General features: G+C 43.9%; 1 protein-coding gene across 3 annotated transcripts; it reads right to left on the bottom strand.

Moving 5' to 3' along the window:
• Positions 1–39,758: 39,758 nt before the first annotated feature.
• LOC139544199 (noelin-like) lies at positions 39,759–69,312 on the bottom strand. Of its 3 annotated transcripts, none has more exons than XM_071351061.1 (6): positions 68,845–69,312; positions 54,859–55,008; positions 54,366–54,521; positions 51,246–51,465; positions 46,983–47,089; positions 39,759–42,151 (listed from the first exon to the last, which is right to left on the bottom strand). In XM_071351061.1, exons 1-6 carry the CDS (start codon positions 68,908–68,910, stop codon positions 41,477–41,479), a joined length of 1,374 nt encoding a protein of 457 aa, XP_071207162.1. In that variant the 5' UTR covers positions 68,911–69,312; the 3' UTR covers positions 39,759–41,476. The 3 variants fall into 3 exon arrangements, with proteins under 3 accessions (XP_071207162.1, XP_071207161.1, XP_071207160.1); XM_071351060.1 differs by lacking the exon at positions 68,845–69,312 and adding an exon at positions 60,643–61,286; XM_071351059.1 differs by lacking the exon at positions 68,845–69,312 and adding an exon at positions 60,151–60,375.
• Positions 69,313–72,089: the final 2,777 nt, after the last annotated feature.

Below are 72,089 nucleotides of genomic sequence, written 5' to 3'. Positions count from 1 at the left end.
TCAACAGTTAAATGAAATTTGTTTTTTTTGTCCTTATCTTCTTCATTGTAATGACATGCTTAAATAATATACACTCTTAGAAAAAAGGGTTATTCGGCTGTACCCACAGGATAACCCTTTGAAGAACTCTTTTTGGTTCCAGGTAAAACCCTTTTGGGTTCCATGTCAAACCCTCTGTGGAATTGGTTCCTCATGGAACCCAAACGGGTTTTATCTGGAACCAAAAGGGTCTAAGCCATAGAAAGTTGTGCCTGTTGGGCAAACAACCTTTGGTTTCTTAGCTTACCTCCTTGCCTCACAGCAAACACTTGTTTTGTTTTCTGCTTGTTTTAGTTAAATACAAAACATTTTTAAAAAGTACAACATGTCTAAAGATTACTTTTCAACATTGCTTACTCCCGAGCGTTCTCACAACTTAGAAAAATGTAATATTGTATGGCTTACCCCATGCCTGTTTCCATGATGGTGCTAGCAGTCAATGAGTGAGTGATTGGTAGCTAGCCAAGACCAACAACACAAACAAACAGACTATTTAAGCAATAAGGCGCGAGGGGGTGTAGTATATGCCCAATTTACCAAGGCTAAGGGTTGTTACAACACGAAGTGCCTGGATACAGCCCTTAGCCGTGGTATATAAGCCATATACCACTAACCCCTGAGGTGCCTTTTTTTTATAAACCGGTTACCAACACAGTAAGGCAAGGAACTACACATCTAAATTGAAAATGTTGCTTTAATAAATCAATTCATAATGAATACATTCCACCAGAAAAAGTAGGCCGGACAAAAGTCTTGTTTCTAGACTGGTTGCTATGCAACAACCACAGGCTAGCTAGCAAGCTTAAGGTAAATGTATGCAAAAACCGAGCATTAGCGCCACTTCTAGAGTGACTAACACATGCCAATTATTTATTAATGTTAATCTGAATGTTGCCATTTATTGTGCACAAATGAAAAAATTGTCCCATATTATTGTTTCTTGTTGGCTTGCTCATGTTATCATTTGTTGTTGTCTTGCCCATGTTATCGTTTGTTGTTTTCTTGCCCATGTTATCGTTTGTTGTTGGCTTGCCCATGTTATCGTTTGTTGGCGCCACGCTGCTGAAAATGGATGCTGTTCTTTTAACTGTTGGAGCTGCTGCTGTGTTGTCAGAGAGAATAGTGCTCCACCACATTCTCACTTCCAGATTTGGCCTTCAGTAACTTTGAAGAGAGGTTTTGAATCGGTGTCCTCTGACAGACATACTTTCTCGTACCTCTAGTCAAGCATCAGACAGTTTCTGGATCATGGTGTTTCGGAGGCAGTGGTATGTGTAAATCTGCGACGGGCCAGCTATTTTGCAGATCTTTGGAAGCATTGTTGCAAGGGTGTTCACTCCAATAGGCTCTTTTGTTTACATTAATCATAAGACAAAATAATGTTAGCTAATAGTTAGGCCTATATAGCTACCGTGTAACGGTAGTCGTCATATTCCTCCTCCTCGGATGAGGAGAGGCGAGAAGGATCGGACCAATACGCGGAGTGGTTAGTGTTCATGATGAATGATTTATTATAACGGAAAAACTGATCACTGAAAATACAAAACAAATAAACTAAGTGCAGAAAACAGATACAGTACTGTGTGGTGAAAAACACAAACACGGAAACAAACACCCACAAAACACACGTGAAACCCAGGCTGCCTAAGTATGATTCTCAATCAGGGACAACGATTGACAGCTGCCTCTGATTGAGAATCATACCAGGCCGAACACAAAAATCCCAACATAGAAAATCAACCATAGACAAACCCACCCAACTCACGCCCTGACCAACTAAAATAAATACAAGACAAAGGAAAACAGGTCAGGAACGTGACATGCCGGTTATATTGTCAGGGTACATTAGAATGATTGCGCTAGCTAACTGTCACGCCCTGACCTTAGAGAGCCGTTTTATTTCTCTATTTGGTTAGGTCAGGGTGTGATTTGGGGGGGGCATTCTATGTTGTCTATTTCTTTGTTTTTGGCCGAGTATGGTTCCCAATCAGAGGCAGCTGTCTATCGTTGTCTCTGATTGGGAATCATACTTAGGCAGCCCTTTTTCCCACCTTCAGTTGTGGGATCTTGTCTTTTTGTGTTGCAGGTGTTGCACTCCTAGCTTTACGTTCGTTGAGTTGTTTATTTTTTTTTGGTGGAACATTAATATTTAAGAAACGGTACGCCTACCACGCTGCACCTTGGTCTTCATTTAACGACGGACGTAACACTAACAGTCACATGCCATATGTAGCCGTTCACTGGTGGGCAGCTTTGTCATGCCCCTCTTTCCTCAACTTTTTAATTACGCTGACAGACACATTGTTGCTCGTTGTAAATTCGTTGTCCTTCTGTATACTCCATGCCAAACTAAGGGGATCGTTGATATGTCGGTTTAAACCAGCTCTGAGTCCAGCATAGCAATCATGTTTCCCACTGAACGATACAAGTCCCGTAGAATGACGTACAGTTTGTTTTTGTTGTATTCCCAAACTCATACTGTATCCCTTTTCTGCACACCAGTCAGTGAAGCAGGCAAGTACCCACTTTGTTTGTTTCACAATGTTCTTTTCATTTTGGTTTCTCTCAACTTAATTTAAACGCTTATTTTCTACATCATGTCAAACTATTGTTGATGTAGCCTTTTTATCGAGGAGAAAAGGCACAATGATATAAAGGTGAAAAGGCTAAACGTCATAGTCATGGTATACGCTCTCACAGACACAGCTAAATGCTGTTTTAGCCAATCAGGATCCAATATCCAAACTACCCAGTTTATAAACAGCTATAAGTAATGAGTGGAATTACAAACAGTCTATACTTTACCTGTGTTAAATGTTTTCCACAAACATAGCTACAGTACGTGTAGCTTACTTGGACACCATGTCCATGCGTATTGGTCAGGGAGAAATCCAAACGAGTCGAATTGGAATGAATGGCATTAAAGGCATAATAATACTGACTTTATTTATGCAGGAAAATAAAACAAAGGCATGTGATATATCAGAAATTGTGTTATAAAATGATTGCCAAGATAAAGTATTGTCATATAATCATAAATACAGTGATATACGGGTTTTATACAAATGTTCTTTATAAATTGGCACTAAAATATATGTAAACAGACCATGAATGTCTAAATTGTTGTTTTCATGGAACGCTCAGAGTGCTATTATATGATACAATATCAGCACTTGTAATATGTACAACTTGTCTAAGTCTTATCATCTACTGATTTCAGCCAGTGTATGACTGTGGATTGACTGACTGCATTGTTTGAATGGAATGTTAACTGGCAATTTGTAAAAACATGTATGGAATCACTCATCTAAAACTGTCTGGCTAGTTAGCTAACAAACATACAGTGCAGATAAATTCTTTAAAATCTTACACTCAAACTCTCCTTCCAGACTCACATTAAGCATCTCCAATCCAAAATTAAATCTAGAATCGGCTTCCTATTTCGCAACAAAGCATCCTTCACTCATGCTGCCAAACATACCCTCTTAAAACTGACCATCCTACCGATCCTCGACTTCGGCGATGTCAGCTACAAAATAGCCTCCAACACTCTACTCAACAAATTGGATGCAGTATATCACAGTGCCATCCATTTTGTCACCAAAGCCCCATATACTACCCACCATTGCGACCTGTATGCTCTCGTTGGCTGGCCCTCGCTTCATACTCGTCGCCAAACCCACTGGCTCCAGGTCATCTACAAGTCTCTGCTAGGTAAAGCCCCGCCTTATCTCAGCTCACTGGTCACCATAGCAGCACCCACCCGTAGCACGCGCTCCAGCAGGTATATCTCACTAGTCGCCCCCAAAGCCAATTCCTGTAATGTAGTCTGTGTGTAGCTGGTGTAGAGGAGTCAGGCGCAGAACAGCAGATATGAGTAAATAAACGTATTTTACTCAAAATAGACAAATACAATACAAAACAAGTGAGCCCACATAAGCAGACCATATTACATAAAAACAATCACTCACAAACAAACATGGGGGAACAGAGGGTTAAATAATGAACAAGTAATTGGGGAATTGAAACCAGGTGTGTAAGACAAAGACAAAACAAATGGAAAATGAAAAGTGGATCGGCGATGGCTAGAAGGCCGGTGACGTCGACCGCCGAACACCGGCCGAACAAGGAGAGGGACCGACCTCGGCGGAAGTCGTGACAATTCCTCGTTTGGCCGCCTTTCCTTCCAGTTCTCTGCTGCCAATGACTGTAACGAACTGCAAAAACCACAGTACCTGGAGACTCATACCTCCCTCACTAGCTTTAAGCACCAGCTGTCAGAGCAGCTCACATATCACTGCACCTGTACATAGCCCATCTGTAATATAGCCCATCCAACTACCTCATCCCCATACTGTATGTATTTATTTCTCTTGCTCCTTTGCACCCCAGTATCTGTACTTGCACATTCATCTTCTGCACTTCAATCACTACAGTGTTTAATTGGTATATTGTAATTACTTCGCCACCATGGCCTATTTATTGCATTACCTCCCTTATCTTACCTCATTTGCACACACTGTATATAGATTTTTTCAACTGTATTATTGACTGTATGTTTGTTTATTCCACGTGTAACTCTGTGTTGTTGTATGTGTCGAACTGCTTTGCTTTATTCTTGGCCAGGTCGCAGTTGTAAACGAGAACTTGTTCTCAACTAGCCTATCTGGTTAAATAAAGGTGGAATAAATTAAAATTAAAATAAAACACAATATCTTATCATAGCACTGGCAAACCATGGTTGACCAACTCCCTGACCAAAATGGCTGAGCCTTATCCCATCATAAGAAGGTTCATGTAAGGCTAATACTACATTGAATATATTACCTGAAAGAGGTAGGCTAGGACATCTACAGCTGAAGTCGGAAGATTACATTCACCTTAGCCAAATACATTTCAGCTCAGTTTTTCACAATTGCTGACATTTAATCCCAGTAAAAAATCCCTGTCTTAGGTCAGTTAGGATCACCACTTTATTTTAAGAATGTGAAATGTCAGAATAATAGTAAAGAGAATTATTTATTTCAGCTTTTATTTCTTTCATCACATTCCCAGTGGGTCAGAAGTTTACATACACTCAATTAGTATTTGGTAGCATTGCCTTTAAATTGTTTAACTTGAGTCAAACATTTCGGGTAGCCTTCCACAAGCGTCCCACAATAAGTTGGGTGAATTTTGGCCAATTCCTCCTGACAGAGGTGGTGTAACTGAGTCAGGTTTGTAGTCCTCCTTGATCGCACATGCTTTTTCAGTTCTGCCCACAATTGTCTATAGGACTGAGGTCAGGGCTTTGTGATGATCACTCCAATACCTTGACTTTGTTGTCCTTAAGCCATTTTGCCACAACTTTGGAAGTATGCTTGGGATCATTGTCCATTTGGAAGACCCATTTGCGACCAAGCTTTAACATCCTGACTGATGTCTTGAGATGTTGCTTCAATATATCCACATAATTTCTCTTCCTCATGATGCCATCTATTTTGTGAAGTGCACCAGTCCCTCCTGCAGCAAAGCATCCCCACAACATGATGCTGCCACCACCGTGCTTCATGGTTGGGATGGTATTCTTTGGCTTGCAAGCCTCCCCCTTACTCCTCCAAACATAATGATGGTCATTATGGCCAAACAGTTCTATTTTTGTTTCATCAGACCAGAGGACATTTCTCCAAAAATTACAATCTTTGTCCCCATGTGCTGTTGCAAACTGTGGTCTGACTTTTTTATGGGGGTTTTGGAGCAGTGGCTTCTTCCTTGCTGAGCAGCCTTTCAGGTTATGTCGATATAGGACTCATTTAACTGTGGATATAGATACTTTTGTACCTGTTTCCTCCAGCATCTTCACGAGGTCTCTAGGAGACAGAACGCGTCTCCTTCCTGAGCAGTATGACGGCTGTGTGGTCCCATGGTGTTTATACTTGGGTACTATTGTTTGTACAGATGAACGTGGTACCTTCAGGCATTTGGAAATTGCTCCAAAGGATGAACCAGACTTGTTGAGGTCTACAATAATTTTTTCTGAAGTCTTGGCTGATTTCTTTTGATTTTCCCATGATGTCAAGCAAAGAGACACTGAGTTTGAAGGTAGGCCTTGAAATACATCTACAGGTACACCTCCAATTGACTCAAATGATGTCAATTAGCCTATGAGAAGCTTCTAATGTCATGACATAATTTTCTGGAATTTTCCAAGCGGTTTAAAGGCACAGTCAACTTAGTGTAAACTTCTGACCCACTGGAATTGTGATACAGTGAATTATAAGTGAAATAATTTGTCTGTAAACATTTGTTGGAAAAATGAGTTGTATCATGCACAAAGTAGATGTCCTAACCGACTTGCCAAAACTATAGTTTGTTAACAAGAAATGTGTGGAGTGGTTGAAAACGAGTTTTAATGACTCCAACCTAAGTGTGTGTAAACTTCTGACTTCAACTGTATACAGTGCATTCAGAAAGTATACAGACCCATTGACTTTTTCCACATTTCGTGAGATTACCGTTTTATTCAAAAATGTATTAAATACATGTTTTTCCTTATCAATCCACACACAATACCCCATAATTACCAAGTTTAAAAATAGTTTTTTATTGTTTGCAAAAGTATTACAAATTAAAACAGAAATACCTTATTTACATAAGTATTCAGACCCTTTGCTATGAGACTCAACATTTAGCTCAGGTGCATCCTGTTTCCATAGATAAGCCTTGAGATGTGTATACAACTTGATTGGAGTCCACCTGTGGTAAATTCAATTGATTGGACATTGGGAAAGGCAGACACCTATCTATATAAGGTCCCGCAGTTGACAGTGCATGTCAGAGCAAAAACCAAGCCATGGGGCTGAAGGAATTGTCCGTAGAGCTCCGAGACAGGATTGTGTCGAGGCACAGATCTGGGGAAGGGTACCAAAACATTTCTGCAGCATTGAAGGTCTCCAACAAGACAGTAGCCTCCATCATTCTTTAATGGAAGCAGCATTCTTAAATGGAAGACTCTTCATAGAGCTGGCCGCCAGGCCAAACTGAGCAATCGGGAGAGAAGGGCCTTGGTCAGGGAGGTGACCAAGAACCCTATGGTCATTCTGACAGTGCTCCTCTGAGTTCCTCTGTGGAGATGGGAGAACCTTCCAGAAGGATAACCATCTCTGCAGCACTCCACCAATCAGGCCTTTATAGTAGAGTGGCCAGACGGAAGCCACTTCTCAGTAAAAGCCACATGACAGCCCGCTTGGAGCTTGCCAGAAGGCACATAAAGGACTCTCAGACCATGAGAAACAAGATTATCTGGTCTGATGAAACCAAGATTGAAATCTTTGGCCTGAATGCCAAGCGTCACGTCTGGAGGAAACCTGGCACTATCCCTACGGTAAAGCATGGTGGTGGTAGCATCATGCTGTGGGGATGTTTTTCTTTTCAGTGGCAGTGATTGGGGGACTAGTCAGGATCGAGGGAAAGATGAACAGAGCAAAGTCCAGAGAGATCCTTGATGAAAACCTGCTCCAGAGCACTCAGGACCTCAGACTGGGATGAAGGTTCACCTTCCAACTGGAGAATGAATCTAAGCACACAGCCAAGGCAACGCAGGAGTGGCTTCGGGACAAGTCTCTGAATGTCCTTGAGTGGCCCAGCCAGAGCCTGGATTTGAACCCAATCGAACATCTCTGGAGAGACCTGAAAATAGCTGTGCAGCGACACTCCCCATCCAACCTGACAGAGCTTGGGAAGATCTGCAAAGAAGAATGGGAGAAACTCCACAAATACAGTTGAGCCAAGCTTGTAGCGTCATCCCCAAGAAGACATGAGACTGTAATCGCTAGCTCTTAAATGTAATGGCAAATGTAGATTTCCGCCTAATAGACATCCCCAAAAGTAACTGCTATTCATGTGTAATTAAATGATTCTGACATGCAAACATTTGGTATATTTGGAAAGAGGACATCTGAGAGATTATGAGGAAATGATCAGAAGATAGATAGTAGTTACATAGTTCACAATACACAAGATCAAGCACACACAAAATAACCATATATATAATTATTTTTTTCATATAATTATATTTTATTTTTTTACTTTCATTAACAAATTATACATGAATTAGTGATGACTAGAGCTGGAAACACATCAGATGGATTCCACAACAAGTGAACAATATCAGAAAAAAATTGGGATTGATAGACCTAACAACTAGAAAAGGGCAGATGTTTTAGTAAGTGGTGTCAGGTGTGATCACTGAACATTTCAGGTAGCAATAGTTTGCATTACACATAAAAGGTTCTAGGCCCAGGTCAACTCCATATCCCTTATCTTATTAGCTACAAGACTGTCAAGGTGCCATAGTAGCCCATCCCCTTTGTAATGGATGCCTACAGCGCATAAGCAGGCAACATCACATTTTTGATGTGCAAAGATATAGTCACTCAGTGGACATTCGATGTTGCCATTATTAAGTCATACATCATCAGATAACGTTGGCAATAGGCTAGATTTGTTCCTACCAACCTAAGGATTAATTTTCTGTTTGGTGAAAACGTGTAAAATAAACATTTTGACTCTTGAGGATGGTGATCAATAAAGGTAGGTCACAGGCAGACAAATAAGATATCATATCCTCATGATCTGTGGAGTCCTGGCTTTCGGTGTGTATCAACGTAATCCGTGTTTATTTTGTTAATGCTTCACAGCACTAACCGAAATGTAGGTAGCAGCCATCTTGAAATTAGGTCATCGGCTCAGCCTGCCCTTATAAATTCTTATGCCTATATATGGTAGTAAGTCACACCATAGATTTGAAGGCAACGATCAATAGCCAAGATACTCAGCTTTCCGCAGACACCCTGCTTTTGCAGATAGAGGCTACTGTTCTCATAACAGACAGCGTTGAATAACAAAAATCAAATAGGGTCCCCAAATATGGGGACTTAACATTTAAGAGGTTTTAAGAAAGTACTGAGTAAATGGTCTGAATACTTATTTAAATGTGATATTTCAGTTTTTTAGTTTTTATACATTTGAAAATGTTTCTAAAAACCAGTTTTTGCTTTGTCGTTATGGGGTATTGTGTGTAGATTGATAAGAGGAAAAAACGATTTAATCCATTTTAGAAGGAAGCGTAACAATATTCGAGTGATAGGCTGTTTTCATCTTTAAAATAAAACAATAAGGTGACCCCGGAAAGCCAGATGGAGATGTGATCGGCTATGAAAAGCCAACTGAAAATTATTCATGATTATTATTTGACCATGCTTGTCACTTATGAACATTTTGAACATCTTGGCATAGTTCTGTTATAATCTCCACCCAGCACAGCCAGAAGAGGACTGGCCACCCCTCATAGCCTGGTTCCTCTCTAGGTTTCTTCCTAGGTTTTGGCCTTTCTAGGGAGTTTTTCCTAGCCACCGTGCTTCTACACCTGCATTGCTTGCTGTTTGGGGTTTTAGGCTGGTTATCTGTACAGCACTTCGAGATATTAGCTGATGTACGAAGGGCTATATAAAATAAACTTGATTTGATTTGATTTGATTTGTAAATTAGAAGCACCTTCAGTCCTTATATAACTGTAGCATAGGCTATGCTGCAGAAAATGTAAGCCTACCTGTCACAAGTAAAAAAAGATGCGCTGTCTGTTCCTACCCTGACCATTGATGACTGGTCATGCAGATCTCAGAGAGAAGGCCGTAGAGAAGCCAGATTTAAACATCACATATCATTTAACAGTTCAAGTTCACGTCATGCTGTTCATAGAAATCATTTATTATAATTTAGCGGTTTCCCGCAGTTAGGTAATGCAAAAAATGGAGTGGTTTTGGGCGGTAAATGTCAGTAATTCTTGGTAACTGCTATTCAACCCTAGCGTAACTCATAATAACCAACATGGTGATGGGTCATAACTCATTCATAGCTCATGTGTCCATAACTTCATTAAAGGCCAAATGTTCAGTTCAGAGTGTTAAATAGTCTCCATCGTTGATCCTGTATCATTAAATGATCCCAAGGACTTGATTTTATTTCTTCAAGTTAGCAGCACCTGAGATACTAAAAAGAGGGTCAATGGAGCTAACCTGATCTAAAGGGTCAATGGAGCTAACCTTGTCTAAAGGGTCAATGGAGCTAACCTTGTCTAAAGTCTCAATGGTACTAACCTTGTCTAAAGGGTCAATGGCGCTAACCTTGTCTAAAGGGTTAATAGTGCTAACCTTATCTAAAGGGTCAATGGTGCTAACCTTGTCTAAAGGGTCAATGGTGCTAACCTTGTCTAATGGGTTAATGGCGCTAACCTTGTCTAAAGTCTCAATGGTACTAACCTTGTCTAAAGGGTTAATGGTGCTAACCTTGTCTAAAGGGTTAATAGTGCTAACCTTATCTAAAGGGTCAATGGTGCTAACCTTGTCTAAAGGGTTAATAGTGCTAACCTTATCTAAAGGGTCAATGGAGCTAACCTTGTCTAAAGGTTCAATGGAGCTCACCTTGTCTAAAGCCTCAATGGAGCTCACCTTGTCTAAAGCCTCAATGGAGCTAACCTTGTCTAAAGCCTCAATGGTGCTAACCTTGTCTAAAGCCTCAATGGTGCAAACCTTGTCTAAAGGGTCAATGGTGCTAACCTTGTCTAAAGGGTCAATGGCGCTAACCTTGTCTAAAGCCTCAATGGAGCTAACCTTGTCTAAAGCCTCAATGGTGCTAACCTTGTCTAAAGGGTCAATGGCGCTAACCTTGTCTAAAGGTTCAATGGAGCTCACCTTGTCTAAAGCCTCAATGGAGCTAACCTTGTCTAAAGGGTTAATGGCGCTAACATTGTCTAAAGTCTCAATGGTACTAACCTTGTCTAAAGGTTCAATGGAGCTCACCTTGTCTAAAGGTTCAATGGAGCTCACCTTGTCTAAAGCCTCAATGGTGCTAACCTTGTCTAAAGTCTCAATGGAGCTAACATTGTCTGAAGACTCAATGGTACTAACCTTGTCTAAAGTCTCAATGATACTAACCTTGTCTAAAGGGTTAATGGTGCTAACCTTGTCTAAAGGGTTAATGGAGCTAACCTTGTCTAAAGGGTCAATGGCGCTAACCTTGTCAAAAAGGTAAATGGCGCTAACCTTGTCTAAAGTCTCAATGGAGCTAACCTTGTCTGAAGCCTCAATGGTGCTAACCTTGTCTAAAATCTCAATGGTACTAACCTTGTCTAAAGTCTCAATGGAGCTCACCTTGTCTAAAGGTTCAATGGAGCTCACCTTGTCTAAAGCCTCAATGGTGCTAACCTTGTCTAAAGTCTCAATGGAGCTAACATTGTCTGAAGACTCAATGGTACTAACCTTGTCTAAAGTCTCAATGATACTAACCTTGTCTAAAGGGTTAATGGTGCTAACCTTGTCTAAAGGTTTAATGGTGCTAACCTTATCTAAAAGGTTAATGGAGCTAACCTTCTCTAAAGGGTCAATGGCGCTAACCTTGTCTAAAGGGTCAATGGAGCTAACCTTGTCTAAAGGGTTAATAGTGCTAACCTTGTCTAAAGTCTCAAAGGTGCTAACCTTGTCTAAAGGGTTAATAGTGCTAACCTTGTCTAAAGTCTCAATGGTGCTAACATTGTCTAAATGGTTAATAGTGCTAACCTTGTCTAAAGTCTCAATGGAGCTAACCTTGTCTAAAGGGTTAATAGTGCTAACCTTGTCTAAAGTCTCAATGGTGCTAACCTTGTCTAAAGTCTCAATGATACTAACCTTGTCTAAAGGGTTAATGGTGCTAACCTTGTCTAAAATCTCAATGGTACTAACCTTGTCTAAAGTCTCAATGATACTAACCTTGTCTAAAGGGTTAATGGTGCTAACCTTGTCTAAAATCTCAATGGTACTAACCTTGTCTAAAGGGTTAATGGTGCTAACCTTGTCTAAAATCTCAATGGTACTAACCTTGTCTAAAGTCTCAATGATACTAACCTTGTCTAAAGGGTTAATGGTGCTAACCTTGTCTAAAGGGTTAATGGAGCTAACCTTGTCTAAAGGTTCAATGGCGCTAACCTTGTCAAAAAGGTAAATGGCGCTAACCTTGTCTAAAGTCTCAATGGAGCTAACCTTGTCTGAAGCCTCAATGGTGCTAACCTTGTCTAAAATCTCGATGGTACTAACCTTGTCTAAAGTCTCAATGGGACTAACCTTGTATAAAGGTTTAATGGTGCTAACCTTATCTAAAAGGTTAATGGAGCTAACCTTCTCTAAAGGGTCAATGGCGCTAACCTTGTCTAAAGGGTCAATGGAGCTAACCTTGTCTAAAGGGTTAATAGTGCTAACCTTGTCTAAAGTCTCAATGGTGATAACCTTGTCTAAAGGGTTAATAGTGCTAACCTTGTCTAAAGTCTCAATGGAGCTAACCTTGTCTAAAGGGTTAATAGTGCTAACCTTGTCTAAAGTCTCAATGGTGCTAACCTTGTCTAAAGTCTCAATGATACTAACCTTGTCTAAAGGGTTAATGGTGCTAACCTTGTCTAAAATCTCAATGGTACTAACCTTGTCTAAAGTCTCAATGATACCGTGCTTCTACACCGTGCTTCTACACCTGCATTACTAGCTGTTTGGGGTTTTAGGCTGGGTGTCTGTACAGCACTTCGAGATATTAGCTGATGTACGAAGGGCTATATAAAATAAAATTGATTGATTGATTGATTGATTGATTGATACTAACCTTGTCTAAAGGGTTAATGGTGCTAACCTTGTCTAAAATCTCAATGGTACTAACCTTGTCTAAAGGGTTAATGGTGCTAACCTTGTCTAAAATCTCAATGGTACTAACCTTGTCTAAAGTCTCAATGATACTAACCGTGTCTAAAGGGTTAATGGTGCTAACCTTGTCTAAAGGGTTAATGGAGCTAACCTTGTCTAAAGGGTCAATGGCACTAACCTTGTCAAAAAGGTAAATGGCGCTAACCTTGTCTAAAGTCTCAATGGAGCTAACCTTGTCTGAAGCCTCAATGGTGCTAACCTTGTCTAAAATCTCGATGGTACTAACCTTGTCTAAAGTCTCAATGGGACTAACCTTGTCTAAAGGGTTAATGGTGCTAACCTTATCTAAAATGTTAATGGAGCTAACCTTGTCTAAAGGGTTAATAGTGCTAACCTTGTCTAAAGTCTCAATGGTGCTAACCTTGTCTAAAGGGTTAATGGAGCTAACCTTGTCTAAAGTCTCAATGGTACTGACCTTGTCTAAAGGGTTAATGGTCCTAACCTTGTTTAAAGGGTTAATGGCGCTAACCTTGTCTAAAGTCTCAATGGCGCTAACCTTGTCTGAAGCCTCAATGGTGCTAACCTTGTCTAAAATCTCAATGGGACTAACCTTGTCTAAAGTCTCAATGGTACTAACCTTGTCTAAAGGGTCAATGGCGCTAACCTTGTTTAAAGGGTCAATGGCGCTAACCTTGTCTAAAGTCTCAATGGAGCTAACCTTGTCTAAAGCCTCAATGGAGCTAACCTTGTCTAAATGGTTAATGGCGCTAACCTTGTCTAAAGTCTCAATGGAGCTAACCTTGTCTAAAGCCTCAATGGTGCTAACCTTGTCTAAAGGGTCAATGGCGCTAACCTTGTCTAAAGGTTCAATGGAGCTCACCTTGTCTAAAGCCTCAATGGAGCTAACCTTGTCTAAAGGGTTAATGGCGCTAACATTGTCTAAAGTCTCAATGGTACTAACCTTGTCTAAAGGTTCAATGGAGCTCACCTTGTCTAAAGCCTCAATAGTGCTAACCTTGTCTGAAGCCTCAATGGTGCTAACCTTGTCTAAAATCTCAATGGTACTAACCTTGCCTAAAGTCTCAATGGTACTAACCTTGTCTAAAGTCTCAATGATACTAACCTTGTCTAAAGGGTTAATGGTGCTAACCTTATCTAAAGGGTTAATGGAGCTAACCTTGTCTAAAGGGTCAATGGCGCTAACCTTGTCAAAAAGGTAAATGGCGCTAACCTTGTCTAAAGTCTCAATGGAGCTAACCTTGTCTGAAGCCTCAATGGTGCTAACCTTGTCTAAAATCTCAATGGTACTAACCTTGTCTAAAGTCTCAATGGTACTAACCTTGTCTAAAGGGTTAATGGTGCTAACCTTGTCTAAAAGGTTAATGGAGCTAACCTTGTCTAAAGAGTCAATGGCGCTAACCTTGTCTAAAGGGTCAATGGAGCTAACCTTGTCTAAAGGTTCAATGGTACTGACCTTGTCTAAAGGGTCAATGGTACTGACCTTGTCTAAAGGGTCAATGGCGCAAAACTTGTCTAATGGGTTAATGGCGCTAACCTTGTCTAAAGGGTCAATGGAGCTAACCTTGTCTAATGGGTTAATGGCGCTAACCTTGTCTAAAGGGTCAATGGTGCTAACCTTGTCTAAAGCGTTAATGGTGCTAACCTTGTCTAAAGGGTCAATGGTACTAACCTTGTCTAAAGGGTCAATGGCGCAAACCTTGTCTAAAGGGTCAATGACGCAAAACTTGTCTAATGGGTTAATGGCGCTAACCTTGTCTAAAGGGTCAATGGAGCTAACCTTGTCTAATGGGTTAATGGCGCTAACCTTGTCTAAAGGGTCAATGGTGCTAACCTTGTCTAAAGCGTTAATGGTGCTAACCTTGTCTAAAGGGTCAATGGTACTAACCTTGTCTAAAGGGTCAATGGCGCAAACCTTGTCTAAAGGGTCAATGGAGCTAACCTTGTCTAATGGGTTAATGGCGCTAACCTTGTCTAAAGGGTCAATGGTGCTAACCTTGTCTAAAGCGTTAATGGTGCTAACCTTGTCTAAAAGGTTAATGGAGCTAACCTTGTCTAAAGGGTCAATGGCGCTAACCTTGTCTAAAGGGTCAATGGAGCTAACCTTGTCTAAAGGTTCAATGGTACTGACCTTGTCTAAAGGGTCAATGGTACTGACCTTGTCTAAAGGGTCAATGGCGCAAAACTTGTCTAATGGGTTAATGGCGCTAACCTTGTCTAAAGGGTCAATGGAGCTAACCTTGTCTAATGGGTCAATGGTGCTAACCTTGTCTAAAGCGTTAATGGTGCTAACCTTGTCTAAAGGGTCAATGGTACTAACCTTGTCTAAAGGGTCAATGGCGCAAACCTTGTCTAAAGGGTCAATGGAGCTAACCTTGTCTAATGGGTTAATGGCGCTAACCTTGTCTAAAGGGTCAATGGTGCTAACCTTGTCTAAAGCGTTAATGGTGCTAACCTTGTCTAAAAGGTTAATGGAGCTAACCTTGTCTAAAGGGTCAATGGCGCTAACCTTGTCTAAAGGGTCAATGGAGCTAACCTTGTCTAAAGGTTCAATGGTACTGACCTTGTCTAAAGGGTCAATGGTACTGACCTTGTCTAAAGGGTCAATGGCGCAAAACTTGTCTAATGGGTTAATGGCGCTAACCTTGTCTAAAGGGTCAATGGAGCTAACCTTGTCTAATGGGTTAATGGCGCTAACCTTGTCTAAAGGGTCAATGGTGCTAACCTTGTCTAAAGCGTTAATGGTGCTAACCTTGTCTAAAGGGTCAATGGTACTAACCTTGTCTAAAGGGTTAATGGCGCTAACCTTGTCTAAAGGGTCAATGGAGCTAACCTTGTCTAATGGGTTAATGGCGCTAACCTTGTCTAAAGGGTCAATGGTGCTAACCTTGTCTAAAGCGTTAATGGTGCTAACCTTGTCTAAAGGGTCAATGGTACTAACCTTGTCTAAAGGGTCAATGGCGCAAACCTTGTCTAAAGGGTCAATGACGCTAACCTTGTCTAAATTGTCGCTAGAGCTAACCTTGTCTAAAGGGTTAATGCCAAATGCCAAATGTCCTTGCATTTAGCTGGAATTGCCAGATATCCAGCATAAACTGTAAACTTTATGTAACTCAAACACAAAACATTACTGCTTCCACCAATCTGTTCACTGCAGGTTTCATCATGGTGTGTCATCCACAACAGGCTTTAGTGGTTCCTCTGTGGCACTATGTGTTAATTGGTCAAAGTCCACTGGGAATACTGGCACAGTTTAGATGTGGGCAAGGGTGTGAAATCTCCTGTGTGCACAGATGGCATGCATTTTGTCACCACAGCTTGTGTTGTGAGCATGGATGGGTGTACACGCATGCTCACACACACATACACACACACACACACACACCCACACCTTGACCCTTGGTAGAGTGCCACGGAAATTGTCACAGCGGACCGTTGGTTTAGTACAAGCCTGTCGTCTCCACATGTGAGTATTTGAGTGTGAAAGTATGTGTACTGTATGCATGATAAAGCACAGTCATGGTCAATCATATGTACACAACACACACAAGCACCCACGCAGGGGCACACACACGCACACGCACACACACACCAAACACACACAATCAAGTACACACATATAAATTGTCTGCAGGCACACACAATCTATGATGCAAAATAGAATATGCAAGAATGGGTAAGACACAAATACACACACACTCCCATGACCGCGGAAGTAGGGGTGATGTGGGTCCTACAGCAAATTAGGCTTTAAAAAATAATCCCCAAAATGATATTACTCCTGTCTGAACAGACATAAATAAAATCATTCAATATACTACACCAGAGAGCATAATTTAGCCACAGAGGATCAATAGCTAAACAAATTGCTGTGGATTAAGTTTAATCAGAAGCATTTACAGTTGGAAAGTCCACAATGTGGGCAGTATGTGCGCCAAAAATAGAACAGCTTGTTGCGTTGTGGCCATAGATGTAAACCATAGAAGGACTTTGGAACCTCTAACCCTGGCACTTTGACTGTTAAACTCATGGGTACACTAGCAATGGCTGCCAGACCTGACTTGAATGGGAACTACCGTCTATGGATTATATTTCTATGGTTGGTTGCGGCTGTCAGTTTGCCTTTGACAAATTTCTCAATACAATTGCAAGAAAAACGTAGGCCTACCGTTTGGAAAGCAAATGCCTACTGCTAAAAAAAGAAGACTTATCTGTCTGTAGAAAAAAAATAACACAACTTTTGTAAGATTCTGAGCGAACAGCACGGATTTTCAAAGTTTAGATATTGGCACAAGCACATCAGCCTTCACCGGTGAGTAGGCTATGCTGCATCTTCATCATTGGGTGAGTCAGTGTCACTGGAAAGTTTATTTTGTAGCGAACAATAGCCTATACTATATATATAGGCCAACTATATACCAGGGTTTCCGTTAGGAGAATTAGGCGCCGGACAAGTGACTGAGAAGATTTTAATTTATCGGACATTTGATAAATGTAATGGTCAAGTATACATTGGGTGCATAACCCATTAGAGTGTTCACCCACACAGCCAGCACCATCAATAAACAAGGGATATTCCTTGTGTTTTGATGTGTAGCATATGCAAAACTTTATATTCTATTGTTTTATTGGTTTTTACTTTCCTAAAACAATAATTTTTCTCTTCCCTGTTTAGTTGATTTGAGCAGAGGTGGGACCAAGTCACTATTATTTGAGTCACAAGCAAGTCTCAAGTCACAAGGTCCAAGTCTCCAGTCGAGTCTCAAAAAAATCCATACAGGCAATGAGTTGTTCAATTACAGATCTTCGTCTATGTATTGAGGCTACCAGACAGCCCTTTTCATTATTTTATCTACAACACATTTTTCATTATGTAATAATACATTTTTACAGAAAGTTCCAAATGCAAACTAAACCAAAATAACAGTAGGCCTATGCTAGTAATTGTTGCTTTATGCCCTGTTGCTGGTGAGCTCGCAAAATAAACGGTTCATATTCTTGATCAACAAAACATTTTGGTAGCTGCATATTCATTTATGGCAATCCTCTCTCGCTACAATTTGACGTTTGTGCAGCACCCGATCCTATATCTGTACAGCAAATCAGCAATCTATCCGCTAGCTCAGTGGTTTTCAAACTTTTTGACCTGCGACCTGAGCATGCACATGCACGGGTGCATGGGTGCGCACAATCGTTTCGCAAACGTAGCCTGTCATTACAGCCATAAACGGTGATGCATTTTCCAAACACAAGATACAGAAATAAACTGTGTTTACACCTGCATTTTGAGCTGAAAGTCATTCATGTTGGCAGTAAATATCAATTAGGGTTCACAGGAGGCTGCTGAAGGGAGAACAGCTCATAATAATGGCCGGAAAGGGGCGAATGGAATGGCAGTAAAACACATGGAAACCATATGTTTGATGTATTTGATAACATTCCACTTATTTCGCTCCAGCCTTTACCACGAGCAGGTCCTCCCCCTACCAGCTCTTTCTTGAGGTTAGGCAATAACTCCGAATGGTTAAGGTTTGGAATAGGCTTAAAACAAACATATTAAAAAACGACTTTCTATTACTGGATTCGAATGTACAACCTTTGGACTCAGAGGCAGATGCTTTCAGAGGCAGATGCTTTCAGAGGCAGATGCTTTCAGAGGCAGATGCTTTCAGAGGCAGATGCTTTCAGAGGCAGATGCTTTCAGAGGCAGATGCTTTCAGAGGCAGATGCTTTCAGAGGCAGATGCTTTCAGGGGCAGATGCTTTCAGAGGCAGATGCTTTCAGAGGCAGATGCTTTCAGAGGCAGATGCTTTCAGAGGCAGATGCTTTCAGAGGCAGATGCTTTCAGGGGCAGATGCTTTCAGAGGCAGATGCTTTCAGAGGCAGATGCTTTCAGAGACAGATGCTTTCAGAGGCAGATGCTTTCAGAGGCAGATGCTTTCAGGGGCAGATGCTTTCAGAGGCAGATGCTTTCAGAGGCAGATGCTTTCAGGGTCAGATGCTTTCAGAGGCAGATGCTTTCAGAGGCAGATGCTTTCAGAGGCAGATGCTTTCAGAGGCAGATGCTTACGTCTATCCGCCATCCCCATCCATAACGCCCTTGCAAAACTAAAACCAACTTGAAGGTAACAGCATTTACTGTTGCCCCTAGTGGCTAGTTTCCACGTAATCTCCCGATGTCCTCAGACGTGGATGGATGTCAAATACTGACTTGTATCATAGGTGACTTGACTGCCTTCCCAATTAAGGTGCAGCTTACCTCCTGTGCTAGGGATATCATGTCATACCATCACTTCTCTGGTGTCCAAAGCCAGCAGGATCATATTGCCTACCTGTAGGCAGTGGAGGTTTCAGGATCAGATGGAAAGTATGATCTGTCTGTAGCCTTTTTCTTCCTCACAAATATATTCATCCCATTAGTATCGAAGGTAGTGCATTGAAGGTAGTGCAATGTAACAGTTATCTTTAGACATATAGGCAATACCACCACTGAGGTATGTAATTAAAAACCACCCAAACTAGGCCTATCTGAAATATGAAAATGATCAATGAAATCACCAGGTAGCCTATTGTTGTGGAAAAGGTGCGTCTGTAGTAGATTGCTAAATTGTACTTTATATGGACAACATTAACTTTGGTAAAACTACTCTGTTTTGCCAGGCAAAACTGGAGAAAATTAAACAAGAGGTTTCTGATCGCTAATCTGGATATGTGCTGATGACTGGTCATTGGTCAACAGTTAAGACATGCAACTTTTTGGTTATGAAGCACAGATTAGATGTTTTTTAAACAAGAATTTAATGCAATGCGGTAGGCCTATGTTAGTAACCAGATCAAATAAGCAAAGGTATACATATAAAATACAAATGGTAGGCTATATTTAGCCTATTCAAATATATATGAAAATATTTTTCCCAGTCAGTTTCACAGACACAACCCCCCAAAACCTTTTCACGGCACTAGCTCACTAGACCTGTGTTGATTGACAGTTTGCTGGTCCAATCCGAGGGCCAAGTGTGCGTTTCACGAACAGATCAGTTTTTTTGACTCTCTGCCACAAAAGGAGTGACAAAATGTTACAAAACCTGGCCAGATGATTTAGTCTCAAAACAAAGTCGAGTCCCGAGTCTTGAGGTTCCAGGTCCAAATCAAGTCTCAAGTTATTATATTATATTTCAATTCGAGTCTCAAGTCATCAATATTGTGACTGGAGTCAGACTCGAGTCCAAGTCATGTGACTCGAGTACACACCTCTGGATTTGAGCACTAAATGCATCAGGGCATTGCATGCATAGGCTTATAGGCTTAGGCGTCCACAGTACAATATTAATATTTAAAATCTAAATCTAAAGGAAGAGAAGCTTAGGCCTCGCCCCAGAGAGAGAGAGATATGCCGGCAGCATGCTACGACACCAACATACACTTCTTTATCTTTGTCAGATAGGCTACTGCTTCTGTAACAGTGCATTCGTAAAGTTTTCAGACCCCTTCCCTTTTTCCACATTTAGTTACGTTACAGCCTTATTCTAAAATTGATTAAATAAATGTTTTTCCTACCCCATAATGACAAAGCCAAAACATATATTTTTTACAAAAAAAAAATATATATATACAGTATATATATTTTAAATAAATATTCAGGCCCTTTGCTATTAGACTCAAAATTGAACTCAGGTGCATCCTGTTTCCATTGATCATCTTGAGATGTTTCTGGAACTTGATTGGAGTCCACCTGTGGTAAATTCAATTGATTGGACATGATTTGGAAAGGCACACACCTGTCTATATAAGGTCCCACGGTTGACAGTGCATGTCAGAGCAAAAACCAAGCCATGAGGTGGAAGGAATTGTCCGTAGAGCTCAGAGACAGGATTGTGTTGAAGCACAGATATGGGGAAGGTTACCAAATAGTTTCTGCAGCTTTAAAGGTCCCCAAGAACACAGTGGCCTCCATCATTCTTAAATGGAAGAGGTTTGGAAGCACAAAGACTCTTCATAGAGCTGGATGCCAAACTGAGCAATCGGAGGAGAAGGACCTTGGTCAGGGAGGTGACCAAGAACCTGAGGGTAATTCTGACAGAGCTCCAGAGTTTCTCTGTGGAGATGGGAGAACCTTCCAGAAGGACAACCATCTTTACAGCACTCCACCAATCAGGCCTTTATGGTAGAAGGCATATGACAGCCCTCTTGGAGTTTGCAAAAAGGCATCTAAAGTACTCTCAGACCATGAGAAACAAGATTGTTCTCTTTGGCCTGAATGCCAAGCGTCACGTCTGGAGGACACCTGGCACCATCCCTACGGTGAAGCATGGTGGTGGCAGTATCATGCAGTGGGGATGTTTTTCAGTGGCAGGGACTGGGAGACTAGTCAGGATTGAGGGAAAGATGAACAGAGCAAAGTACAGAGAGATCCTTGATGAAACCCTGTTCCAGAGCGCACAGGACCTCAGACTGGGCGAAGGTTCACCTTCCAACAGTACAACAACCCTAAGCACACAGCCAATACAACACAAGAGTGGTCACAGGACAAGTCTCTGAATGTCATTGAGTGGCCCAGCCAGAGCCTGGACTTGAACCCAATCGAACATCTCTGGAGAGACCTAAAAATAGCTGTGAAGGGACGCTCCCCATCCAACCTGACAGAGCTTGAGAAGATCTGAAGAGTGTAATGGGAGAAACTCCCCAAATACAGGTGTGCCAAGCTTGTAGCGTCATACCCAAGAAGACTTGAGGCTGTAATCGCTGCCAAAGATGCTTCAACAAAGTACTGAGTAAAGGGTCTGAATACTTATGTAAATGTGATATTTGTTTATTTTATGCTGAATAAGTTTGCATACATTTCTAAAAATCTGTTTTTGCTTAGTCATTATGGGGTATTTTGTGTAGATGGATGTGAAATGTGAAAAATGTCAAAGGGTCTGAATACTTTCTGAAGGCATTGTATACAGTCATTGGGTTTAAACTATACTTATTTATATAAGTAACAGGAAATGGAATATAACCTAAAACGTTTTACTTTAGTGTGGGTGTGTCCTATTAGTGACAATCAAGCTGTTATTTAGTCTGAAACTATTCTCTCTGTGGATGTGTCTGAGAAAATGTTAATTGGGAGGCAGACATTTTGTTTGGTTTGGGTAGCAGATGTTTGAAGTGCTGACAAGGACACATTCTTGATGAAATCAGTGCAGAGAGAATACCAACAGGGACGCTTGAGTTCTCCTTACTTCCCCTTTTTATGGCACCGTAATTAAAATGAATTGATTTTTATGGGTGTTTTTCTCCCAGTACTCTAGTGTTACGGCTCTATTAATTTATCATAGACTGTTATTCCAATCCATGCTGTGGTTGTAATAGTTTAGCTCTCGAAGATCCCCACCGAGTACAAATGGAGACATAGAGCTGAAGCCTTTATTATTTCTGCTTTCGTTCTGCTGCTCTAAAATTGATGAAATTCAATAGGAAAGGAAAGTAGCCTTGACAACGGAACTAAACAGTGAAATTGGTTCTCAGCCTGTGTGTGTCATCCTTTATTAACAGTGAAAGGAGTCGTAGTAATTGGTAGAGAGCTGCTGATGGAGCAGCTTTAAGACTGTAGGAATCAAATGACTGTTTTGGTTCTCTTTACGGCATTAGGATCATTAACCTTTTATAGAACTTAAAGAAATGACTGAGTAAATTTGAAGACTACAAAGCAGGGGAGAGTATGCTGTCAACTCGGCCTGTCAGATTGAAATGAAAATAAAAGGAGAGGAAATAAAAGGAGAGGAGACCCGGGACCCGGGACCCGGGCCTGAACCGGGAGTTGTCTTTCTAGCAGCAGACCTCCCTAAACAGTAACCCCTGAGAAGGCTCCAATACCCTTCTTATTTTTAGGACTGTGTAGACAACAGCCCCTGACAAGCCCCTGCAGCCGTATGTCCCTCAGTATGTTCAGCACCATGGACAACAGCCCCTGGAGCTGTATGTCCCTCAGTATGTTCAGCACCATGGACAACAGCCCCTGGAGCTGTATGTCCCTCAGTATGTTCAGCACCATGGACAACAGCCCCTGACAAGCCACCGGAGCCGTATGTCCCTCAGTATGTTCAGCACCATGGCCAACAGCCCCTGACAAGCCACTGGAGCTGTATGTCCCTCAGTATGTGCAGCACCATGGACAACAGCCCCTGACAAGCCACTGGAGCTGTATGTCCCTTAGTATGTTCAGCACCATGCCCAACAGCCCCTGACAACCCACTATAGTTGTATGTCCCTTAGAACTAGAAGCTACAGTAGGTACTAGCTAGTGTGTACTAGTTTATATGTACTAGCTAGCTGCACAAGCAACAGTAGTTAACATAATGTGCGTAGCACACTGACACACTGGAACAAAGCTATTGACTCATGCGATACACGAGACCCACAAACGTCTACAGGTTGCGCGCATATACCATTTGAGAAGCAGAAATAACATCTGAGACTCACGCCCATGCGCTTCGAGGTTCGCAGAAGACCCGGTGTCAGCGCGCATAATCTTCAGTTGGATGCGTCTCTCCGTATGGCCCTCAGTATGTTCAGCACCATGGACAGCTCTCCAAAATAAATCCTAAAAGCTGCTTCTCACTCTAATGTATAATTTATAGCTGCAGAATGATATATTTGTCCCTGCATGCACACACACACATGCACATGCACGCACGCACACACACACGCACACCACTTCTTTATAGATTGCAGTAAATGTCACCACTAAGTGTCTTAGCACTCAGGGGATTATGAAACTTGCTAAACATGGGCATACAGGCCAGGGTCCTTCTCTCTCCACTACTTCCTATCAACTCTACTTACATTTACATTTACATTTAAGTCATTTAGCAGACGCTCTTATCCAGAGCGACTTACAAATTGGTGCATTCACCTTATGATATCCAGTGGAACAACCACTTTACAATAGTGCATCTAACTCTTTTAAGGGGGAGGGGGGGGTTAGGAGGATTCTTCCTCTCTCCTCTCCTCTCTTTCCTTTCCTCTCCTCTCCTTCCCCTCTCCTCTCCCCTCTTTCTCCTCTCCTCTCTTTCTCCTCTCTTTCTCCTCTCCTCTCCTTCCTCTCTCCTCTACTCTCCTCTCATCTCTCCTCTACTTTCCTTCTCCTCTCCTCTCCTCACCTCTCTCCTTTACTTCTCCCCTCCTTCCTCTCTCCTCTCTCCTTTACTACTCCTCTCTCCTCTCTTTCCTCTCTCCTTTACTTCTCCTCTCCTTCCTCTCTCCTTTACTTCTCCTCTCCTTCCTCTCGCCACTCCTCTCTCCTTTACTTCTTCTCTCCTTCCTCTCTACTCTCCTCTTTACGTCTCATCTCTCCTCTCCGCTCCTTCCTCTCTCCTCTCCTTCCTCTCCTCTACTTCTCTTCTCCTCTACCTCCCCTCTCCGCTTCTTCTCTCCGTCCCCTCTCCTCCTCTCCTCTCCTGCTTCTCTCCTCCTTCTCTTCTCTTCTCTTCTCTTCTCTTCTCTTCTCTTCTTTCGCTCTCCTCTCTTTCCTCTCTCCTCTGCTTTGTATGATTGCGCTCCTGGTAAAGTCACAACAAATATCTGATGCGTCTCATTTGCGGTAGGCTTTAAACTGTTGAAAAATAACTAGCAAGCGGCATAGCTAGAGGAATCTGGCATACCCAGACAATATGATACAGGAATAGATACAGAACACAAACATAACATATAATTATAAAATGAAATGCAACTGTCAGAGTGCTAGGGGGTATGTTGTGTGTGAGAGAGATGGGGGTAGAGAATGTTGGGGGGTAGATGGAGGGGTGTGGTGCGTCTCAGTGTGTCTGCCAATCACATTCTAAAACATGGTAATGCATTCCATTCTTGATTGACAGCACATTGTAACACATACTCAGAGGCCTCGTTCAGAACATGTACTATATATATCTTTCTCCCTCTCGCCATTTTTCCCCATCTCTATATGTGTCCTTGTGGAGATCAAGGCTGCATGTATCGGCCATACACTCTCACTGAAAATAGAAGCAAATATTTATTTATTAATTGATTGAAACATCAGAGGACCAAGAGAGAGAGAAAGAGAGATAGAGAGTGAGAGAGAGAGAGGAAGAATTGCCTGAAGGATGGGGAGGGAGAAAGAGGGGACAGGAAGAGGGAGGGGAGTGACAGTGCAAGGGTTAAACAGGGAGAGAAGAGAGAGGTTTGGAGGCATAAGACAAAAGGAGAGGGGGATAGAGGAGAGAAATGGAACAAGATTGGGAGAGTGAGAAGAGTTTGATACAATCAGAGAGGGAAAGATAGAGGTAGATCTTTTTTTATTTTTTTTATTTCACCTTTATTTAACCAGGTAGGCTAGTTGAGAACAAGTTCTCATTTGCAACTGTGACCTGGCCAAGATAAAGCATAGCAATTCGACACATAAAACAACACAGAGTTACACATGGAATAAACAAAACATACAGTCAATAATACAGAATAAAAATAAGTCTATATACAATGTGAGCAAATGAGGTGAGATAAGGGAGGTAAAGGCAAAAAAACTACATGGTGGCGAAGTAAATACAATATAGCAAGTAAAACACTGGAATGGTAGATTTGCAGTGGAAGAATGTGCAAAGTAGAAATATAAATAATGGGGTGCAAAGGAGCAAAATAAATAAATAAATAAATACAGTAGGGGAAGAGGTAGACGTTTGGGCTAAATTATAGATAGTCTATGTACAGGTACAGTAATCTGTGAGCTGCTCTGACAGCTGGTGCTTAAAGCTAGTGAGGGAGATAAGTGTTTCCAGCTTCAGAGATTTTTGCAGTTCGTTCCAGTCATTGGCAGCAGAGAACTGGAAGGAAAGACGACCAAAGGAGGAATTGGCTTTGGGGGTGACCAGAGAGATATACCTGCTGGAGCTCGTGCTACAAGTGGGTGCTGCTATGGTGACCAGTGAGCTGAGATAAGGCGGGGCTTTACCTAGCAGAGACTTGTAGATAACCTGTAGCCAGTGGGTTTGGCGACGAGTATGAAGCGAGGGCCAACCAACGAGAGCGTACAGGTCGCAATGGTGGGTAGTGTATGGGGCTTTGGTGACAAAACGGATGGCACTGTGATAGACTGCATCCAATTTATTGAGTAGGGTATTGGAGGCTATTTTGTAAATGACATCGCCGAAGTGGAGGATCGGTAGGATGGTCAGTGTTACGAGGGTATGTTTGGCAGCATGAGTGAAGGAGGCTTTGTTGCGAAATAGAAGGCCATATAGGAATCCAATTTAATTTTGGATTGGAGATGCTTAATGTGAGATGGGAGAGTTTGGTAGAGTTTACAGTCTAACCAGACACCAATTTGTAGTTGTCCACGTATGCTAAGTCAAAGCCGTCCAGAGTAGTGATGCTGGACAGGCGAGCAGGTGCGGGCAGTGATCGAATGAATAGCATGCATTTAGTTTTACTTGCGTTTAAGAGCAGTTGGAGGCCACTAGGTAGATAGGTGGATATAGGTGGATATGGAGAAGTCATATCTATTTTAAAGGCAATGTTGCAAGAACATTTGCCAATATAAACAGAATATTTAAAAAAGTGTTTATTTTTCCCCCAGGGCTGCTAAAGAAAAAAATGGAGTCTAGAAATCCAGGGCTTAAAAACAAAGGAGTCATTGTACGCTGATGGTTCATATTTACTTTAAAGTCCACAATTTGGATCCCTCGACAGCCTCATAAATGATCCAGATAATTTTCCTAACCTCTCTGGATTACAACCAAATTGTGATAAATGTAATATATTACGTATTAGATCACAAAAAAATACAACTTTCATATTACCTGGTAGTTTACACATAAAATGGTCTGACGGTGAAGTGGACATACTCTGTATTTATATCCTGAAAGAAAGAAATACAATACATTTTAATAGAAAGTTCCAAAAACCTGGAATCCAGCCTCACCAACGTGTCATAGGAAACACTGTACAACTGGCGACCAAAGTCAGCGTGCATATTTCTATCAGCTCTGTTGGGTTTCCTCTAGTTACCACAGCCACAAAGTCAAAATTGTCCAAATTGTAAATATTAATGAAAACAAACTTGCTTTTTGGTCTTAATTTAAGGTTAGGTATAAAGTCAGTGTGGTTAGGTTAGGCTTAGGTTTAAAATCAGATTTTAAGAAGAGAAATTGTGAAAATAGGCAGGATGTATGACTGTCAGCACAAACATTTATTTTATTTTACCTTTATTTAACTAGGCAAGTCAGTTAAGAACAAATTCTTATTTACAATGACTGTTTATTGATGCACTGTTTACTGAAAAGGTTGGCAAGAAAAATGCCCCTCTTGATTTCACTGCAAATAGGCTGTTGTTTTTGTACAATTGGGCTGAATAGGCTTGTGCACATTTACGTAAGTGTTTCATTAGTTAGCTAAGTTACTGACTGACTAGGCTAATTCTTATTCATGTTTTTGGTGTTGTTGCATTTCAGATGAAGAGGGAGTTAGATCACTAGAAAGCAGCATGCCTGTTTATATCACAATGATTGATTACATTGACAAAAGGGAGCTGGTCGTAGATCACTAGTCCTACTCTGAAGAAGCTTTGTGAATACGGGCCCGGGAAGAAAACTGTTGCCCAATACCTTGCACAGCAGTCTTCACCACAGGACCCTCGAGGTATTACAGTCAATGCTTATGAACTGAATATTCTATGTGAATTTCCATGAACAAAAGTGTTGAATAGTTCAGCAACATGTGCAGTGAACATGGCCCAGGCCACTGCCTGCTGTGACATGGGCTTGGATGGTGACACACATCTTCTTCAAGCTTCCTGACTGAATACTGGGGTCTTCAGTGGTTCCGGAAGCACTGTAGTTCTGTCCTTGAGCTGTTCTTGTCTTTTAATGTTCTGTATTATGTCATGTTTCATGTGTTCCCCAGGAAGAGTAGCTGCTGCTTTTGCAACAGCTAATGGGGATCCTAATAAAATACGAAGGGCCTTACCTGAGAGTACAGCAACAGTCTCTCTGTCGCAGTCATTCTGTCAACATGTATTGTATGTAACCACTCAAATTCATATAAAGCTGCTACGGACGCAAGCACCAACTTATATTCACTTTGTGCCATTCTTTAGTCATGTGGGATATATATTTTAGTTGAGACACCTGTATGATATACCTTAATAAAAAATAATTCACTCTGAACATGAGACTTGCATTTTCTTTAGACCTTTTGAATCATACGCTCTAAGTGTATTTGTCTTGATGTTTAAGTTATCTCGGAAGTTAGTAAAAAATGTAACACCAACATGACAAATGCTATGAAAAAGCTATTGTTTAGTAATCTTACGATAAAAAATGGAGTTGTTAATATCAAACTTTATTGCATTTGGTCATCCCCAAAATGTGATCATGGAAAGTCTGCGGACAGCTGACAACAGGATGGCAGGTGTTTTGATGTGCTGCTCTAGAGTTGCATAGCCCAACAGACTCACCTAGAGGTGAGTTTGCATCACAGTGCTTGAGGCATCACTACAGACCTGGGTTCGATCCCAGGCTGTGTTGCAGCAAGCCGTGACAAGGAGACAAATGAGGCGGTGCACAATTGGTCCAGCGTCATCCGGGATAGGGGAGGGTTTGTTCAGCCAGGATGTCCTTATCCCATCGTGCTCTAGCGACTCCTTGTGGGGGGCAGGGTGCATGCACGCTGACTCTGGTCGCCAGTGTTTCCTCCGACACGTTGGTGAGGCTGGCTTCCGGGTAAGCAATCAGTGTGTCAAGAAGCAATGCAGCATGGCAGGATCGTGTTTCAGAGGACTCATGGCTCTTGACCTTTGCCTCTCTATACGGGAGTTGCAGCGATGGGACAAGACTGTAACTACCGATTGGATGTCACACAAAAAAATGGTTATGATATACAGTATAGTATGTATAAGCTGGAAGTAGAAGCCTAAGAGTTGTTGTCCATTAGTTTACTCCAATGGAGGGATGGTAGGGTTAGGGGAAAATAATAAAGGAAAATCCATGTGAATGTATAGCTAAGCTATTATTTATATTATGGCACTATGTATCATTTCACTAACAATTTCTACTGTGACTTATTCTATCAATGACAAGATGTTCCTTATTTGACTGTAGTTAGCTGCAGATGCAGCCTGTGATTAAGGCTGCGTCAGGCTAAGCCAAACTGCGTCCAATAGGGTGATTAGGCTAGCTAGCTAAATGATAACACTATTAATTCTAGAAGTATTGACTCTATTGCTTAAATCAGAAAGTAGGCTTCGCCTCTGAGTTACATCTGCAAGCATTAACTCGCTAGCTACTGTCGTGGAAATATTATAGTCAATAATATTTCACAAATACCGGAGCCTGTGAGTTTAAAAATATAGTTTTACTACGACATAATACGAAGCTGAGCTGGTTCATGAAAACAACTAACTTTCCAGTCTTGGCAAACACTTCTTATACATTTTCCTCCTTATGTCACACAGTAACTCCTCTTAATGACTCTACCCCTCTGCCAATTAGCCACCGTTATCTTTTTGCCTTACACTAATTTTAGTTTGGTTTCATATTAGGGCATGGAAACTTTAGAGCCACACCAATAGTTAAAAAATACAGACTTATTCTCGCCTAAGACAGGTGCATGCACTCGTCTTGCGGACTATCCTGAAATGTATAATGGCCACACATGTTCTGGAAAAATCCCAATACTACGTGAGCTAACTAGCCAACATACATTGTTTTTGACATGCCACGACCCTGCTTACTTGACAGACATTCAACAGATATTTAGCTACTGTAGCTAGTTACATAATAATGGTTTATGATAATTGCAATTAGTTCATTATATAGCTAGCTTACTAAACTCAGCAAAAAATAAACGTCCTCTCACCGTGAACTGCGTTTATTTTCAGCAAAATTAACATGTGTAAATATTTGTATGAACATAACAAGATTCAACAACTGAGACATAAACTGAACAAGTTCCACAGACATGTGACTAACATAAATGGAATAATGTGTCCCCGAACAAAGGGGGGTTCAAAATCAAAGGAACAGTCAGTATCTGGTGTGGCCACCAGCTGCATTAAGTACTGCAGTGCATCTCCTCCTCATGGACTGCACCAGATTTGCCAGTTCTTGCTATGAGATGTTACCCCACTCTTCCACCATTTCTGGGGGGAATGGCCCTAGCCCTCACCCTCCAATCCAACAGGTCCCAGATGTGCTCAATGGGATTTAGATCCGGGCTCTTCGCTGGCCATGGCAGAACACTGACATTCTGTCCTGCAGGAAATCATGCACAGAACGAGCAGTATGGCTGGTGGCATTGTCATGCTGGAGGGTCATGTCAGGATGAGCCTGCAGAAAGGGTACCACATGAGGGAGGAGGATGTCTTCCCTGTAACACACAGCGTTGAGATTGCTTGCAATGACAACAAGCTCAGTCCGATGATGCTGTGACACACCGCCCCAGACCATGACGGACCCTCCACCTCCAAATCGATCCCGCTCCAGAGTACAAGCCTCGGTGTAACGCTCATTTCGTAGACGATAAACACGAATCCAACCATCACCCTTGGTGAGACAAAACTGCGACTCGTCAGTGAAGAGCACTTTTTTCCGGTCCTGTCTGGTCCAGCGACGGTGGGTTTGTGCCCATAGGCGACGTTGTTGCCGGTGATGTCTGGTGAGGACCTGCCTTACAACAGGCCTACAAGCCCTCAGTCCAGCCTCTCTCAGCCAACTGCGGACAGTCTGAGCACTGATGGAGGGATTGTACGTTCCTGGTGTAACTCGGGCAAGTGTTGATGCCATCCTGTACCTGTCCCGCAGGTGTGATGTTCAGATGTACCGATCCTGTGCAGGTGTTGTTACACGTGGTCTGCCACTGCGAGGACGATCAGCTGTCCGTCCTGTCTGCCTGTAGCGCTGTCTTAGGCATCTCACAGTACGGACATTGTAATTTATTTCCCTGGCCACATCTGCAGTCCTCATGCCTCCTTGCAGCATGACTAAGGCACGTTCACGCAGATGAGCAGGGACCCTGGTCATCTTTCTTTTGGTGTTTTTCAGAGTCAGTAGAAAGGCCTCTTTAGTGTCCTAAGTTTTCATAACTGTAACCTTAATTGCCTACCGTCTGTAAGCTGAAAAGGGGGCGTTTCTTTTTTTGCTGAGTTTAGCAAACAAAGTGTAAAACACAGCTAGCTAGCTAGCTAACCTACTAGACTATTAACAAAGACATCGTTTTCTGACCAACTAGACAATCTGACTCATTTTTGCCTACTCCCTTCTATAGGTCTTCTTCTAGGTTCAAACTGATATGACTGTCGTACAATTGAGAAATAGGGGTAGGGTTGTAGTGAATTGAAGGCCGATGAATTTAATAAGAAATCTTAGCCAAATACATTTAAACTCAGTTTTTCAACTGTAAAAAAAATCCCTGTCTTAGGTCAGTTAGGATTACCACTTTATTTTAAGAATGTGAAATGTCAGAATAATAGTAGAGAGAATGATTTATTTCAGCTTTTATTTCTTTCATCTGATTCAAAGTGGGCCAGAAGTTTACATACACTCAATTAGTATTTGGTAGCATTGCCTTTAAATTGTTGAACTTGGGTCAAATGCTTCGGTAGCCTTCCACAAGCTTCCCACAATAAGAGCTGGTGTAACTGAGTCAGGTTTGCAGGCCTCCTTGCTTTCAGTTCTGCCCACAAATTTTCTATAGGACTGAGGTCAGGGCTTTGTGATGGCAAATCCAATACCTTGACTTTGTTGTCCTTAAGCCATTTTGCCACAACTTTGGAAGTATGCTTGGGGTCATTGTCCATTTGGAAGACCCATTTGCGACCAAGCTTTAACTTCCTGACTGATGTCTTGAGATGTTGCTTCAATATATCCACATAATTTCTCTTCCTCATGATGCCATCTATTTTGTGAAGTGCACCAGTCCCTCCTGCAGCAAGGCACCCCCACAACATGATGCTGCCACCCCCATTCTTCACGGTTGGGATGGTGTTCTGCGGCTTGCAAGCGTCCCCCTTTCTCCTCCAAACATAATGATGGTCATTATTGCCAAACAGTTCTATTTTTGTTTCATCAGACCAGAGGACATTTCTCCAAAAAGTACAATCTTTGTCCCCATGTGCAGTTGCAAACCGTAGTCTGGCTTTTTTGTGTCGGTTTTGAAGCAATGGCTTCTTCCTTGCTGAGGGGCCTTCCAGGTGATGTTGATATTGGACTCGTTTTACTGTGGATATAGAAACCTTTGTACCTGTTTCCTCCAGCATCTTCACGAGGTCCTTTGCTGTTGTTCTGGGATTGATTTGCACTTTTCGCACCAAAGTACGTTCATCTCTTGGAGACAGAAAGCGTCTCCTTCCTGAGCGGTTTGACGGCTGCGTGGTCCCATGGTGTTTATACTTGCGTACTATTGTTTGTACAGATGAACGTGGTACCTTCAGGCATTTGGAAATTGCTCCCAAGGATGAACCAGACTTGTGGAGGTCTACAATTTTTTTTCTGAGATCTTGACTGATTTCTTTTGATATTCCCATGATGTCAAGCAAAGCAGCACTGAGTTTGAAGGTTTGCTTTGAAATACATCCACAGGTACACCTACAATTGACTCAAATGATGTCAATTAGCCTATCAGAAGCTTCTAAAGCCATGACATAATTTTCTGGAATTTTCCAAGCTGTTTAAAGGCACATTTAACTTAGTGTATGTAAACTTCTGACCCACTGGAATTGTGATACAGTGAATTATAAGTGAAATAATCTGTCTGTAAACAATTGTTGGGAAAATCCTTGTGTCATGCACAAAGGAGATGTCCTAACCGACTTGCCAAAACTATAGTTTGTTAACAAGAAATTTGTGGAGTGGTTGAAAAACGAGTTTTAATGACTCCAACCTAAGTGTATGTAAACTTCAGACTTCAACTGTATATATATATATATATAGCCTAGAAAAATAGCATAGCACCATAAATGAACCATGCTAATAAATGGCTAATCGCTAAGTCATGCTAAAATGCTCATGCATTCCAATGCAAAATGCTAACACTAACGGGAGCGCAAGCTAGCTATCAAGCTCAACACACGGTAATTGTACACAATAAACCACCAAACTTAGCTCCACATTATATGACACAGATCTCAAGGCACTTACGTTGAGATGCACGAACAATTGAACATCAGACATACAGGGATTCAGTCCAGAGGAGGGAAAGATCGGCAGGAGGGAAAACTGTGGAAGTGCTCATCATGATGGGGAAAGCAGGTTTCTGACCACACAGCGTGCTGGAGTCATAAACTAACTGAAACTGAAGTCCCGGGAATCAAGGCCACTGACAGGCTGAAGGAGATGTGGTGATAAGTATTTGGCGTGACCTTGACCAAAATATACACTAACAAAAGTGTGGGTCCTCTGAATGTGGGGGTCCTGCCCGACTAGAACTAACTAGAAGGGATGGCTAGAATCGGCTGACTGAAGCTGTCTGTTTTAACACTGGTGCTTCATTGTCAAAAGAAACCCACTTGCACACTTCCATCTGGTGCAGCCAGGCAGTCCAAAAGTGTTCGCCTGAATCTACGTCAAGCCTGGATAACATTCTATTTCATATTTTTATGGTGCGGGTGGAGCCCAGAAGTATATAATTGATTACATCTCCAATTTACAATGTCGGATTGAAAAAATAAGTGACATATCAGATTCTTAAATATATGCACTATTCATTATTGTTTGGGTGGTTTTAAAGTGAAACATGGGCTTTAAACCAAAGCCAAGCATTGAGATTCTTTAATCTGCAGGAAGAGAACATCCGATTCTACTTGACCCAGGAGACTCCACAGATGGTACTGAGAAAACATGAACACAGCCAATCCCCATCAGTCTCTCTGAAAGTTTGATCACATAGAAAGAATCACTATAATTTATTGATGCAACAATAATAATAATAATTTGAAAGGGAAATGGCTTTTGAAGTTTTCTGGAATGGTTGGGATCCCACTGTGAGATAAAAACAATAAAAATAAATTATGTCTATTTTTAATGGGTTACATTGTGCTTTGTGATGTTTGATGTTTAATGTTAGACCTTTATTATAACACAATTATGACACATACCGGTAAGGATGTGCGGGAGATTAGTATTATAAAAGACTTGTGTTTTCCTACTGTGTATTTAATGTGACAGACAAGCAAGCAGCTAGTGCATATGAAGAGTAATAATCCTCTATTCTGCATCACTTATCCACATACAGGGTGTCACGTTCTTTCAAAATCGAACCCAGAAGCAGACCAGGACAAGGAGCGTAGGAAGAAGGTGAGTATTTATTTACAAGTGAATGTGAATGGGTAGATATATCCAGGTGGCGCAGCGGGCAGCGGTGGTGAGTTGATGGGAGTAAATAGGTGAATCCAATGGGGTAGCGGAATCCTCCGACGACCAGGCGGGAATGGGGTAAATGATCCGGGTGAGTAACTGAAGATAAAAACAAACGGAGGTAAGTTTAAGACAAGCAATACGTAAAAAACAACAAAACAAATACTATCCAACTTGAGGCTGATACTATGGCACAACATACTGTTCATGGCTAACGATCCGGCAGGGAATGGATGTCAGGTCCGGGCTTATGAAGAGAAGAGATGATGATCAGGACCAGGTGTGCAGATAGCTGATGGGATACAGGTGCGGGTAATCAGAACTCCCAACTGGCTACATTGCCCGGCAACCAGACAGGGTGCGTTCCAGGACGCCGGAAAAAACACTCCAGGACAGAACACAGGCAAAAAACCGACTCAGGAAACGGGATTCGTGACAGTACCCCCCCTCCGACGAACGCCACCGGGCGGACTACCCGGAGCGCCAGGGTGGAGGCGGTAAAAGTCACGAAGCAGGTCATCGTCAAGTATCTGACGCCGAGGAATCCAACTCCTCTCTTCAGGACCATATCCTTCCCAATCCACTAAATACTGGTACCCTCGACCCCGCCGTCTGGAGTCCATGATGCGGCGCACCGTGTAGACAGGACCACCTCCGATCATCCGAGGAGGAGGAGGACGAGGAGGAGGGGGCAACAGAGGACTGAGGTGAACCGGCTTGAGGCAGGAGACATGAAAGGTGGGATGTACTCTAAGTGTTGCAGGCAACTTGAGTCGGACCACAACAGGATTAATGATTCTCTCCACTACAAACGGACCAATGAACTTCGGTGACAATTTCCTCGACTCAGTCCGTAGAGGAAGATCCCGTGTAGCCAACCAAACCTTATCTCCGACCGTATAAGCGGGGGCAGGAATACGGCGACGATTCGCCTGGATCTGATACCGGTCAGAAACTCTAAGGAGAGCCTTCCTGGCCCGATGCCAGGTCCGGTGGCAACGACGAATGTGGGTCTGGACAGAGGGAACCGAGAGATCCCTTTCCTGAGAAGGAAACAAGGGAGGTTGGTAACCGTACAGGCACTGGAAGGGAGACATCCCAGTAGCAGATGAAGGGAGAGTATTATGGGCATACTCGACCCAGGGTAATTGAGAGGACCAAGAGGTGGGATCAGAGGAAATAAGACAGCGCAGCGTGGACTCCATCTTCTGGTTGGCTCTCTCCGCCTGACCATTAGATTGGGGGTGAAATCCAGAAGTGAGACTGACTGTAGCTCCAATGGCCAAACAGAAGGATCTCCAGACAGCAGAGGTAAACTGAGGACCACGGTCAGAAACAATGTCACAGGGCAACCCGTGGACCCTGAAAACCTCCCTAACCAGGATCTCGGACGTCTCAGTGGCAGAAGGCAGCTTGGAGAGGGGGACAAAGTGAGCAAACTTGCTGAATCTGTCCACAATGGTCAGAATAACCGTGTTACCAACAGAAGAGGGCAACCCCGTGACAAAGTCCAGGGCCAGATGCGACCAAGGTCGCCGGGGAATAGGTAGAGGGTGAAGAAGCCCAGAGCTGGGCCGATTGGTACTCTTATTCTGCGCACAAACAGGACAAGCGGCAACAAACCTCCGGGTATCTTCTCCCATAGCAGGCCACCAAAATCGTCTGCGCAGTAGCGCCATAGTCCGAGCAACGCCAGGGTGACAAGCTATCTTGCTGGCGTGGGACCACTGAAGGACAGCAGAACGGACCGACTCAGGCACGAACAACCGACCGGGTGGACCGTTACCGGGCCCGGGCTGCGTCCGAAGGGCCGCCATCACATCCTCCTCAATCCTCCATGTAACGGCTCCCACGACAACATTCTGGGGAAGAATCGTCTCAGTCTTGGCCCCACTCTCCTCCGTCTTGGAGAACATCCGGGACAGGGCGTCCGCCTTCCCGTTCTTCGACCCAGGTCGGAACGTCAGGGAAAAATTGAAGCATCCAAAAAACAAAGCCCACCTGGCCTGACGGGAGTTGAGACGTTTAGCCGATTGTACGTAAGTCAGATTCTTGTGGTCAGTCCAGACCACAAACGGTTGCTCCACTCCCTCCTACCAGTGACGCCACTCCTCCAAGGCAAGCTTCACAGCGAGACGCTCCCGGTTACCCACATCGTAGTTTCTTTCAGCTGGAGAAAGACGACAAGAGTAGAAGGCGCAGGGATGGAGTTTACCGTCAGTGGAGCTACGCTGGGACAGGATGGCGCCCACCCCCACATCAGATGCGTCCACCTCAACAACAAACTGACGGGAAGTGTCAGGTTGAGAGAGAATCGGGGCGTTGGTGAATCGGCTCTTCAAGTCCAGAAATGCTCGGTCTGCCTCAGGAGTCCAACAGAAATTTCTGGTGCAAGACGTCAGGGCAGTTAAAGGGGCGGCCACCCGGCTGTAATCACGGATAAACCTCCGATAGAAGTTCGCAAACCCCAGGAATCTCTGGAGCTGCAATCTCGTACCGGGCTGGGCCCAATCCCGAACCGCCCGAACCTTCTCTTGGTCCATCTTGATCTCTCCCCTGGAGATGATGTACCCGAGGAAGGACGTCGTGTGGGCGTGAAAATCACACTTCTCAGCCTTGACGAACAGACGGTTCTCCAATAACCGCTGCAGGACCTGCTTGACATGCTGAACGTGGCTAGAAAGCTCCTTCGAGAAGATGAGGATATCATCCAGGTAAACGAACACAAAAATACCAATCATATCTCTCAGAACGTCATTCACCATACTTTGGAACACCGCAGGAGCGTTGGTCAGTCCAAACGGCATCACCTGGTACTCAAAATGTCCCATCGGAGTATTGAACCCAGTCAACCACTCGTCCCCCTCTTTGATCCGAACCAAATGATAAGCATTACGTAAATCAAGCTTCGTAAAAACCGTAGCACCCTGTAAGGAATCGAAAGCCGAGCTCATCAAGGGCAGGGGATACTTGTTCTTGACCGTAATATCATTCAACCCCCGATAATCAATACACGGTCGAAGAGAGCCATCCTTCTTGCTCACAAAAAAAAATCCTGCTCCCAGAGGTGATGACGAGGGCCGAATGAGACCTGCAGCTAGAGGCTCCTTGATGTAGGTCTCCAAGGCCTCACGTTCAGGTCGAGAGATACTGTATAACCGTCCCTTGGGAAAGGCAGCTCCAGGAAACAGATTAATCGCACAGTCATAAGGTCGGTGGGGAGGAAGGGACAGAGCCTTCTGTTTACTGAATACTTCACCCAACTCGTGATATGTTTCTGGAACCAGGGACAAATCAGGAGGAGCAGAGTCACTGACCTGACTGGAAACAGCAGGAGAACAGGCAGTCCTAAGGCAGTTAGCATGACACTCAATGCTCCAACTAGTTACCTTACCCGTCACCCAATCAAACGAGGGATTGTGTTCCTTCAGCCAGGGGTAACCAAGAACCAGAGGAACATGGGGCGAGGACAGAATGAAGAAGGAGATAAACTCTGAATGATTCCCCGACACCAACATCTTAACCGGTTCAGTCCTCATAGTGATCCGTGCCAGACTACTGCCGTTCAGAGTGGTTGCTTCAATGGCTTCCGGCAATTGCTCCTTGGAAAGCCCCAGCTGTTCCACCAAGTCGGCATCAATAAAGCTGCCATCGGCACCTGAATCGATAAAAGCGTTCATCTCTAAGCTCTGATCCTTATTCATAAGGGTCGCAGGAAAACGGGGTCTGACAGGATCTTTGAGAGGTTGAAACTGGCTCGCTAACATTCCTCCCGAAACTAGCGAGCCGGGCAGTTTAACGGGCGCTGTGGACAAGCGGAGATGTAATGTCCCGAGCTACCACAGTAGAAACAGCTGTTGATCTCACGTCTACGTTGGCGCTCCTCCTTAGTTAGCCCGTGTCGCCCCACTTGCATTGGTTCAGAATCTGGTGGCAAGACCCCTCCACTAATCCCGTGTGGGGAATAACGATCAATACGTTCTGGTTCACTTCCTGAACCGAATGGTACCCGAGTTGCTGATTGATTGGATGGACCCCACTGCTTCTCCCTCCTTCTCTCTCGGACTCTATTATCTACCCGAATAGATAAAGTGACCAAGCTGTCTAGGTCACTAGGCTCTGGATAGGATATCAGCTCGTCCTTGAGTTGCTCCGACAACCCCTTGTAAAAAGCCGCTTGTAGTGACTCCTCATTCCAACCACTCTCCACAGCCAATGTCCTGAACTCGATCATAAAGTCTGCCACACTGCGAGCTCCTTGGCGAAGAGTGAACAAACGTTTAGCTGCGTCCTTACCTCGGACTGGATGGTCAAAAAGCTTTCTCATCTCTCCCGTGAACTCCTGATATGAAGCCATGCAGGTCCCCTGTCGTTCCTAAACGGCTGAAGCCCATTCCAGAGCTCTTCCACGCAGCAGTTCAATAACAAAGGCTATCCTAGCCTTGTCAGTGGCGTAAGAATGGGGCTGCAGATCAAACACTAACCCACACTGCATAAGAAACGAACGGCATCTTCCCAAATCCCTTTCATACTTATCAGGCGTCGGTACCTTGGGTTCACGGAAGGAAACAGCTCCAGACACGGCAGGTGAGATGGGTGAAACAGGTGGTGAATGAATCGCCGGCAAACTGAGCTGATCCTGGATTTGTGTCAAGCTAGCAGATAAGTTCTGGATTGAACCCGCTATCTCCTGTAGCGCCGTCTTGTGTTGTCCCAATGTCTTCCCCTGCTGGGTAATGGCATGGCAAACGGAGTCCAGGTCCGCTGGGTTCATCCTTGGCCGGATCGTTCTGTCACGTTCTTTCAAAATCGAACCCAGAAGCAGACCAGGACAAGGAGCGTAGGAAGAAGGTGAGTATGTATTTACAAGTGAATGTGAATGGGTAGATATATCCAGGTGGCGTAGCGGGCAGCGGTGGTGAGTTGATGGGAGTAAATAGGTGAATCCAATGGGGTAGCGGAATCCTCCGACGACCAGGCGGGAATGGGGTAAATGATCCGGGTGAGTAACTGAAGACAAAACAAACGGAGGTAAGTTTAAGACAAGCAATACGTAAAAAAACAACAAAACAAATACTATCCAACTTGAGGCTGATACTATGGCACAACATACTGTTCATGGCTAACGATCCGGCAGGGAATGGATGTCAGGTCCGGGCTTATGAAGAGAAGAGATGATGATCAGGACCAGGTGTGCAGATAGCTGATGGGATACAGGTGCGGGTAATCAGAACTCCCAACTGGCTACATTGCCCGGCAACCAGACAGGGTGCGTTCCAGGACGCCGGAAAAAACACTCCAGGACAGAACACAGGCAAAAAACCGACTCAGGAAACGGGATTCGTGACACAGGGAGCTATCAACAGGAGGTAATGTATACCCAGGGAGTAATCTCTCTCTCTGTTTGATATAAAGCAGAATGAACTCATTAAAAGACATGACCTCTCAGTATTGTTCTTAGTAAGACCCATGATGTGGTCTTATGGTCAGTCAAGCACACACACAAACAAAGACACACACAACAACCTGATCCTGACAGACACATGCGCTGTTACCATAACCAGGGGTCTGCAACCTATGGTTCTACTGTAGAGCCCTGTGGGGCTCTTTAACTGCCCCTTTGTGGCTCCATGACGATCAATAATTCAAGCTGCGCGAGGAATGAGCTTAGAACAAAGATTCTCTGTTTATTGACACAAATCATTAACTATCTCATCTCAGGTACAACACACGTCCAGCAAAAGCACAAAAAAGAGTGAAAAGCCATTGTCCTCTGCAAGGGTTTTTTACATTTAAACAGCATTATCCTTTGCTAGGTAAGTGGGAGGGGGAGATACATTTAACAGCATTACCCTCGACTAAAGGGATACTTTAGTTAACAGAAGAGGGCGATTCAGTTGAAGAGAGAAGAGCCGTAGGACTGAACCCAGGTCTCCAGGATACATTACTTGATATATTCTATTGTTTTGTATTCTTCTGAAAGAAATGAGCTGTATATGAGATAGGTTCCTCCCACACGGTCCAACTAAACATAGACAGAGAAGCAAAGCCGGTGCCAACAGCAAGGGGGTGATACAAGAACATAAAAAAAAAGTGAAAAAGCAAACATTTTTGCAACCAACCCCCCCACATCCCTCTCTTTTATAGGTACAGCATCATATAGCAAAAAGACATTCAGAAGGTAGCAGACCAGAATGGTAAAAAACACTCATGCAAATCAAGGCTGTTTTACACAGAGTCACAAACAGGAAAGTCTTTGGCCGGGATTCAATCCAAGAGGCACGCTGTGGCGCAGTTGACAACGCGGCTTTTAAAGCCAATGTTCCCGTGTTTGCAGAGATTGCATTCACTGAAAACGCTGCAGATATTGACTCAATTGGAAATTCCCTTTAAATGTCAAGCGCGCTACTACACAGCTTTGATTGAATACCGACCTACTTCTCGTACAGTACAACAGTGTGCCCCAACAGTCAGTGCCTTCAGGGAGCGTATTCAAAAATCGCCTCAGGGTAGGAGTGCTGATCTCGGATCTGATTTGCCCTTTAAATCATAATGAATAAGAGGGGGGACCTGATCCTAAATCAGTATTCCTACTCTGAGACACTTTGTGAACACAGGCCCAGGTCTTCTCATGGATGTTGATGATGTTGTTGTTTACTTGTTTACAGACTTCTTTATTTGCTACTGAAGGGATAGAATGTGTGTGTGTGTGACAGACGGTGGTTGTAGGCTCTGTGGTCTTCTGCACACCATATGCTGGTTCACCCCACCATTCTCCAAATAATGTCCCAGTTCTCCCTGTTTTACGAGGTTCTCCCAATGTTTCCCCTTATCTGTCCGAAGGGCGAGGTTCTCCCTCTCTGTCCTGGGGCCAACGGGGGGTCCTGGTTGGCAAACAGTTTATAACCAATCCCATAGTCCTTTGCTAGGACCCCACTGATCCCCATAGAGTAAAGTCCAGGAGAGAGAAGGGAGAAGGGAGGAGGGAGTGACAGTACTTCCAGAGACAGACACAGAGCCGCAGAGACAATCTTCCATGATGGTTACTATCCATTATTTAAAAAAGAAAGGCGTGATATTTTTTTGGCATCTGTTATTTTCAGTCCAATATATAGTTTTGAACTCTAGATGTATCATGTTCCCTTCCTTTTTAGTAAACAGTTCTATTTTTAATTTCAATCGATGTGCACATTAATTCGCGTTGTAGTTCCAGTCATGGTTGATGTAATCTCTCTAAAGACAGTCTTATGATATTACATACTGCATATGCTGCTCTTTCCATAAAGTCTTTCTCTTATAGATATACAGTATATTCAAATATAGGATGATCTCTCTCTCTATTCTCTATATAGTATATTGTAAATAGTCCTGTCTCCATGGTTACAATTCCTGTGAGCTGATGACATGGAATAGTGTGACATTGTACAGAACCTGGTGTCCGTTGTTCCATGCGTAGAGCGCACGGTCCCGAGGGTTGTAGTCAAGCATGGAGATATGGGAGTACTTGTTTTGGAAGGCGATGTCTATGTACTCGTACGTGGAGGAGTTAGTGCTGTAGGCGTAGTACACCTTGGTCCCGCCAGAGTAACCGTTGGTAACATAGAGAGTACCACAGATCATGAAGGCTTCGCCGGCGCTCCTCTTGGGGTGGTTGGTAGTCCAGCTCTTGATGATCTGAAGCGTGCTGGGGTTGAGCTTGCTGATGACGATGTTTCCAGCGTTCTGATTGGTGGCATAGACAGCCCAGAGCCCACCCTCATCCACCATGAGGTCGATGTCGGAGTGGCCGCCCCAGGCGTAGTGATACATGTTGTTGTAGCCGGCGTTGTCCAGCTGGCGTGACTTGCTAATGGCGGAGGTCTTGAAGTCGAACTTGATGATGATGTGGCTCTGGAATTTGTTGAAGTAAATGGAGCCGTTGTAGACCACCTGACCTGTCCCGGACCACGGATGGGGGAGGCGGTGAGACGTGAAGTTGTCCGTCGTCATGAAGTCCGCCATGGACTTGTACTCCCGCACGAAGCGGTTGTTGTGGTAACCGTCCATGTACCACACCTAACAGATGGAGATACAGACGAGTAGAGAGGAGAGAGTAAATATTAACTCAGTCAGTAGCAACTTTATAATACAAACAAGATAAAACACACCCTGCAGTCCTGTTAAAACCCTCCTATCAAACTCCTCAATGCACCATTATGTAGATGGTCGCTATATACATGTGGATCACGCATAATTTCACACTGTAAATCATATCACGCTGTCAACAGAAAGCCTAATTAAATGGGATGCTTGACTCGGAGCAGAGCTCATGCCTTCTGCTTCAGAATACAAACAGTCAGGAATGACAGGCAGCTGCAGGTGGAGGCAGGCCGGGGTTGGGGATGAGCCCAGCCCCACAGGGATAATGCGGATCATTCCGGATAAAAGGCTAATCTTTTTTCACCTGTGGCTTGGCATTAAGGAAGCTTCCGGGGTACCTGCCTAGACCATTTCCTCATTGGTTTTTTTTGGTTCTGTTTTTTAACTAGGCAAGTCAGTTAAGAACAAATTCTTATTTTCAATGTTGGCCTAGGAACAGTGGGTTAACTGCCTTGTTCTGGGGAAGAACGACAGATGTTTTACAGAGAGTACACAGTGGCAGAATAACTGACCACCGTGACTGACCCCAAGTTAAGAAAATCCTTGACTATGTACAGACTCAGTGAGCATAGCCTTCCTATTGAGAGAGGCCGCCATAGGCTCTCGCCATGTGCACACTGCCCACAAAATGAGCTACACTTCCTAACCTCCTGACAAATATATGACCACATTAGAGATACATATTTCCCACAGATCACACAGACCCACAAAGTCAAACATTGATAAACTCCCATATCTGTTAGGCGAAATACCGCTGTTTGCAATCACAGCAGCAAGATTTGTGGCCCGTTGCCATGAGAAAAGGGCAACAAGTGGAGCACAAACAGCATTGTAAATAAAACCTATATTTATCTGTCTTCCTGGTACCATTAGAACACATTACACATGGTCTCATGGATACATAGCACACATGCATAGCACATATTTTACCATCCAGTTTAGCTACCTTGCCTTTAAATTATTATCTTGCCTTACTGTACACTCTCAGACACTCTCACACTACCTTGTATCTCACAAGCAGCATGGTCCAACGTTACACAGAGAAACCAGAAGTATAGAGCAATACCAGGGAGACCCACATATGTAACATGTGCAGTTTTCCATCGATGTACAGATGATATTATGACTATGACGGTCATGTATGTTTATGTTTGCGTGTGCTTTATGTATTTGTGCTATAACCTCTAAACCCCAGATCTGCATACAGATCCATGTGTACGTTTTAAAGCCATATAAACATTTTGGCTGACAAATAAACATCTTGGCTGACACCCTCCCTTCATTAACGACCTTGCTGTCTGGGCTCGGGTGTAAACCATGCATTTATTCTCTGCATTTGCATTTTAATGTGTTTTAGTAATGAAAGCTTCGTCTGTCTATTCCTCCAACAGATGCCCAGCCCAGGAGAGCTAACTCAGACATGGCCGTTTAGTAGAAGGACAGACAGACAGACAGACAGACAGACAGACAGACAGACAGACAGACAGACAGACAGACAGACAGACAGACAGACAGACAGACAGACAGACAGACAGACAGACAGACAGACAGACAGACAGACAGACAGACAGACAGACAGACAGACAGACAGACAGACAGTAGAGTAAACACATGAACATTAATCAAAGCTTCTATTAAGGTCAGAATCTGAAGAGGCAACTATTATGGGTGTGTCAGGACTCTTAACAGCCTGGCCTCTTCAACTGAGTACCATTGGTCATGTCATCTGAGTAATATAGGGTGCATCCCAAAGGGCATTTTGATCTGAGCCCTATGGGCCATGGTCAAAAGTAATGCTCTATATATGAATAGGGTGCCATTTGGGATACAGCCAATGAGTATAATGTAAAGCACTTAGTGTGATCTTCCAGTAGCTACCGCCGTAAAACACAGTGCCAAGGTCAGGAAATCATTACCTTAATGTAACTGGGCTTTAGACGCTACTGAGCTCAGGAAATCATTACCTTAATGTAACTGGGCTTTAGACGCTACTGAGCTCAGGAAATCATTACCTTAATGTAGCTGGGCTTTAAATGCTACCGAGGTCAGGAAATCATTACCTTAATGTAGCTGGGCTTTAAATGCTACCGAGGTCAGGAAATCATTACCTTAATGTAGCTGGGCTTTAGATGCTACCGAGGTCAGGAAATCATTACCTTAATGTAGCTGGGCTTTAGACGCTACCGAGGTCAGGAAATCATTACCTTAATGTAGCTGGGCTTTAGATGCTACCGAGGTCAGGAAATCATTACCTTAATGTAACTGGGCTTTAGACGCTACTGAGCTCAGGAAATAATTACCTTAATGAAGCTGGGCTTTAGACACTACTGAGGTAAGGAAATCATTACCTTAATGTAGCTGGGATTTAGACGCTACTGAGCTCAGGAAATCATTAACTTAATGTAGCTGGGCTTTAGATGCTACCGAGGTCAGGAAATCATTACCTTAATGTAGCTGGGCTTTAGACGCTACCGAGGTCAGGAAATCATTACCTTAATGTAGCTGGGCTTTAGATGCTACCGAGGTCAGGAAATCATTACCTTAATGTAACTGGGCTTTAGACGCTACTGAGCTCAGGAAATAATTACCTTAATGAAGCTGGGCTTTAGACACTACTGAGGTAAGGAAATCATTACCTTAATGTAGCTGGGATTTAGACGCTACTGAGCTCAGGAAATCATTAACTTAATGTAGCTGGGCTTTAGACGCTACCGAGGTCAGGAAATCATTACCTTAACGAAGCTGGGCTTTAGACGCTACCGAGGTAAGGAAATCATTACCTTAACGTAGCTGGGCTTTAGACGCTACTGAGCTCAGGAAATCATTACCTTAATGTAGCTGGGCTTTAGACGCTACTGAGCTCAGGAAATCATTACCTTAATGTAGCTGGGCTTTAGACGCTACTGAGCTCAGGAAATCATTACCTTAATGTAGCTGGGCTTTAGACGCTACTGAGCTCAGGAAATCATTACCTTAATGTAGCTGGGCTTTAGACGCTACCGAGGTCAGGAAATCATTACCTTAATGTAGCTGGGCTTTAGACGCTACCGAGGTCAGGAAATCATTACCTTAATGTAACTGGGCTTTAGACGCTACTGAGCTCAGGAAATCATTACCTTAATGAAGCTGGGCTTTAGACACTACTGAGGTAAGGAAATCATTACCATAACGTAGCTGGGCTTTAGACGCTACTGAGCTCAGGAAATCATTACCTTAATGAAGCTGGGCTTTAGATGCTACCGAGGTCAGGAAATCATTACCTTAATGTAGCTGGGCTTTAGACGCTACTGAGCTCAGGAAATCATTACCTTAATGTAGCTGGGCTTTAGACGCTACCGAGGTCAGGAAATCATTACCTTAATGTAACTGGGCTTTAGACGCTACTGAGGTCAGGAAATCATTACCTTAATGTAGCTGGGCTTTAGACGCTACCGAGGTCAGGAAATCATTACCTTAATGTAACTGGGCTTTAGACGCTACCGAGGTAAGGAAATCATTACCTTAACGTAGCTGGGCTTTAGACGCTACCGAGGTCAGGAATTCATTACCTTAAAGTAGCTGGGCGTTAGCCGCTACCAAGGTCAGGAAATCATTACCTTAACGTAGCTGGGCGTTAGACGCTACCAAGGTCAGGAAATCATTACCATAACGTAGCTGGGCGTTAGACGCTAGCAAGGTCAGGAAATCATTACCATAACGTAGCTGGGCTTTAGACGCTACCGAGGTCAGGAATTCATTACCTTAACGTAGCTGGGCTGTAGACGCTACTGAGCTCAGGAAATCATTACCATAACGTAGCTGGGCTTTAGATGCTACCGAGGTCAGGAATTCATTACCTTAAAGTAGCTGGGCTTTAGATGCTACCGAGGTAAGGAAATCATTACCTTAACGTAGCTGGGCTTTAGCCGCTACCAAGGTCAGGAAATCATTACCATAACGTAGCTGGGCTTTAGATGCTACCGAGGTCAGGAATTCATTACCTTAACGTAGCTGGGCTTTAGACGCTACTGAGCTCAGGAAATCATTACCATAACGTAGCTGGGCTTTAGATGCTACCGAGGTCAGGAATTCATTACCTTAAAGTAGCTGGGCTTTAGATGCTACCGAGGTAAGGAAATCATTACCTTAACGTAGCTGGGCTTTAGATGCTACCGAGGTCAGGAATTCATTACCTTAATGTAACTGGGCTTTAGATGCTACCGAGGTCAGGAATTCATTACCTTAATGTAACTGGGCTTTAGATGCTACCGAGGTCAGGAATTCATTACCTTAAAGTAGCTGGGCTTTAGCCGCTACCAAGGTCAGGAAATCATTACCATAACGTAGCTGGGCTTTAGATGCTACCGAGGTCAGGAATTCATTACCTTAACGTAGCTGGGCTTTAGACGCTACTGAGCTCAGGAAATCATTACCATAACGTAGCTGGGCTTTAGATGCTACCGAGGTCAGGAATTCATTACCTTAAAGTAGCTGGGCTTTAGATGCTACCGAGGTAAGGAAATCATTACCTTAACGTAGCTGGGCTTTAGATGCTACCGAGGTCAGGAATTCATTACCTTAATGTAACTGGGCTTTAGATGCTACCGAGGTCAGGAATTCATTACCTTAATGTAACTGGGCTTTAGATGCTACCGAGGTAAGGTGATCATTACCTTAACGTAGCTTTAGACACTACCGGAGCGTTAAAGGGTAATTGTATTTTCTCCATGTTCATGGACGGCTGAAATGTGTGTGTGTGTGTGTATACCCTGGTATCTCCTTCCGGTGCCGCAGGGTCAGTCATCCAGGATCCGAACCGGGATCCAGACGTCTTGATGGTGACAGGATCACTGATGCCCGTCAACTTCCCACATGCTGTGAAGGAATAACCAACATAGAAATACCTCTCATAGATACTGCATATCATTCTCATAGATTAAACACTGCATCTGTATGATTTCATATTGGCTAACATGCTCTAATAAAGAAATCATATTGTACTTACACATAATAACATAATTTACAAAACATTCACTCAGCCTTCATTCACAAAAGAACAATAGCATGTGTGTATTGTTGTTTGTGTCTATGTCTAGACCTCCATCTGTCTGTCATCCTCAGAGAATAAAGGTAATGGTCTCGGGTATTCTGTGCCTTATGTTTGTCTGAGCGATGGAGAGAGAGAAAGAGAGAGAGAGAGAGCGATGGGGAGAAATGGGGAGAGAGAGGATGAGAGAGAAACAGAGCAAGAGAGAGAGATAGGGAGAAATGGGGAGAGAGAGGGAGGGAGGGAGGGAGATTTGATTGTTGTTCCAGGTTATGTAGGATCCACTGAGCTCATGCTGCTGCTGCTACTTGTTCTAGGCTGTTTGAGCTGAGCGTATCGTTAATTAGGCTTGATTGAGGTGTTGATATGAAGTTGACATATCTAGCGCTGAACGCTTAGCTGCGCCTTGTTCCCTGATGACAGCCAGGTAGTTTGATTAATGGTTTTATCATTATGAACAGATGGTTAACAACCTCGTTCTTGTTGTTAGATCTTAATGTTAACTAAGGAACAAACAGCTTCGGTCCCGTCCCCCAGTATACTCTCTCTTCCTTTCTATGCTTCTCTCTCTCTTCATGCAATTCTCCCTCTGTCTCTCATTATCTCTCTGGCACTAATGTGGTTGTGAAACGCAATTATTCATGCCTATCTATCTTCACCCCTCACTCTTTCTCTCATCTATTTTCACCCCTCACTCTTTTTCTCATGTTCATCTATCTTCACCCCTCACTCTTTTTCTCATGTTCATCTATCTTCACCCCTCACTCTTTCTTTCATGTCTATCTATCTTCACCCCTCACTCTTTCTCTCATGTCTATCTTCAACCCTCACTCTTTCTCTCATGTCTATCTTCACCCCTCACTCTTTCTCTCATGTCTATCTTCACCCCTCACTCTTTCTTTCATGTCTATCTTCACCCCTCACTCTTTCTTTCATGTCTATCTTCAACCCTCACTCTTTCTCTCATGTCTATCTTCACCCCTCACTCTTTCTCTCATGTCTATCTTCACCCCTCATTCTTTCTCTCATGTCTATTTTCACCCCTCATTCTTTCTCTCATGTCTATATTCACCCCTCATTCTTTCTCTCATGTCTATTTTCACCCCTCATTCTTTCTCTCATGTCTATATTCACCCCTCACTCTTTCTCTCATGTCTATCTATCTTCACTCTTTCTACCAAAACTGTATTATTCTCTCACATTTTGACAGTTTTGAAAGTTAAAACTACATAATTTGTGTGTTTAGCACAATTTGATTCTGGTTTAAATTAAATTAAATATATCAAGCTGTGACTATGAGACCTCAGCAGGTTACCAGCAGCGAGACAAACACAACATCACATGAGCAAACAAACACCACTACTATCAGCACCTTACATAATACCTCCGTGGGATTACAGACTATAGTAATAATCTGTGTTTATTTATTTATTTCCTCTAATCACCATGTTCCTATTTTTGGATTATGGTCAGTCTGGACCTCGGGGAGAGAGAGAGAGACACACATGAGGTCTAATCTAATCTCCTATTGGCCTGAATATGGCTCCAGCCAACCAGAGCTAGACTACAGGGAAATCTAACCACAAAACCATCAGTCAGTCATTCTGGAATGGAATGATGATTTGAGGATTATGGAATCAGTGAATAAATGTAGACACATTAGAGAGGGAGCAGCCTGATCCTAGTGTGAATGTAGACACATTAGAGAGGGATCAGCCTGATCCTAGTGTGAATGTAGACACATTAGAGGGAACAGCCTGATCCTAGTGTGAATGCAGACACATTAGAGAGGGATCAGCCTGATCCTAGTGTGAATGTTGACACATTAGAGAGGGATCAGCCTGATCCTAGTGTGAATGTTGACACATTAGAGAGGGATCAGCCTGATCCTAGTGTGAATGTTGACACATTAGAGAGGGATCAGCCTGATCCTAGTGTGAATGTTGACACATTAGAGAGGGATCAGCCTGATCCTAGTGTGAATTAGAGAGGGATCAGCCTGATCCTAGTGTGAATGTTGACACATTAGAGAGGGAAGGGGACAAATACATATTTCAGGCGTTACATACAGAGCTGGGCTCAGAGAGAAGAACTATAGGATAGAGAAGGAGGAATGTCTACTGAGATATAAATAAGAGAAGGAGGGAAAGGGAGATGACAGCAGTGATGAAGTAGAACATAGCAATGATGTGACCATCCTCTCCTTTATCTCATCTGATCTCTAAACTCTGTGAACTGTCTCCTGCTGAGTGACCTCTGACCTCTCCTTTATCTCATCTGATCTCTAAACTCTGTGAACTGTTTCCTGCTGAGTGACCTCTGACCTCTCCTTTATCTCATCTGATCTCTAAACTCTGTGAACTGTTTCCTGCTGAGTGACCTCTGACCTCTCCTTTATCTCATCTGATCTCTAAACTCTGTGAACTGTTTCCTGCTGTGTGTGAAGGAGTGAGGGGGGGACTACTTACCACATTCTCCAGCTGTGTTTGACTGATGGCAGAATTGTGTATCATCTGTGTGTGTGTATGTGTGTGTGTTGTCTGTGTGTTTGTGCATTTATGTGTGTGTGTGTGTGTGTGTGTGTGTGTGTGTGTGTGTGTGTGTGTGTGTGTGTGTGTGTGTGTGTGTGTGTGTGTGTGTGTGTGTGTGTGTGTGTGTGTGTGTGTGTGTGTGTGTGTGTGTGTGTGTGTTTGTAGGTCAGACAGTGTGCATGTCACTGTATTCATAGCAGAGTAATTTAGAAGGCTATTGAAATGCAAACTCTACTACTGCTCTGAGCAGTGTTTTCCACCAGCAGCCACTAGACAACCTTGTGAGACTACATCGTAGGTGTGCAGTGCATTTATTAGCACTGTAATAAATCACTAGGATGTTGTAGACTGAGATGAGATTGTATAGAGGTTGTATAGAGTTGAGAGGGTGACGAAGAATTATATCTCAAATTGGTTAGGTTGAACATACAACTCACCTACGTATCTGTCACAGGCGGCAGGTGGCACCTTAATTGGGGAGAATGGGCTTGTGGTAATGGCTGGAGCGGAATAGGTGGAATGGTATCACATATATCAAACACATGGTTTCCATATGTTTAATACCATTCCATTTACTCCGTTCCAGCCATTATTATGAGCCGTCCTCCCCTCAGCAGCCTCCACTGGTATGTGTTAAATTATCAAATTCACCTTTGACACATTGGCTACACAGAGACAGGCAAAAATATGGGATCATATTTTTTTCTCAGTGTAAATTGGGATTAAACAAAGATCGGACTGTATAATATTGAGAAACAGGTGTTTTGAAACAATTGTGAGACATACATGTAATACATATTTAACTGATAGGCTGTGTAGTATTATGTCTGTGTAGTATTTTGTCTGTGTAGTATTTTGTCTGTGTAGTATTATGTCTGTGTAGTATTTTGTATGTGTAGTATTCTGTCTAAGTAGTATTCCGTCTGTGTAGTATTCTGTCTGTGTAGTATTCTGTCTGTGTAGTATTATGTCTGTGTAGTATTATGTCTGTGTAGTATTTTGTCTGTGTAGTATTCTGTCTGTGTAGTATTCTGTCTGTGTAGTATTCTGTCTGTGTAGTATTATGTCTGTGTAGTATTCTGTCTGCTCATGACATCTGGAAAGAAGCTAAGGTGTGTTCCAGTGTGTTGAGAAAGGATTGTGTTTTTCTTTTCAGGTGTTTCATGTGTGTTTGTAGTGTACCTTGATGTAGAATGTTTCTGAGGTGTGTACTACATGAAGCTTTCACTCTGGTCTAACCCCATACAGAAGTTATCCATGAACAATATGTGTGTGTGTGTGTGTGTGTGTGTGTGTGTGTGTGTGTGTGTGTGTGTGTGTGTGTGTGTGTGTGTGTGTGTGTGTGTGTGTGTGTGTGTGTGTGTGTGTTAGAGTGTGTGTGTTAGAGTGTGTGTGTGTGTGTTAGTGTGTGTTGTGTGTGTTAGAGTGTGTGTCAGAAACTTTCTCAGCCTACCTAATTTTTGCATGCATGCTCGGAGTCTCTCCTCAAGACCTGACACTCGGTTGTGGAGTTCCTCGTAGTCATAGGCTCCCATCTCCTCCTGGAGCTCGCTTAGAACTGACGTCAGATTCTGGACCTCCTCCTTAAACTGCAATACCAATTTGGCATCGGCTTTGTACTCCTCCAACACTGGTATCAACGGCCTAATCTCCTCCATTTTCGATTTTATGGCCTGAAAGGATTAAAATAAGCTGGGTTCAGTGTCATGCCTGGAGACAAAAAAGAAAAGACTCCAAAAAAGTTTCTTTTTAAAGGAGAAAACACCTATCTGGCCCTGACTACTCTAGCCTGGCCTACACTGACATTCTCTCACAGTAACACAATAGCCCTGTGTGTGTGTGTGTGTGTGTGTGTGTGTGTGTGTGTGTGTGTGTGTGTGTGTGTGTGTGTGTGTGTGTGTGTGTGTGTGTGTGTGTGTGTGTGTGTGTGTGTGTGTGTGTACAGTGTGTTTGTGTGTGTCTGAGCAAACAAATCCTGATGTGTGTTGCACCGTATTGGCGAGCAAGCAGAGGCTCCGCCCTGATGCAGATGAGCCGGTACGTTAAACACAAGCCCTCAGTACACCAGGAAACAATTGGGAAAGCTCTTTATTGGTCATCATTGTTTAAAATGCAACAGAGTTACATGCTTTTACATGTCACACACAACAAAGGGTTTCAGATTTTATCATCACTAATGTTTATAGGTACGTAGTAGTCTTTAGTAACCAAGTATGCATAGACAAAAACCAAAAGTAAAAATAATAATAATAACTGTAAACAACTAATTGTTTTCTTTTGAAAAAGCCTTTTGATGGAAATGTTCTACCAGTAACATGCAGAAATAGATCTGTGGTAGGTAGGTAGGTAGGTAGGTAGGTAAGATAGGTAGGTAGGTACACTCTTAGAAAAAAAGGTGCTATCTAGAACCTTAAATGGAACTTTGGGTGTCCCCATAGGAGAACCCTTTGAAGAACCATTTTTGGTTGCAGATAAAATGCTTTGGGGTTCAATGTAGAACCATTTCTACATTTCTTTTTTCTAAAGATGTAGGTAGGTAGGTAGGTAGGTAGGTAGGTAGGTAGGTAGGTAGGTAGGTAGGTAGGTAGGTAGGTAGGTAGGTAGGTAGGTTAGGTGGGAAGGTAGGTAGGTAGGTAGGTAGGTAGGTAAGGTAGGTAGGTAGGTAGGTAGGTAGGTAGGTAGGTAGGTAGGTAGGTAGGTAGGTAGGTAGGTAGGTAAGGTAGGGAAGGTAGGTAGGTTTGGCTGGTTGGTTGGTTATTTGGGAAATGGGTAGGTGGGGTTTCAGGTAGGTAGAGCTGGCTGGTTGGTTATTTTGGAAAGGGGTAGGTGGGGTTTCAGGTAGGTAGAGCTGGCTGGTTGGTTATTTGGGAAAGAGGTAGGTGGGGTTTCTTAGTAGTAGTACTAATGGTGCGAAAGATAAATCATGAACGCTCGTAAATCTCGCAGTACTGTGGTAGCCCAGTTCAGGTGGAACATGGGATTGACCTGCCTCTTCTTCTCTCTTTACATGTCCTAAAGTTAGCCCTGCAAGCAAGAAAATAACATACTGTTGACATCTAGCTCACTAATCTATCTAACAGACACAGAACACACACTGGATTAGAGAGTATGTTAAGCATGCTTTGATTTTGCACTCATGATATGAACGTGGGAGGCATGCATTGGAAATGTAGACACTCAGTCAGGGATGCAGGGGGTGGAAATAGTTGTTTTGTCATTGATACTGCTGTTAATGTTGAGACTACAATACATTCTGTAGTTCAGTCTATCATCATTAGACAGGTAACTGGAGAGGAGTGGGAAAATGGATCTACAGTATTTGTCTGAGTGCCAGGAAACTTACATCAATGTGCATGTAGCTTCTGACTATGGGTGTGTTCATAAATGTAATCTGGAGTGCCAGAGTGCGCTCTGGGCGTTCGTAAATTCAGAGCGTTGTCAGATTGTACATTAGTAAATTCAGAGCGTTTCGCTCTCGGAGCGTTCAGAGCGCACACTGGACGCTCTGGTCGAGGAGTAGGGTTGATCCGAGCGTTCTGACCACACAACGGCAGTCAAGCACCCAAGCTAACTGGCTAACGTTGGCTAGCTTGATTGCTACTTCCAGACACGAACGAGTCAACACCTCACTCTGACCATTTTACTCGCCCTAGCAGACCCGGTTAAGCTGTTTACATGTTATCTAGAGTGTTGGAGACTGTAACTGTGCTGCTGGCATCAATTTAATTACGCTTTTTTGCCGACGTTTACTGACACCGCCATATTCAACGGGTGTTGAGCGTTCGTAAATGCATCAGTTTTTCTGCGCACGGGCGAGGTGCACTAAATCGGATTTAAAACTTTTAAAAGTTAGCTGTGACATACTGGTGAATCTACTACCCTCTCTCATTGATTAATTCAATCAACCAATCAACCGATCAACCAATCAATCAATCAAAAAATGTGTGGTGCTAAATTGGCATTGGTGATAATCATTTTAAAGGGAGGAGAGGGAGGAGGAGTAGGAGGAAAGGAGGAAGGGAGGAAGGGAGGAAGGAAGGTGAGCCAAGCAATGAATGAATATCTGGTTGATGATAGTTTTTGCATGTGCCCACTGAATTGTCCAATATCCCTCCAGCTCATACACCAGAATGAAGTTAATTCTGATACAGTCCTGATACATTAAAACTCAGAGCTGTTCCTAGAGACTATAGAAAACACTCTAGGTGAGGTTGGTGATGCTGAACCATAGAAAAGGAAACATGCAGCACTCCAATGGTTCAATCTCAACATTCATTCATTAACCAGTGATTAAATATAGATAATAGATAAGTATTGAAATTGCATTTTTTGAGTGCTCTCTGTTGATAATCCGCGAGGATCCAGCACCTAAGTATCTTTTCGAATAACTTTAGAATAAGAATGTTGTTGTTTATCATCTGATGCTGGACCATATCCTGAGTGGGCCGTGGGCACACACATAAACCCATCCATGGAGGGTGGAGGTGGTTGTGTCAGATGAGTGGCAGTGGTCATGGTGATAGCCCCATAGCCCCAGCAGGGTGGGTTTAGGTGTGCTGGGCTGCTGCTGTACCTTGTATTGCTTGGCGATGTTCTGCTTGTGGTTCTCCTCCACCTGTCTGAACTTGGTCTCCAGACCTCTCAGCTGCACCTCCATCTTCTCCACGTACTGCAGGTCTCTCTGGGTCCGCTGGTCCAGCACCTGGATGGACTGGGTCATGTTCTGGACCTATCAAAGGGGAGATCAGGGAGACATGGAAATGGGCATGAGTACACTCAATATGGCCACCGATTCATCTATCACAGAACATTGGCTTGAATGGGGATGCCCATTCTAGAAATTATATTTCTATAGCATGGGCTCAGAGTCTGTGGTGTTGAACAGGTTGAGGCAGGGTGCTGCTCCCGTAGCTTGTCTGGGGATGCTGTCCATGTGTTTGTGTGCGTGCATGCTTGGGCTGCTGTCCAGGATTGGGGTGTGGGGGGGGGGGGGGTGATCTGTGGTCTGTGAGGTAAGACGTGACAGGTCATTAGTGTTGCTGTGGACATTATGTCACCATAGTTACCTTCTCCAGTAGCTGCCTCAGCTGTTTGGTGCGGGCGTCTCGTGAACACATGGACTGCTGCGGTGCCACCACTGTGCACACACACCTCCCCTCACTGTCCTGGGCAGAACTGTACACTTGCCATGACTCCTCTGGGTTTGCTGGCAACACCTGGAAGAGAGAGATGGAGGGAAGGATGAACAGAGAAAGGGAGAAAGAGAGAGAGAGTCAGAAGCAAGAAAGAAAGTGATGTTACATAAAGTGGGAAAGAAGAGGACGAAAGAGAGAGAAAACAGGTGTCACGTTCCTGACCTATTTCTGTTAGTTTGTTGTATGTGTTAGTTGGTCAGGACGTGAGTTTGGGTGGGCATTCTATGTTGTGTGTTTCTATGTTGGTTTAGGGTTGCCTGGTATGGCTCTTGATTAGAGGCAGGTGTTTGGCATTCCTCTAATTAAGAGTCATATTTAGGTAGGTTGTTTCACTGTGTTCGTTGTGGGTGGTTGTCTCCTGTGTCTGTGTCGATGTTACACCATACGGGACTGTTTGCGGTTTGTTCGTTTCATGTAGTCTGTTCCTGTTATTTGCGTTCTTCACGTTATATGTAAGTTCGTCGTTTCAGGTCTGTCTACATCGTTTGTTGTTTTATTAGTTATCAAGTATAGTTCGTTTTCGTCTGTTTTGTTTGTTTAATAAATCATGTCATTTCACTACGCTGCGCCTTGGTTTAATCCCTGCTCCTCCTCTTCGGATGAAGAGGAGGAGGAACGCCGTTACAGAACCACCCACCAATCCAGAACCAAGCAGCGTAATTTCGAGCAACGGGAGAGTATACAGGACTTGTGGAGTTGGGAGCAAGTATTTAACGGAGAAGGACCATGGGCTAAAGTGAATCACCGTCCATGGGAACAGCTGGAGGCAGTTCGGAGAGCAGAGGAAAAGAGAGAGAGGAACCGGCGTTATGAGGGGACGCGTCTTGCACGGAAGCCCGAAAAGCCCGTGAGTAACACCCAAAAATTTCTTGGGGGGGGTGGCTAAGAGGTAGTGGGCCTAGGGCAGGTAGGAGACCTGCGCCCACTTCCCAGGCTTACCGTGGAGAGCGGGAGTACGGGCAGACGCCGGGTTACGCAGTAGAGCGCACGGTGTTACGCAGTAGAGCGCACGGTGTCTCCTGTACGTGTGCATAGCCCGGTGCGGGTTATTCCACCTCCCCGCACTGGTAGGGCTAGATTGGGCATTGAGCCAGGTGTCATGAGGCCGGCTCAACGCGTCTGGTCTCCAGTGCGTCTCCTCGGGCCGGCATACATGGCACCTGCCTTACGCATGGTTTCCCCGGTTCGCCTACATAGCCCGGTGCGGGTTATTCCACCTCCCCGCACTGGTCGGGCGACCGGGAGCATTCAACCAGGTAAGGTTGGGCAGGCTCAATGCTCAAGAGAGCCAGTACGCTTGCACGGTCCGGTATTTCCGGCGCTACCTCCCCGCTCCAGCCCAGTACCACCTGTTCCTCCTCCACGCACTCTCCATGTAGTGCGTGTATCCAGTTCGGTGCCTCCAGTTCCGACAACACGCACTAAGCCTCCTGTGCGTCTCCTGAGTCCTGTACACACTGTTACTTCTCCCCGTACTAGTCCTGATGTGCGTGTACTCAGCCCGGTGCCACCAGTGCCGGTACCACGCACCAGGCACAGAGTACGCTTTGAGAGTCCAGTGTGCCCTGTCCCTGCTCCCCGCACTAGGCTTGAAGTGCGTGTCTCCAGTCCGGTGCTTCCAGTTCCGGCACCACGTACCAGGCCTACAGTGCGTCTCAGCCGGCCAGAGTCTGCCGTCTGCCCAACGGCGCCTGAACTGTCCGTCTGCCAAGCGCTGCATGAACTGCCCGTCTGCCATGAGCCTGCAAAGCCGCCCGTCTGCTATGAGCCTACAGAGCCTTCCGCCAGACAGGAGCAGCCAAAGCCTTCCGCTAGACAGGATCAGTCTGAGCCATCCGTCTCCGCAGCGCCATCTGAGCCATCCGTCTCCCCAGCGCCATCTGAGCCATCCGTCTCCCCAGCGCCATCTGAGCCATCCGTCTCCCCAGCGCCATCTGAGCCATCCGTCTCTCCAGCGCCATCTGAGCCATCCGTCTGCCCAGTGCCATTAGAGCCGCCCGTCTGTCCCGAGCCGTCAGAGCCGATCGTCAGTCAGGAGCCGCTAGAGCCATTCGTCAGTCAGGATCTGCCAGAGCCGCCAACCAGACAGGATCTGCCAGAGCCGCCAACCAGACAGGATCTGCCAGAGCCGCCAACCAGACAGGATCTGCCAGAGCCGCCAACCAGACAGGATCTGCCAGAGCCGCCAACCAGACAGGATCTGCCAGAGCCGCCAACCAGACAGGATCTGCCAGAGCCGCCAACCAGACAGGATCTGCCAGAGCCGCCAACCAGACAGGATCTGCCAGAACCGCCAGTGAGCCATGAGCATCCAGAACCGCCAGTGAGCCATGAGCGTCCAGAGCCGTCAGCCAGCCATGAGCGTCCAGAGCCGTCAGCCAGCCATGAGCGTCCAGAGCCGTCAGCCAGCCATGAGCGTCCAGAGCCGTCAGCGAGCCATGAGCGTCCAGAGCCGTCAGCCAGCCATGAGCGTCCAGAGCCGTCAGCCAGCCATGAGCGTCCAGAGCCGTCAGCCAGCCATGAGCGTCCAGAGCCGTCAGCCAGCCATGAGCGTCCAGAGCCGTCAGCGAGCCATGAGCGTCCAGAGCCGTCAGCCAGTCATGAGCTGTCCCTTAGCCCAGAGCGGCTATTTACCCAGAACTGCCCCTCAGTCCAGAGCTGTCTCTCTGTCCGGAGCTGCCTTTCAGTCCGGAGTTGCCCCTCTATCCTGAGCTACCTCTCTATCCTGAGCTACCTCTCTATCCTGAGCTATCCCTCTGTCCTGAGCTATCCCTCTGTCCTGAGCTATCCCTCTATCCCGGGGCTGCCCCTTGTATTGATGTTACCCAAAGGATTAAGTGGGTGTAGTATGAGGGTGGTCATTTGTAGGGGGAGATGGAAGCTGGGATTGACTATGGTGGGGTGGGGACCTCGCCCTGAGCCTGAGCCACCACCGTGGTCAGATGCCCACCCAGACCCTCCCCTAGACTTTGTGCTGGTGCGCCCGGAGTTCGCACCTTATGGGGGGGGTTATGTCACGTTCCTGACCTATTTCTGTTAGTTTGTTGTATGTGTTAGTTGGTCAGGACGTGAGTTTGGGTGGGCATTCTATGTTGTGTGTTTCTATGTTGGTTTAGGGTTGCCTGGTATGGCTCTTGATTAGAGGCAGGTGTTTGGCGTTCCTCTAATTAAGAGTCATATTTAGGTAGGTTGTTTCACTGTGTTCGTTGTGGGTGGTTGTCTCCTGTGTCTGTGTCGATGTTACACCATACGGGACTGTTTGCGGTTTGTTCGTTTCATGTAGTCTGTTCCTGTTATTTGCGTTCTTCACGTTATATGTAAGTTCGTCGTTTCAGGTCTGTCTACATCGTTTGTTGTTTTATTAGTTATCAAGTATAGTTCGTTTTCGTCTGTTTTGTTTGTTTAATAAATCATGTCATTTCACTACGCTGCGCCTTGGTTTAATCCCTGCTCCTCCTCAACAGGAGAGTGTTTGAGAGAGGAGAGAGAGGTGAGGAAGGGATAAAAAGAGATGAGGGGATGAAAGAAAGAAAAAAAGAGAAAACAGATGAGACAAGAGAATAACAAAAGCATTCATCCTATAATCCAATTGTCAGGGATTTGTTGAATAAAGTATTGTACCCCATCCCTCCTCGCCTGCTCTCTGACTGAATAGGCTTATCTTAGCAGTACGTTTCAATCACACGGTGTAGGCTTGTGGTGACGTGTCGCACCCGTTGGAGTGGTGGAGTGGAGTCATGCGTTAAACCCTCACTACTACATAGATACAGCCAGAGCTTACATAATGTCAGTCTGTCTGTGGGATGCACACGCACGCAGGATTGCGCACGGCGCCATCTGGCCATGATGAGAACCGTTAAACTCCTCCCGCCCAGCTCCAGCAAATTATAACATGCCACCAGAGGGGAAAGGCAGCCTATCGAACTGGTCGAGACTTGTCCAAATACTCATCTATGTACATTATCAAAGTTATTGGTGTCCAATTATAAAACAACACAAATAGAAGGTGTGAGATTGTCAAGACTAAACAATCAACACAGTCCAATCAGTCCACATTGAGACTGGGCTAAGACTGGCAATAGTGGCACTTCCCTCCTATTCAGTCTCTTAAGACATAGAATATCTGCCTGATTAATCTGAAATATTAGCACTTCCATTACCACTGTACATAAAAACCAACAGCATCCTGATCCTGAATCGACACACTCATCCACAATCTATCGTTTCACTGTAGCCTACATCATGACCATCCTATTTCAATAGTGAACATTGATCTAAGTGCATTATGATGTGTCTGGCACACTACTGAGAGTCAATGGATATAATGCTTGGATAGTGTTTTAGTCATCACTGTACATACTATCCTTTAAATTCACAAAAAATGTCAACAATAATGTACTTCAAATGTGGTAAATGAATTGAAAATAAAACTATGTGAATGTTTAAAACCAACTGGCAACCTTTCCATATTCACTTCACAGGGGCATTGACTGAGTATAGTGGCAAGGTGGATGCTGGATTACTAGGTACAGTATGTACTGTAGTACTCTACTACACTAGTTTATCCAGTCATTAGGTCTATATCATCATGAAAGGCAAGTTCGTTTGGAGGAATCTTTTATCAATAATCCCGCGGGAGTATAGATTAGAGAAAGCAAAGCACTCCACCCGACTGATCTTTATTACTATGTAATAACGCAAAATTTTGTCCATCTGATCATCACATAATAAACTAAAATGACTATGTAGGCACAGAGATCGCCTTTACATTGAAGTAGATAGTAGTGTTTTTTTTAAATGACTCTATTGAAATTGTATATGTCGTAATCCAATAGCTTTTTGCCAAAAATGTAACCCATGAAGACGTGGGTTTTATGAATGGTTTCATAGTCAACCTTAATACGTAAAATATCTCACAAAGTATGAGACGATTTATATTTCATAATAATCATAACAATTTACTTTGATTAACCAAAAAGTCAGATTGCGCTTGACAAAGAGACAAGAAGACAAGAAGCAATATGCCCCGCGTAATGAAATGACCTTTTTTTTCTCAGAGACCCCGCTGAACTGAGGGTGCCTGGCTGCCGGGGACAAAGAGGAACCCAGCTGACTTCACTGGAAAGGTCTGGATGCGAAATTTCATTTTCACAAAATGTTTACCTTGCAGCGTTTTATCAATGGCAGCATCCAAACAAACTCATTGTCGCTCTCAGTCTCCACCTCGCGCCCTTGTTCTCCTCCACCTCTCACAATGCAGCGCGCTCCCACGCCCCTCCTCGAAAATACAGTAAGATACAACAAGACTATCTCGCTCTCAGTCTCTATATCTATCCCGCGAGTGATCAACCTCAGAGAGGCGATATTAATCATGCCTATGAAATTCGATTTTCTCTAAGATCTGACAAGCAACCAGGCGCTGAAAACATAGGCAGCACAACATAAATACTAGTGACCCTGTCAAGCAACAAATATGAGATTTTGGAGGAGGCCATAGCCTAATAGGCCTAAATAAACTTTTAATAATTCATTAACCAACCATGCGAGCGAATAAAATAAAATCCTGCAGCCAGGTAAATAATGGTATCAAAACCCGTAATTTTTTATGCAGACAAAATTAACCCACGGGAAGCGTAAAGTAGCGGTGCCACTTACTCCGGTGCTCCTGTCCGGGTAGCCTGCCCTCTCCGCGGTGAGCTTGGTGGTGTTGAGCCCCACTAGAGAGGGCAGAGTCTGCGACATCCAGTTCGTGATCATCGCCATGGTGCTCAGCACAACGCCGATCTTCAGCAAAGGCACCGACATCTCTGCACTCTGCGTTTAACCCAAACCAGCTTCATTCTATTTCAGCACAATCCGGCGAGAAACGAGCAAGGCAATCCATGTTGCCTAGTGAAGCCATAGCCTTCTGGTGTAACACCCGTAGCCCCGGTTTGGTCGGTTGTTCCTTGGACATCACTGGTGAAAGGCTAAAGGGTTCGGAGTTTGGAAAAAGCCCGCAGGAGCAGGTTTGCAGGTTTGGATCAGATTAATGATAATAAACCCTCGATGCCGAATCTGACAGTCCCGAAAGCCGGGAGAAAGTGTGATTGAGGAGCGGTTTAGAGAGAAAATAAGATGTATCTGGATGGGTATCTCTTTCTCTCTCTGTGCTGTCCCGCGCTCTGGTGGCTTTCCCGTTCTCCGTTCCTCTTTAGTTCACGCCCTCCGTCCGCCTCCTGCCTCGCGCGCTCCCTGATTAAGTGCAGTGAATACACACAGGCTGTTCCAAAAGGCTGAGGGAGGGAGGAGATGCCTACGGATCTATAGCAGCACGAGCAACGCGCAACGGTGATGTCAGCCAGGTTCGTCTTGCCTGCTGCTCGAGACGCCCTTCCCCGTGTCACCGGGGGTCCGTGGCTGCCTGGTTGGTATTATCTCGGATTGCGAGTTATTATCCCCGGGGGGATTGGGCAAAGAGCAGTTTCGGGTAAGGTCGCGCCACTTGTCCGGTCGCAAGAAGCTGAGTGCTTAATTTTCCAGGCCGGGGCAGGTGATATTTTTCTCACCCACCCCCGTGGAGCGCGAGCTGTTGGGGTACCGAGAATAACTAAACTTGACGTTAATTTAATGAACAACCCCATGTATTAAAGTCCGTTATTATTTTATTTAATGAAGGTGAGCTAGGCAATAAGGATCATATATACATATATATGGGGCGGAAGGTAGCCTGGTGGTTAGATCCACCAGGCTACCTTGTGGTTGGCCCAACCTGTGGTACCCTGTGGTTGGCCCAACCTTGTGGTACTGGCCCAACCACCGAAAGGTTGGTGCGTCGAATCCCCGAACTGACAAGGTTCTGCCCCTGAACAAGGACGTTAACCTACTGTTCCTACTGTAGGCCGTCATTGTAAATAAGAATTTGTTCTTAACTGGCTTGCCTAGTTAAATAAAAAATATATCCGCATAATAGGGCATGCAATATGGATAACAGCAATGTATCATCCCAAATGCATTAATACACGTCAACAATTTTATGTCTTTATTTTAAAAAGACCGACAGCGCGCACCTATCATCAGCACTGCATTCGAGTATAAAATAAAATTTAAGAGATGTAGGGCCTATGTGAAAGACTCTGGCGCCATCGTGTAGCTGCTTTCGGTATTGCTGGTAAATCAAAGGGACAATAGTCATAATATTGTTCGTTAAATAGCCGCGCGACATCACATGAATGTCACAACCCAATTTAAGTGTGTTGTTTGAATAAATGCGTCACCAAAGGCTTTCTGACGGTGTTACACGCAAACATAACAACATTCATGTTCAGATGGATTATGGATCTCTCTCTCTCTCTCAACCCACCCATGAGTTTCTGTATTATACTCGGTTAGGAGGATATCTACTGGATGAACACCAGAGAGTGAGAGAGAGACCATGAGAGACTGGAAGAAAGAAGACCAAGGAGAAAAATCACAAGTGAACTCATACCCCTTTAAGAAATCTACCACACCAGAATTGCCACAACACCAATATGACACACCAGAGCCCGTATTCACAAAGCCCTCAGAGTATGAGTGCTGATCCAATATTACATGGACAGGGATACCTGACCCTAGGTCAGATTACATGGACAGGGATACCTGGCCCTAGGTCAGATTACATGGACAGGGCTACCTGGCACCTGGGTCAGATTACATGGACAGGGATACCTGGCCCTAGGTCAGAATACATGGACAGGGATACCTGGCCCTAGGTCAGATTACATGGACAGGGATACCTGGCCCTAGGTCAGATTACATGGACAGGGATACCTGGCCCTAGGTCAGATTACATGGACAGGGATACCTGGCCCTAGGTCAGATTACATGGACAGGGATACCTGGCCCTAGGTCAGATTACATGGACAGGGATACCTGGCCCTAGGTCAGATTACATGGACAGGGATACCTGGCCCTAGGTCAGATTAGATGGACAGGGATACTTGGCCCTAGGTCAGATTACATGGACAGGGATACCTGGCCCTAGGTCAGATTACATGGACAGGGATACTTGGCCCTAGGTCAGATTACATGGACAGGGATACCTGGCCCTAGGTCAGATTACATGGACAGGGATACCTGGCCCTAGGTCAGATTACATGGACAGGGATACCTGGCCCTAGGTCAGATTACATGGACAGGGATACCTGGCCCTAGGTCAGATTACATGGACAGGGATACCTGGCCCTAGGTCAGATTACATGGACAGGGATACCTGGCCCTAGGTCAGATTACATGGACAGGGATACCTGACCCTAGGTCAGATTACATGGACAGGGATACCTGGCCCTAGGTCAGATTACATGGACAGGGATACCTGGCCCTAGGTCAGATTACATGGACAGAGATACCTGGCCCTAGGTCAGATTACATGGACAGGGATACCTGGCCCTAGGTCAGATTACATGGACAGGGATACCTGGCCCTAGGTCAGATTACATGGACAGGGATACCTGGCCCTAGGTCAGATTACATGGACAGGGATACCTGGCCCTAGGTCAGATTACATGGACAGGGATACCTGGCCCTAGGTCAGATTACATGGACAGGGATACCTGACCCTAGGTCAGATTACATGGACAGGGATACCTGGCCCTAGGTCAGATTACATGGACAGGGATACCTGGCCCTAGGTCAGATTACATGGACAGAGATACCTGGCCCTAGGTCAGATTACATGGACAGGGATACCTGGCCCTAGGTCAGATTACATGGACAGGGATACCTGGCCCTAGGTCAGATTACATGGACAGGGATACCTGGCCCTAGGTCAGATTACATGGACAGGGATACCTGGCCCTAGGTCAGATTACATGGACAGGGATACCTGGCCCTAGGTCAGATTACATGGACAGGGATACCTGGCCCTAGGTCAGATTACATGGACAGGGATACCTGGCCCTAGGTCAGATTACATGGACAGGGATACCTGGCCCTAGGTCAGATTACATGGACAGGGATACCTGGCCCTAGGTCAGCACTCATACTCCGAGACGCTTTATGAATACGGGCCCATATTGTAGGCACAATACCTGTCCACTTCTTTTCTCCCATCACCTTGTGAATATTTTGAATCCTCCCTTTAATAATTAGAATAATTTTAATCAATACATTTTTGAATTACAAAGCAAAGCAAATCTGTCTCGTGTAAACATTGTGAAGAATCAGAGTGCCAAGCAGAGCACCGAACAGAGCATTACTTGTTTAGTTCTCCACCTATAGGCTTAGCTGTAATCCTGCAAGTTAATACATCAAGACCCCAAATATCCACAGTGCTATATGGGCTACTTCTGTCCTCGCAGTAATGCAATATGCTGATATAAATAAAAGAGGTCAGCTCCCATTCTCTCTCACCTTATATTTCCCCTTCTCTTTCCCGCTCTCCCCCTCTGTATCTGTCTCTTTCTCTCTCTTACTCTCGCTCTCTCTGAGTTTCTCTGTCTCTCTCTCTGCCCCCCTTCTCCATCCCATCCCAGCACAATCCAACCCATCCCTTTCCTGCCCTGACCTCTCCTCCCCTGCCCGGCTCTGCTCACCCCAGCCCAGGGCCATCTCAACTCTGCCAGTCAGCATATCAGTACTAAGCACTAATACTCTACACTAACACTCTCTGGGACAATTTCCCCAACAAAAATTAAGCCTAGACTGTGAGCATGGTTTTTAGTCCATAACTAAGCTTAATCTGTGTCCGGGAATCCATCCCCCTGACCCTCCCCATGGACAGATCAGCTAATAGGGGATAAACCAGTGGACTAGATCGGTCAGTGGAGGACTGCTCAGTCTTGTCACGCTTGGCTGACTATTTCACAGAGAGAGACATGTTTACAGGATTAATGTAAAAGGACAATATGGCCATTTCAGATCGTCTACTTGTACAACTGAGAAAGTACAGTTTAACATATGTACACTAGTATAACTTTGTGATGGTAACTAACTTTCAGAGTTTCATTTACATTGATTTATGAATAAATCAAATCCAAGTTGTCAATCACAGCATAATGCAATGCAACTGCAGACACTCCATCTTTCTCTCCATCTTTCTCTCTTTCACAAGAACTGAATTGATTATAGTGTAAACGTTTCATTATAAACACCTCTCTCTCTCTCTTCTAGCGGGTTTAGCGTGCTTGAAGCCTTCAGGGAGCTGCCACGGGAACAGCTGGCCCTTCTCTGCATAACTGACATAAGATAAACCAACAACAACAACAACAAACACTCACTATAGTATTTGTGCTTCAAAAACATGTTCATTAAGAAACACAACAAATACTTCCCACACTAGCTATGCTTCAAACATTGAGGAATTCTGGAATAAATACTGCCCAGATCCTCAATAAGGTCTGACTGCGGCCCAAGACCAGGATAACTCCAGGGATGAACCGCCCAGGGAAACCAATCCCCCTTGTCGCCGTCAAACCCTTCTCCACATACTAGCTATGCTCTGAATACATGTTCATTAAAATACTCTGGCATACATACTGCTCTAGGGGTCTGACGTTTATGCTAATATAATGACGTGTATGCTAATATAATGGCGTAAAGGATGAGGTGGATCATCTGATGTGTTATGGTAGAACATCTGTCAAGATGTGAGGACGGATGTTGGTTATATTGCCTGAAGAATTGACAGCCAGTGTTTGTATGTGTGTGTGTGTATGTGTGTGTGTGTGTGTGTGTGTATGTGTGTGTGTCTGTGTCTGTGTGTCTGTGTGCCTGTCTGTCTGTGTCTTTGTGTGTCTTTGTGTGTGTGTCTTTGTGTGGCTGAGAGAAAGTGAGTGTGTACATGAGTGTGTGATAGAAAGAAACAGAGAGAGAGAGATAAAACGACAGAGAGACAGAAAGATGATGTCCATCATTGTGACTTGTTGTTGTTGTGCTCCAGAACACAGCACCTGACACAAATCATCCTCCACGGTTTACAGTAGAAATAATACATTTAATTTCAGTGCATACTGCAGACCATGTCTCTCCAACCGGTTCCTGCAGAGCTACAGTCCTATTGGTTTTCACTTCAACCCTAATCTAGTGCATCTGATTCTAATAATTAGCTGGTTGATAAGCTGAATCAGGATACAACTGGGGTTGGAGGGAAAATCTCCAGGAGGGTAGCTCTCCAGGAAGAGGGTTAGATAGTCCTGCTGTAGACTAAGGACAGTGAAATAACACAGATTGATATGTACACTGGCTACCTCAGTGACATCTCCTAAATACTTTAACGTTCCTCTCTAAAATAAAACAATAGCCTGCAGTGACAATATTTTCAAAAGACATCTGTATCTTGTATCTGTCCAGGCTGTAGGGGTAAAAGTGAAGTGGGGTGACATAAATCATCTGTAGAGCAAGTTATGTTGAAACAGAATCTGTTCAATAAATGTGAGTCTGGCTTTGATCACAAAGAAATGTGCTGCTCTTTCTATCTATCTCTCTCTTTCTCTCTCTCTGTCTCTCTCTCTTTCTCTGTCTCTCTTTCTCTCTCTCTTTCTCTTTTGCTCTCTTTCTTTCTTTCTCTCTCTCTCACACACTCTCTCTGTCTATCTCCAACCCATATTTCTCTGTCTTTCTCCCCAATCTCTCTCACTCCAACTCTTTCCAAAACACCCAATTTCCCTCTACCTCGGCATCCTTGAGTGTGATGTGTGTGGTGTTTGATGTTGTATGGTCTCTGTTGTCGGTTAAGCTATAAATAGTGCTCCACGGTGAGTATTATAGTGGTTCTGATAATGCTGGAGGCCGGTGGGGGTTGAGGCTGTAGCCATGGTGAGTATTATAGTGGTTCTGATAATGCTGGAGGCCGGTGGGGGTTGAGGATGTAGCCATGGTGAGTATTATAGTGGTTCTGATAATGCTGGAGGCCGGTGGGGGGTTGAGGCTGTAGCCATGGTGAGTATTATAGTGGTTCTGATAATGCTGGAGGCCGGTGGGGGTTGAGGCTGTAGCCATGGTGAGTATTATAGTGGTTCTGATAATGCTGGAGGCTGGTGGGGGTTGAGGCTGTAGCCATGGTGAGTATTATAGTGGTTCTGATAATGCTGGAGGCCGGTGGGGGTTGAGGCTGTTGTCACGGTGAGTATTATAGTGGTTCTGATAATGCTGGAGGCCGGTGTGGGTTGAGGCTGTGGCCAGATATTGACTGACCTTGTTACAAATGACATCCATCCAAAATGCTCACGCACAGTCACACACTCAAACACACGCATGCAATCATATAAACACACACACGCACGTACACACACACCAAGGCCATCCAGGGCCACAAACTACAGTGTCAACACAGCCCCTTAGACACCACAACATGCAGCACCCAAACTGTATAATGCAGGATGAAGTCCAACCTCGTATGCCTTTTCCTCTTCAATCAAGGAGATCAGAAGGCCAACATGTACAACAGAGTCAGCATTACTGAGAGCTCAGCGCAGTGTTTGTGTCACAGTGTTATAGGGAGACTACAGTGATGTGTTGGTTATGGTGAAAGATGCATGGGAGAGATGAGGATAGCAGAGTGTCTATGTGTTTTGTGGGGTCAGCTATTTCTCTCTGAGGCTGTGTGATGTAGAAAACACACACACACACACCTCACTTGGCACCGACGTCAGTCCAACAACGTCCTCTGAGTGATATTTGACAGAGCTGTCCGTTAACATTAATCCAATCTGAAATGAAGTAAATGTTGAGGCCTGGGGTTGAATTTGTATTAAAAGGGTTTAAAAGAAATAGATAGAATATTGTGTGGTTGATGATTGTACATTGAGAAATAGATTTCCGCATAATGGACATGTTGACCGAATTATTATGTTGAACTAATGCCAATTTGGTTTGGTAGCCTGATGTTAGCTTGTTTATGCACAGGGGGACGGGACAGTGTACGTCTGTGGGAATTAACAGATACACATGTGTTTTGGTGAGACAGAAAATAATTTAAAAAATATGTGAGCAACCTTTTACGTAAACACTTGTGCTATACTTTTGTGAATTAACTTTGAACTGTAGGGTTAACTGTGCACACCATCGTCTCACAGATTGACAAATGCTGTGCTGGTGATTAAGACATTTGACAATAGAAACACACGTGACTATATTCTTCAATTACATGATCAACCATTACGGCCTTGGAGACTTCTTAGGTGATTGGATTGATATGTCGGGGTGGGTATTCCTTTATGACAGACCAATAACATTTTATTTTGTTGGTTAGAACAAAGACCTCCTTTCTCATCTCCATAGTCAAGTTCTCAAGCTCCACAGTCACTTCTCCTTTGGTCTTATTCAAAGGACCATGCATGCTGTGTGCTGTGCTACTTGAAATGCAATAATATTTGACTGCTTGTTATTCGAAACAAACGACACATGCAGAATACCGATACATATATCAGACACATCACAATGATTCGATTTAGAATGAAAAACAATAACCATTCTGACATAATCCTAACCCTCACACAGATGATTTCGTTGGATGGGTTGATTTGTCATTCATTCATTACATTTGCTTATAATTTATACGTGTGTAATATATTTTGTATATTTACACATTTGTGTGCATGTAGGATTTTGTACATCTCTATCCCTGCGCATTACACAGAGCCCCGTTAGAGTTAGGCTATGTGACATTCATTGGGCGCTGCTGGCGCTATCTGCGCCCGTGTAGCACAATGTATCCACATCATCGCCATGTAATCCCACCCGTTAATCTCTTTAAGCGCTGAAACTGGCTAATTCACTTTAGCTCTGTCTAGGCTACCGAGAAGGCACCGGGTACTAATATTTTATCTCGAGCCAAGTAACTGCTCACCACAGCGTAGCTCTAATACAGCGGGGAAAATGGCGTGTGTTTAAACCTACTTGAGTGAGTTCTGTGCCCATCAACACGAGGACGATAAGACTCAGGATCTTGCTCGAGGGCTGCATCTCTTTCCTCCGGGTGTGTGGAACCAACGCTCTCACATGCAGATCAGTCCCTTTGCGTCCCCCGCACGGAAGTCCTCTCCTCTCCGCTCCCTCGTAGCGCTGCGGTCGCTCGCTCGCTCTTATCCCTCAGCAACCAAATAGTAGAAAACGAGAAATCGTTATTACGGAATCAGAGTCTCTTAGCATATTTATTTAATCTCGGCTCCTCCGTCTTGGTGTTTCTGTTCTTTCTTCTTTTCTTTCTTCCTCTCTAATCGCCACAACGCGTTCTGATAAACATTTGCGAAGGGAAACGTTGGTTTAAAATACGGGAAGCAGCACTGGTTACTCAGATATTGCCAAAACTTTGCCTTCCTGCCTGGAGTCGCCAAATAAGCGATGGGTGTAAAATGAGAGAGCGCGGAGCTGTCCACCGTGCTGAAACAGGAAGTGACGTGGCAGAGCGTGGGAAATTCAAGCAGGACAACATGGAGCGCGCCAGAGAGATAGGAATAATATTTTATGATTTTTATGATTGAAAAAACATGACCCTTTTTCAATTCTAATATTTATACTGAACCAAAATATAAACGCAACATGTCAAAGTGTTGGTCCCATGTTTCATGAACTGAAAGGAAAGATCAAAGAGATGTTCCATGTCAACGTTGTGAACATGGTGTCGGTGGGGTTATGGTATGGGCAGGCATAAGCTACAGACAACAAACACAATTGCATTTTATCTATGGCAATTTAAATGCACAGAGATACCGTGACGAGATCCGGATGCCCATTGTTTTGCCAGTCATCCGCTGCCATCATTTTCATGTTTCAGCATGAAAATGCACAATTGTCTAAAAGAATGTTGCAAGGATCTGTCATGCTTCCTGGGAGATAAACATGTCCCAGTTCTTCCATGGCCTGTATACTCACCAGTCATGTCACCTATTGAGCATGTTTGGGATGCTCTCGATCAATGTGTACGACAGCATGTTCCAGTTCCCGTCAATTTCCAACAACATCGCACAGCCACGTAGAAAAAGGAGGAAGAGAAGCGCTACTAAGGTACACAATAGTAGAGTTTGGTAGACAGAAGGTGCTCTTTGGTAAAAGGGGTACATTGGCCATCAAAAAGAAAGAAGGACCAAGACACTCTTCATATAATTAATGAACATGCCTTTATTTGTATGGCATGTTCACTGGAAACAAAGTTTAAAAACTCTGATACGTTTTGGCTGCATGGCCTTCGTCAGGGAGTAACATCGCACAGCCATTGAAGGAGTGGTACAACATTCCACAGGCCACAATCAACAGCCTGGTCAACTCTATGCAAAGGAGATGTGTCGTGCTGCATGAGGTCACACCAGATGGTGGTCACACCAGATACTGACTGGTTTTCTGATCCACGCCCCTACCTTTTTTTTAAAGGTATCTGTCACCAAAAGATGCATATCTGCATTCCCAGTGATGTGAAATCCATATTAGAGCCTAATTTATTTATTTCAATTGCCTGATTTCCTTATATGAACTGTAACTCAGTAAAATCTTTGAAATTGGGTCATGTTGGGTTAAAAAAAATTGTTTAGTGTAATTTATTTGTTGGTCACAGCCCTTTTAAAATACATCTGGCCTGTTTGTGTTCTAGACTAGAGAGCCTATTTAGTCCATTGGGAGTATGTTCTTTGATTTGACTCAAATTCCACAATTATTGTATTTATTTGACATTTACATACACCTCTGTTCATTGACGATAAAATAATACATGATATATGATGATAGTCAATAAGGCTGGAATGATGTAATGGTTTCCAAATGGAGAAATTGATCAGCCACTAATGGCAGTAACAGTGGCTTCATCCTGTGTAGTATATACTTAAGCAATAAGGCCTGAGGAGGTGTGGTATATGGCCTGGACACAGCCGTGGTATATTGGCCATATATCGCAAACCCCCAAGGTGCCTTATTGCTATTATAAACTGGTTACCAACATAATTAGAGCAGAAAAGTAAATGTTTTGTCATACCCATAGTATATGGTCTGATATACCACGTCTGTCAGCTAATCAGCATTCAGGGCTCAAACTACCCAGTTTATAATTAGCTACAACTACAGCCTGTTCTTGATATGCTTTACCCCACTGCACAATCCAGGGATATCTACATTTATGAAGTTGACAGCAACCTTAGTTGGGTTTGAAAGTGCACATTTTTTATTTGAGTGTCCTCCTCTCCCTGCCCACATGTGCTATACAGTGCTATACAGTGATATACAGTGCTGTACAGTGCTATACAGTGCTATACAGTGATATACAGTAATACACAGTGCTACACAGTGCTTTACAGTGCTATACAGTGCTATACAGTGATATACACTGCTATACACTGCTATACAGTGCTATACAGTGATATACAGGGTTATACAGTGATACACAGTGATACACAATGCTATACAGTGCTATACAGTGATATACAGGGTTATACAGTGATACACAGTGATACACAATGCTATACAGTGATATCATGTACAGTGATATACAGTTCTATACAGTGCTTTACAGTGCTATACAGTGCTTTACAGTGATATACAGTGATATCATGTACAGTGATATACAGTGCTATACAGTGCTTTACAGTGATATACAGTGATATACAGTGCTTTACAGTGATATGCAGTGCTATACAGTGATATACAGTGTGTTATAGTGCTGTATAAAACATGTGGCAGCTTGGAAAGGGTTTTACAGAACCTGTCACTGGAACCTGGTTTACGTCCTCCCCCAAACTTAGTTGAAAATATGTTGTTGGTGGTGGTGGTGGTGGGTGTGTGTGTGTGTGTGTGTGTGTGTGTGTGTGTGTGTGTGTGTGTGTGTGTGTGTGTGTGTGTGTGTGTGTGTGTGTGTGACCCCTTAATAATGTCACTTGTTTCAAATAATTTGGAAATTATTCAGACCCCTTCACTTTTTCCACATTTTTTCTTACGTTATAGCCTTATTCTAAAATGGATTAAATACATGTTTTTCCTCATTAATCTACACACAATACCGAATAATGACAAAGTGAAAAAAGGTTTTTAGGAATGTTTGTACATTTATAAATAATGAAAAAAAAATACCTTATTTACATAAGTATTCAGACACTTTGCTATGAGTCTCGAATTTGAGCTCAGGTGCATCCTGTTGTATTGAATACGACGGGAGACAGAGA

The sequence above is a fragment of the Salvelinus alpinus genome, chromosome 18 (assembly GCF_045679555.1).
Source record: "Salvelinus alpinus chromosome 18, SLU_Salpinus.1, whole genome shotgun sequence".
Taxonomy (NCBI): Eukaryota; Metazoa; Chordata; class Actinopteri; order Salmoniformes; family Salmonidae; genus Salvelinus; species Salvelinus alpinus.
The sequence above is the reverse complement of the archived record's forward strand: the minus strand, read 5'-3'. Positions and strand labels throughout refer to the sequence as shown.

Coding starts and splice junctions, on each gene's coding strand:
- LOC139544199 (XM_071351059.1), bottom strand. CDS start 60,360: ATGATTAATATCGCCTCTCTGAGGTTGATCACTCGCGGGATAGATATA. Junction 51,466..54,365: donor ACATCGCCAAGCAATACAAG/GTACAGCAGCAG, acceptor TAATCCTTTCAG/GCCATAAAATCGAAAATGGA. Junction 47,090..51,245: donor AGCATGCATGCAAAAATTAG/GTAGGCTGAGAA, acceptor ATTCCTTCACAG/CATGTGGGAAGTTGACGGGC.